Source organism: Xenopus laevis, chromosome 5L (assembly GCF_017654675.1).
Source record: "Xenopus laevis strain J_2021 chromosome 5L, Xenopus_laevis_v10.1, whole genome shotgun sequence".
Taxonomy (NCBI): Eukaryota; Metazoa; Chordata; class Amphibia; order Anura; family Pipidae; genus Xenopus; species Xenopus laevis.
In genome coordinates, this window is record NC_054379.1 from 51,083,402 (window position 1) to 51,155,490 (window position 72,089).

At 37.6% G+C, this 72,089-nt stretch overlaps 2 protein-coding genes across 2 annotated transcripts; one reads left to right on the forward strand and one right to left on the reverse strand.

Annotated features, from left to right (window-relative positions):
* Window positions 1-1,990: 1,990 nt before the first annotated feature.
* On the reverse strand, window positions 1,991-9,112 carry c1orf131.L (chromosome 1 open reading frame 131 L homeolog). The gene is made up of 7 exons (XM_018263062.2): window positions 8,898-9,112; window positions 7,548-7,876; window positions 6,627-6,692; window positions 5,769-5,864; window positions 4,555-4,641; window positions 3,010-3,062; window positions 1,991-2,401 (listed from the first exon to the last, which is right to left on the reverse strand). Exons 1-7 carry the CDS (start codon window positions 8,962-8,964, stop codon window positions 2,272-2,274), a joined length of 828 nt encoding a protein of 275 aa, XP_018118551.2. The 5' UTR covers window positions 8,965-9,112; the 3' UTR covers window positions 1,991-2,271.
* A 174-nt stretch (window positions 9,113-9,286) lies between these two features.
* On the forward strand, window positions 9,287-33,180 carry MGC84007 (protein). Its single transcript, NM_001092675.1, is given in 16 exon segments — window positions 9,287-9,395; window positions 13,038-13,229; window positions 14,526-14,702; window positions 16,279-16,408; window positions 21,973-22,100; window positions 23,787-23,862; window positions 24,741-24,892; window positions 24,983-25,113; window positions 26,521-26,744; window positions 27,799-28,044; window positions 28,276-28,355; window positions 28,974-29,114; window positions 29,220-29,319; window positions 30,077-30,170; window positions 30,386-30,447; window positions 31,753-33,180. Coding segments are annotated over 16 exon segments (1,995 nt in total). The 5' UTR covers window positions 9,287-9,377; the 3' UTR covers window positions 31,797-33,180.
* The last annotated feature ends 38,909 nt before the right edge of the window (window positions 33,181-72,089 follow it).

Consider the following 72,089-nt stretch of genomic DNA (forward strand, 5'->3'; position numbering starts at 1 on the left):
AGATATTGATATTCTGAAACAATCTGCAATTAGTTTTCATTATTTATGGTTTTTGAGTTATTTAGCTTTTTATTCACCAGCTTTCCAATTTCAGCAATCTAGTTGCTAGGGTCCACATTACCATAGCAACCATGCACTAATTTCAATAAGAGACTGGAATATGAATAAGAGAGGATCTGAATAGAAAGATAGCAATAACAATAAATGTGTAGCCGTACAGAGCATCTGATTTCTGGATGGGGTCAATGACCCCCATTTGAAAGCTGCAAATAGTCAGATGGAAAAGGCAAATAATTTAAAAGCTATAATAAAATAACGATGACTAATTAAAACGTTGCTTTGAAATGGCCATTCTATAACATACTAAAAGTTAACTGAAAGGTGTGGTTCTTTAATCACCTACAGCAACCAATCAGCGGGAAGCATTCACTGGTCATGAAATCATTGGCTGCTATGGGTTATTGCACCTATGCAAACGTGGGGACTCATTACATATGGGTATTTATATTATCTTTATTTATTTTTAAACACTTATGACTTAACTGCCAATACTATAACCCAACCTAAACCAAGAAAATAGCTAGGCAACTAATAAAACACAACCATGGACTGGTATTCTAGAGGAAACGTGTTTCTACCTAAATTAAAATCCATCTGTTAGTGACCATAGTTTTACAAAATCTCTTTTTATTTTTACTAAATACGTTACACTTAATAGACATTATGGTTTCTAAGTCAATTGTATTCAAGTGTATTATTGCACTAGCCCAGAACACAGCTTGATGTGTGTTGGAAATGATGTGTGTGTTCTATTTATCCTGTAAAGATACTGATGTCTGTACAGCCTAGACATGAATATGTTGTATATTGTTGAGCTTTTCCCCACTTTATACCAATAAGGGCTGTTCTTTAGGATACCACCACATGTGGACACATGGCACATATCTCTACTAGGCATGTGTGTGTATATATATATATATATATATATATATATATATATATATATATATATATATATATATATATATATATATATATATATATATATTTATATTTAATTTCATCACAACAACTTTGATTGTGAAAAAAAATTACCGTATATACTCGAGTATAAGCCGATCCGAGTATAAGCCGAGGTACCTAATTTTACCTACGAAAACTGGGAAAACTTATTGACTCTAGTATAAGCCTAGACACAACTACAGCCCTGTCTCCCCCAGCGATCGACCGGACTTCTTTGCAAAGTTGATGGTGACAGAGAATTGTGCAGAGAGTGCTGTGTGTCATAAAACCATCACTGATCTTTCGTATAACCAACAGATGGCGCTGTGTGATATTGCCATCACTGTTAATCCTTTATTCAACCAACAGATGGCGCTGTGTGATATTGCAGTTACTTTTATTCTTTGATATAACCAACAGATGGCGCTGTGTGATATTGCAGTCACTGTTATTCTTTGATACAACCAACAGATGGCGCTGTGTGATATTGCAGTCACTGTTATTCTTTGATGCAACCAACAGATGGTGCTGTGTGATATTGCAGTCACTGTTATTCTTTGATATAACCAACAGATGGCGCTGTGTGATATTGCAGTCACTGTTATTCTTTGATACAACCAACAGATGGCGCTGTGTGATATTGCAGTTACTGTTATTCTTTGATACAACCAACAGATGGTGCTGTGTGATATTGCAGTCCCTGTTATTCTTTGATATAACCAACAGAGGGCGCACTGTTATTCTTTCATAAAACCAACAGAGGGCATTGTGGGATATTGCAGTCTCTCCCCAAGTGAACTGTTGGTATAGGAATGATTAAAAGTGACTGCAATCTCAGCTACTGCCCGCTGACCCGAGTATAAGCCGAGGTAGACTTTTTCAGCACATTTTGGATGCTGAAAAACTCGGCTTATACTCGAGTATATACGGTATAAAAAAAAAATTATAAAAAGTACGTTTTACAAATTCATACAACTATACAATTATATAGTTCTGAAAAACATGGTTTCCACCTTATTTACTTCAAATTTTTTTTATAAACATTACTCAGTTACATGTGCCACTGCAGAAAGCAGCCAATCCAACTGTTGGGCAGATACTTCTGCATGATTTCTCATTTGGCAGTAGGGGATCTCTTCCTTCTCATGATAAAACTTCAAGTATTCCCGGCTGAGAAGTCCAACGATTATACTGTACCTTAGTGATCCACTAGTTTTTTCTTTTATATTCTTATTGCCCAAAGAGTAAGGCGCTCCATCACAGAAAGAGTTATTTGCGGAATTTGGATTGCTTAATCTTCTTAATGTCCAGGCTGCTCAATATTAGCGCACCATTCTTAAACCTGCCAACCTGACCAGCTGGAACAATGGCCCCTGATGATGAGCCTTTTTTGGGCTTTCTGTATTGAGGTTTAAACAAATAAATAAATAAATAAAAAGTTTTTGAAAAAATAAAGTTGTAGCTGACCAAAATTAAAAATTAAACAAATGTCAACAATACAAGATGCTGGGACTAATTAATCACTTTTACCAAGAGCCAAGTGAAAAGGACCAGTGCTTGCAGTTTTGAGGGAAGTACCAAACTCTGTCCTAAATTAATCAATCACTTATATGATGTTGATACTGTAAATATTTATGTTGCCCACTACACCGTTATCTTTATCTGTTGTCTGCCTAATTTGGGGCCTACAGAGACCAGTCATGTGAGGAATGTATCTATGTACAGATAACCATTGTGGTTGATTTTTAAAACTGCACAATAGATATCTGGCTGATTTTAGGCAAGCTATCGATGGGGCAGGCAGCCTGGGAGGGGGGCCTTTACAACAAATTAGCTGCCAAACCAAGTTGAAGGCTTATAAAGTCTCATATGTGGCCACCATATGAATTATGAGAACTGATGGCATACTCTGGCAAATATCAGGATCCCATGTATGTATGTATGCCTGTGACTAGTGGAAGTAAAAAGCAATATGTGGATAACACAGAAATCACCATGAACACTCACTTTGATTCTTGTCTTCTCCTTTGCTTCTTTTTAGAAGGATCCAAAGTCTTTTCCTAAATATCAAAAAGCAAATAGACTATGTATCTGTTACATGTGATGACCCTCCTAATACTGTTCTGATGCAAGATGCACAGCACATGTAGAATGCATTATAACTGTGTACACAAAATGTCACAGAAAGAAAGTGCTGCCCTCTCTTGACATGTATAAGTAAAGCAGAGGAATGAAAGATTGGTCACGAGTTATTTCCGTTGATTTTTTTTTAAAATCTGTTAATCAATAAATAGTCATTACATTAAAAAAACAATAGTACTATTTTAATTGTCCTTCAAATAAGGAAAAAAACAAGGGATATGGCACAGGGAGATTTTTGTCTGCTGCTGCCCTCTGGTGGAAAACAGGCAGACTAAACACCTCTTTCCACTTGGCATTGCTTTAAATAGAAGATAATGAAAAGCATACTATTGGGTGTGCATCAGCAAACAGCATCATTAACTTTCCAAAAAAGTCAGGAAACCGTGTAAAATGTAAATAAAGAGAGAAAATTTGCCAATCATTTAAACCATATATTTAATTGCAAATAGCATAAAGACGACATATCAAATGCTGAAACTGAGAAATTGTAGTGTTTTCTAAAAAATATACAGTATATGTGTTTATATTTTGAAACCAGCAGCAGGTTTCAAAAAAATTGGCACAGGGGCACATTTCCCACTGTGTTGCATCACCTCTTCTTTTAACAAAAATTTCAGCTGCTCAACGGTCATATTTTTTGTTTCATAACACACACAAAAAACACACAAAATGTTTTCAGGGGGTGACAGGTTGGGACTGCAGGCAGCCAGTTTAGCACCTGGATTACGTAATACGTGCAGAATGTGGTTTGGCATTGTCTTGCTAAAATAGGCAGCACTTACCTAAAAGACTCCGTCTGGTTGGAGCACGCTGCTCCAAAACCTGCCGATATTATTCAGCATTAATGGTGCATTCCCAGATGTGCAAGCTCCCCATATCATGTGCACTAATGCACCCCCACACAGATGCAGCTTGCTTTTGAACTATGCACTGATAAGCTGGATGGTCTTTTTACTCTTCGGAGCATGTGGCATCCATGATTTCCAAAAAGAATTTCAAATTTTGATTTGTGGATCACAGGACAATTTTTCACTTTGCCTCAGTCCATCTTAAATGAGCATGGGCCCAGAGATTTGCAAATCATCCCATTCTCTTTCTATTTAGATTTTACACAGTATCCCAAATTTTTTGGAAACAGGGTTATAGTTCCTTAAATTATGGAACTTCTGATGCTTTGAAGCCCAGTGCCTGGGCAGTAACTCCACTGACCAAAATTTTAGCAAAGAATTTTCTCTGCAGAATCTTATATGAATTTTAATTCATTAAGACATATAATTACTTAAAGAATAAGTGTCTTTTTACTTTGAAGTATGACCGAAAATGAGTGTGGGGAACAATGGCTCCTCAATGCTGTCCTTCACTATCTGTACAACTGTACTTTGAGCTCATAGAAAGGGATTTTATACTAACCCTTGTGCTTTCTTCTTGCTTGATTTTTTCTTTTTCTTTGAGCTTCTCTTGATATAATTTGTAATGGAGATATTCTTTTTTAGGTGGCTGAAAAGAGGAAAAAGAACCTCAGGTTTTCGTTGTAAAGCAAATCCCAATTACATAAACATCTAGAATCATATCTCTCTCAAAAACACAAAAGAGAGTGAAATATATAAATCAGTGTAGTTGCTGTCTCTGTGAAATAGCTTACCTCTTTTGTAGAAGAAGAATATTCAACATCAGGCAATTAATGTTATAAGATCACCATAAATATCTTGCTAACTTTACCTGAATGTGCTCATATAAGAAAAGAAAATGAATGGTTCAGAAGAATGAACCAAAAAGTCATCAATCCATAGTTTCTGGATCCATCCAAACACTTAAAGTTTGTATTACTGGGAATCTACAATGTAATGATTGAGTGCAATAATGTTTCCATTATTATGCATGTTCTAACAATTAGGCACCCCAGGTGATTTTACTTTTCCCTCTGCTTTACAAGCCATTTTAATAAAAGTGCTTTTGGAAAAAGAGGTCAAAGTAAAAAGAAAGGAAAAATAAGGAATCAGGTTCTGTCTGCCAAACACTAAAAATTCTAGAGTTTCATGTAGTTAAAAACAGTGTAATTCTCCTTATAATTATATTCTTAGCATAATTTTCCTTATCCTGGAGAAATATTGCCAGTTTTAAAATATGTCAGTGGTATGAGGCTAAATGTAATTCACCAATCTCCTCTAAATCAACTTCACTTGCTGAAGTGAAAACAGAATTCTCTATTTAAGAGCCTTGACAGCTAACATAGGCAAATTTGTGTTCAATGGCCTTTGCTTGATTGTTCTTGCTAAAGGGGGATCAAATCTCCCCCAAATACATTTATGTAAAGTTACTTAAGTGTGCTTTTCTGGCTAATTCACCGAAATAGTAGTTTTAACGTACTAATGCCAAGCTTTTGGGAAGTCTGCAACCCTAGGGTTAAGTGCATAGTCAAGTGCCAACAGTAAGTGCAGCTGGTATTCTGACCTTTTAAACAAACACCTGGTATTGGCAGTCTAAAACTAGTAATATCGTTTAACATGCTAAGAATTGAATATGAATGTAAACAGCAAAAGTGCTCAGAGGAGCACTTTTAATTAAATTTTTGCGTTTTGAGTCTTTTCAATGGTATATTCATGCAACAGGCAAAATATCTTTACCTTAGCACCCAGCATGATTGCCCTTTCTTGCTCAAATGTTCTTTGCTTTTCTTTTCTGTAGCCTGTGATCCCAAACTTGTGAATTTCCAGGCGAGCCTAAGTGAAAAAAACAAAATTAAAAATGTATTCTTTGTTTCTCCAACAAAATACCTTCAAAACAGAATGACACTGGACTACAGTCAGAAAAGAATATTAAAGGGGTGGTTCACCTTTAAAGTAACTTTTAGTATGTTATATAATGACCAATTCTAAGCAAATTTTAAATTGGTTTTCATTATTTTATTTTTTTATAGTTTTATAGTTATTTGCCTTTTTTTTTTTGACTCTTTGCAGCTTTCAAATGGGTGTCGCTGACCCCTTCTAAAAAGCAAATGCTTCAAATGTAGTTATTGCTAATTTTTATTACTAATATTCAGGTCTCTCCTATTCAAATTCCAGTCTATTATTCAAATCAATGCATGGTTGCTAGCTACCAGATTGTTTAAAATGCAAATTGAAGAGCTGCTGAATAAAAAGCTAAATAACTCAAAAACCACAAATAGTAAAAAATGAAAACCAATTGCAATATCACTCTCTACATCTTACTAAAAGTTATCGCAAAGGTGATCAAACCCTTTAAACATAGCATTAATTACGTATGCAATAGAAAAGAAAATTCACATGCTACTCCCTGTGAGCTCTTTTCCTTGCCACAGATTGCAATGCTTAGTGTGCCTTGCAGTTCTGAAACTGCATGGTGGCGCACAGCCCATAACATGAATAGTTTTTGAAACACTCCCAACTCAGGAAAAAAACTGCACCACATTATTTAAACCTGTGAACAGGAAAATTAGGAAAAGGAACGGAATACTAACATACCTTTTCAAAATTAAATGTTTGTCCATTTTGCACATTTTCTTCTCGTTCCTTGTCTTCCAAGACTGTCTGAAAGAATATATAAGTAGCATTATTCGAAGACATTTTAAAAACGGAGTTTTAATTAAGAGATGTTAAAGAGATTCAATCTGTATCACATAACAGATTCAAGCTGTACCACAAACTATGGGAGAAAAAAAACTTCAGTGCACAGTGATAAGCATAAAAATGCTGCTGAGCCTCTGATCAACGGATTTTGTTTATATAAATTAATTGAAAAACCAATTGGGAGCAGGCACTCAATGAAGGCAAACTTCCACCAGGCAAACAGTTCAAAGTGAATAAAGTTCAAAGTGAATAAAGTTTACGGGAAGTAGTGATGTCATTTCTGTCACAAGACTCACTGAAACTTGTGTATTATAATAAATAAAGTACCCCCAGTTGCAAAATATGAGGATATTCGTGTTTTTATATGGTCATGAAACTCCTCGGCAACTTATAATATCCTTATTATTTAGAAGAGGGTGTACTTCATTCACTATGTAATTAACGCTTGTAAGACAAATACTCTGCATAAGGTTGCCCAAAGTTTCCTCTCTAGGAAACTTCAGACTATTTTGGAAAGTACATTTCATATCTGTGTGGACTAGGAGTTGTGAATGGATAATACAGGAGATTTTCTGGAAAAGTTTTCTAATAACATGTGTATTGTGAATGGCTGTAACTGTGGGAGCAGGTGTACTATAAAAATCTTAAGAACATTTTAATGACCAAAACAGACTCGGGAATTAGAACCTTTCCAATTTTCTTTTGTAATTAGATATCTACACACACCTGAATAACTGGATGTATAAACTATGTGTTAAAAAAAAAATAAAAAAAATTCCTGTAAGAAGCTTTCAAATTACATGCGATTCTGGTTACCTCTGAGATGCTCTCTGGTTCAATTTGTGATTTGATTTTCTTCCTGCTTCTGAATGTCACAACTTCAATATTGTTCTCTGAACACTGATTACTAGTAGCAACTGTGGAAGGAACCTCTTTGGAATCTGTCTTGTCATACAATTCCTCTTTTAATGAGTCGAAGAACATGGATACATTTCTTTTCCTATGGTTGGAGCATGTTGTGGGAACAGCAACATTCAACTCTAAATCCACTTTTTCACTCTCATTTGATATTGGTGCTGCTGGATTCTCTTGGATTTTCTGTACACTTTGCGTTTTTTTCTTCTTGCGAGGCACAGTATCATCACCTGAGAGTTGATATCAACAGTCATTTTCAGTAATGCTTAATGACCCATATAAGGTGTTTAAAAGCAAAATCAATAGTAGTACAAAAAAAATACTGGACAGTGCCATTATGGATCAATAGCACTTCTCACTGAAAGTTTACAAACCAGTGGTTATATTCTTCTTATTTATGTTCCCTCATTTAGCAACAGCAAACAAGTTCTTCCATAATAATAATAATAATAATAATGAAAGATTTGCGAAGGCAAATTCCCTATGTCTCAACTCAAACAGAGAAACTAATGGTCGTAGATAATGGACAACAAACTAAGTACACTATAGGATAAATGGAAAAGGCAGGGCCGATCCTGCGCATTTTGCCGCCTGAGGCGGGCTTTATTTTTCCGTCCCCCCTCTCCCCTCACTTTTCAAGACCGGGACGGGGTAGGGGGTCCATGTCGCTAGTGCAGAGTGCGTAGTTGCGCACTCTGCACTAGAAGAGTCGAATTTCCGGGTTGAAAACCGGAAATTCGGCTCTTAGTTACCAGGAACGGCATTTTTGCCGCCCCTGGTAACCAGGGGGCGATGCTGCCTGGGGCGATGCTGCCTGAGGCGAGTGCCTGGGAAAAGGTATCGCATTCGTTATACAAGTATGGGAGCTGTTATCCAGAACCCATGATCCAACCCCCATAGATAATAAAACACGTACCTTGATCTAAAACGAAGATATAATTAATCCTTATTGGCGGAAAAACACAGTCTACTGGGTTTATTTAATGTTTACATTATTTTCGGGTAGACTTAAAGTATGAAGATCCTGATTATGGAAAGATTTATTATCTGGAAAACCCCAGGTCTCGAGCATTCTGGATAACAGGTCCCATGTCTGTGTCTATTATAATAGCATTTTTTTGTTATTGGCCAAAAATGTTTTGTGGGCTTGTTTTCCCTTTATTTAACACACATAAATAATTCGATTAAAGCGAATCTAAGCAGTGCCTGCCCATATGTCACTATAATCATTTCCTATGTATAAGTACTCACCAAAATCGTACAGCGCACTAAGCACACTGTCCAGTTGATTCGTCATTGAAAGATCTCGTTCAGCCATATTAGAAAGCTTCCAGTCCGCCACTAGATTCAAAATCGCTTCAGATGCGAAGACAGTGTATATATTAGTAACACGTGGGAACCATTTTCTTCCAATAGCCGGGGAACTATGACCAAACGCGGCTTCCGTAGAGCCGTAAGCATGAAGCTTCCGTAACGCAGCAAGCGCACCCCGCTCCTCCCTCCCAGTACGCGAATTTGTTTCCTTCAACTGCGCAGTCCACAACTAAGTGTCTTAGAAAACGCACTTCGGCTTCCGTAGCTGTCAAATTGGACTTGGACATGTCACTTGTTTTGTTCCCCCGCCTCTTCCTGCGCATGTAAACTTGTTAAACAGACAGCTCTTGCCTGAGACTTCAAATGAAACAAGATTTTCTCTTGTGAGAGTGATCGGCTGCGGCTCTGTGTGCAGTGATGGGCAGCGTGTACTTGGTAAGTTTACTTACTGCTCCGAGCACGTGTAACACTTCTAATGAATGGCATGAGCTACTCAGTCCTCTCGCCTGCAAAGACAATGGCTTGTAGTAAAGGAGGGGACTTGAACCTGTCATTGCATTACTTATATCCCTTATTCACAGCCCTTGCATTGAGAAGGAGCAGATATTTCACCTCTGTGACAATAACTCCTTGTAGAAAATCTTTATTTCGATCTCCTTATTTAAACGGTAGTTTGCCTTAACTTTCAGCATGGGGTAGGCTGCACGGCAAGACAATTCCTCCAGCCTTTTTGTGTATGTGTTTGTGAATCATTTTACATTTTTGTATTCCACAAAGTGAAACGGAATTCTGGTGGCTGGGTGATGATTACCGTAGCAACCAGGGAGAGCAGTCTTAAATCAAAATAAACTATATGAAATAAGAACACAAATACAATGACTCCAACAGCCATACAGCTTATAGAGCCAGCATAAGAATGTAAAATCCGTACAAAATAAATAATAAGTCAATCTATAACATACAAACAAAAAAAAAGTTAATGTAAATGTGAATTTACCCCTTTAAGTAGCCTTTGCATTTAGTGGCTTTAGGCCTCACAGCAAATTCATTTTAGGGCCCCCAAATATATCCAGAGGTTGCCCTGTTTAACAAATAACTGATGAAATTGCTCACTAATTAGGGCCTCGTGGGGCCCCCTATACCTCCTGGGACCCCCTGCAGCCACAGGGTCTGCTTCCTCTGTAGTTACGCCATTCTTGCATTCCAGTTATTTAAAAAGTAAAGCATACAGACATATATTAGTCTGCTTGTGGGCCTACTAATGTTCAGACACAGTCTTGTTTCTTGGTAATGACCTTAGTTTTTATGACCAACATCAGTGATCTTATCAACAGTCCACTCAGTGTTTGTTTGCACATTATAATTCAGTCTTAATAAGAACATAGTTACATTAATAGAGCCATAACCATCAAGCTAGAAATGGATATAATTTTAAAAGGTAGATGGGGCACATAATGCCCCCCCCCCTTTAGTGCTTATCTCATAATGTGCCTATGCACATTAATAATTGTTTGATGCCAGTAGCTTGGGGGAAACGTGTAGCTCTATTTGTATCAGAAGGTGCTTTGAGATAGCAGTTCTTAGTTTAAAAAAAAAAAATCACTTATTTAATAAACATTCAGAAGTCTTGATTTGCCCAAGGTGCCAACAATTATAGAATAAGAGGCATACTGTTTTTGGTCAGATCCATTTGTTCCCATCTTATGTATATACTTCAGGGGAAACTGTGGCTTCAGGTGGTCATGTTGTTATGAAACTTATTTTCTTTGCCTTGCGCCTCTTCCCTGGTAACCAAAACTCAATTTGCCTAGGATCATAGCAACCAATCAGTAAGAAGCATTTACTGGTCACCTGTTTAAATGCAAACAGCGTATTGGTTGCTATAGGTTACTGCACCTGGGCAAACTTAGTGTCTTTTATTACTTATGGAGGTTTGAGTACAGTACTCTTCCCCTCCCCCTTGTTTTTTCATTATAAACCTTTTCTGTTAACACTTTTCTTCCTCATTTGTTTCCTCTTTACTCTGTATTTAGCGATCAAAATATATCTGTTTTCTTGTGACATAATGCCATAGTTGTCATGTGTATCATAAATTGCAATAATTTATTTTCATATTTTTTTCAAGATTCAACAGCACTTTGATATGGATTGTGAAAGACAGTACAGTTTTATATATACCAGAAATGTGGTAATACTGTTCTAGTCTGATGAGATGATCTGCAAAGACCTTTCCCCTGTGGGCAAAGTCTGATAAACAGAGGCCATGAATTTCATAATCAGTATTGTCTGTTATTCTAGAGAACAACAGACTGCTCTACAACATGTTGATGTTCCCTGATGCATTATTCATAAACGTGAAAAACTAATTTTTAATCTTATAAAATAAACTCAAGCACAAAATGACACACGTTGGAGAGAGTTTGGTAACTAGAATTTTATTCCTTGACAAAGTCAAATCCAGAAACAATAACGTTTAAAACAAAAAGACATTTTACCTGAAGTTGCTCATTTGTTAAATAGCAATGAATTTCTGTCAATGTTAGATGTTCTGAGATAGCTTAAGTGGGACATATAGGGAAAATTATAACAATAAGTAGAATCACAGTGCTATTATAAGCCCTTTTAGTAATTTACATTAGTTTTTTATTTACCGTATGTAAAGATATTCTCAGTTCTTACACTGCTAATATAATAAAATGTATCCAGAGCACCCTCTGCTGTTCATGTAGAGTTCATCATGTCGCATTGAGTACTAAACATGATCAGATGAATAGATGCATCCTGTGCCTGGGAAATTAACTTTTGCTGCTCTGCCTGGGAACAACTGAATGCAGCAATATTTTGTTCAAAGATAATGTAATTTTAACTTTTTCTCAAATATTCAATATTCAGCACAAAAGCCACAATTTTTGGAACCAGATGAGTTTTGAATAATATTAATCTGGTTCCAAAATCATGGATTTTAATAAGGTATGTAAATTACCACAGTATATCAGTCTAAAAAAAAAAAAGCAAAAATTATGTTAATGTCATAATGAGTTTTACCAAAACCAGAGATAGATACACTATTAGAGGGAAAAATATCTATAGAGGACAGTGTCTAAGGGCTTCTATCCAAGAGTTATAATGTGTTCCACTGCACAGCACTGCATCTTTTAATTTGCCTCATTCATTCCTATGTGTCTGTACCTATGTCATGGGAATTCACCAGAAACAGGAGATCACTTGAGGTAAATAATGAAGTTAATTGACATGAGCGGCATGGATTCTGTACTATCAAGAGGCAGAATACAGAACAAAGAACAAGGTGGGGGTTTTATACCCCTTCACACAACACACTGTTACAAGATATAAAAACAGTGATGTGGGAGCTGTACATAGGAACCTTGAGAACACTTGCAACAAGTTGCACCTCCCAGGCCCCACAACCATGAAACAATGAAACCATACATGATACTGATTAGACCCTACTCTTGAGATGTTACACCAGTGGTGCAGCAATGAAGATGTGATTTGTAACCACTTCACTGTGTCCTTGATGGTCGACACACAAACAAAGTTTGCTCAACATTTTGGACAGGGATTCTGTCAGTTGACCTGTTAAAGGAGAAACAAACCCTTAATAAAAAAAACCCTACATAGACCCCCCTCCCTCCTCCCCCCCAGCCTAGCCGCCCCCCACCCCAGGAAATGCCCCTAACTCTTTACTTACCCCTCTGTACAAATTCTGGCCAGCGGAGTTCATGGCAGCCATCTTCTTCTCTATTCGGTAATCTTCGGAATGAGACCGGCGAAGTGCGCATGCGCAGTTTGAGCAATTTCCTGCTTCGCGACAACTGTGCGTGCGCCGAAACTCATAAAAAACTAAGATTACCAAAGCAGCTCAAGATGGCTGCCGTGAACTCCGCTGGACAGAATCTGGACAGGGGTAAGTTAAGAGTTAGGGGCATTTCCCGGGGTGGGGGCAGGTAGACTGCTTTAAGGGAGTTTTTTTTGAAAGCTGTGATAGAGGCTGAAATATGGTGGGAATTGTACAGAAAATGGAAAAAAAACATATAACATATAATGTATACACAGCAGAAGGAGTTCAGGAGCAAGAAGAGAGAAGTCTTTGAAGATATACTTGAGGAACGTCGGCAGTCTAGTGACCTCAAATATGCTATGAAATGCTACACACCGGTGATCTATAGGAACTTGACTCCTTGTACTCCAAATGGGCTCAAGACTAGTGTCTTACAGTCCTTTGAGCTGCAATATGTCATCAGACAGGTAAGGCTCCTAAGATTAAAGCCTTTTTAAATGGCTAGAATGGAAATATGTTGCTTGCTGTTAATAGCAAAAGTGATATCAGTATAAAACTATTAAAAGAGAAAGAAAGTTCTTCTTTAAACCTACTTCTCAACTGTAAGTATGATGAAACGCTCCTAAAATGGCAAATACATTTTCAGATATGCTCTTTTTGATTTGCGGATATCAGGCTGTGAGAAACCCTAGGAATGTCAGAGAAATTTTTTTATTTTAAACTGATCACTGCTGTTTTATTTGGGACTGGGGCAAATTTAGCACAACCTCTAGACTCACGGAGCAGGAAAGGGGAAAAAAACCCTATAAAGAAAAATCTCCAGGGAACCATGAGAAGGACTGCCCTTCCCTCTGGGCATTAAGAGGTTAATGCAGTGGCTGGAAAAAAGACAGACTAGGAAAAGACTAATTTGGGCATGTAGAGGTGAAGGGCTGGCCCTGAATGATGTTAATCAGTCTACAAAAGAATAGAAGAAAACAAGTTTAATGCAAGTATTGCAAGTCTTAAAGTTGTGGTGATAACAACAATGACTTTTGAGGCCCCTACATCTCAAACAAATGCTGAAATTGCATATTAGTCAGAATTTCAGCAGGCCTTTTATATCCCTGCCTTTTTTGTTATGTCCTAGTCTAGGGCCCGTAGCATAAAAATGTCAGAAGTCACCCTCTCTTTGTTGTTCAATGGGAATTACACTAAAACACCAGCATCATTGTGTTTTAAATGCACTTTAAATGTGAGCATTTACCTAAAATAAGTCACACAAGCTAATTTCACTCAGGGCTGGACCTGTACCCTGTAAATATCTTTGCAGGGCACTCCTACACTCTGCAGCTCACTCTGCCAAGTCCTGTTTAGAATAAATCATAGTTACTCTTTCAGTACCTATTTATAAGCCAATTACATTGAGCTGATATTCATTTACTACTTTCCTATTCCTTTAATTCTGTAGAAATGTTCATTAACAATTACATTATAATTTTATTACATTAGATTTTGAGAATATCTTGCATTTCTAAGGAAAAATCTCAGCGTTTTGTACATGTAGATTTTAACTGCCATTTAGTTTTACCAATATAATAAAAAAATTGTGTAAGAGTGCATAATATTCCTACCAACACATGTAAGATTAAATTCTGCATTGTATTACAATTTTGCTATTTTTAGCAGTTCTATGTAGCTAGCTATACAATTTATGCATCTTTGTCCTTGTATACAATATGTACCAGTGGGTAATGTATTGCTGTTTTCCTCCATCTCTGAAGATATCATTAGAATCTGGGGAGTCATGTGAAGTCATTCAGGAACAGGCAGCTGAGATTCTGGATGAAATGGGTCACAATTTAAGGATGGGAGCCATCCGTTTGTTTGCCATGAGCTTAAGTAAGATCTTCAAGCGACTCTTCCAGAAAGTATGTGTCAATGAGGAAGGCATACAGAGGGTAAGTCACAACTGAGCCTGTGGTTTTGGTTTGCTTATTAGGAATGAAAGTAAGACAGCATGTCAGTTAAATGTCTTTATCTTTCAAATAGGACTTTCTGCATGTAGTGTGTTCACACTTCTCATACAGATCCACATTAGGCTATGTATAAGAAGCTATTCTATAAGAAGATATTCACCTTTATCATCACTGCATACAGGGCCGCCATCAGAAATCACAGGGCCCCATACGAAAAAATTTCCTGGGCCCCCTGGGCTGCACCCACCGCAAGCCCCACCTACAGGTCCACCCTCCCCACCCCACAGGTTCGCCCCCCCCCCCACACAGTAAAAAAACAAAAAAAATATTGGTGGCTAGGGTTCCCACATGTTAATAAAAAAATATTGCTGGTCAGGGCCCCCCATAAAAAAACATTTGTGACCAGGGCCCCCCCCCATTAAAAAATATTGGTGGCTAGGACCCCACATGAGAAAAAAAAATTGGTGGCCAGGGCCCCCACATTATGAGAAAATTGGTGGCCAGGGCCCCTTAAACGTCCATGCCTTCCCAAAGTCAGTTGCTCTCAGAAAGATGGGGGGCTCGGCTAATCAAGTAAGTGTGGCGTGGTCGGGCCCCCCTTACCCTCGGGGCCCCCTACAACTCTCCCCCCTGTTCCCCCCTGATGGCTGCCCTGACTGCATATCATTGTCTTTTTGGGGTGATAAATTCTCCAAGTGGGTAATGTAATAAATAGTCTAATGTTTGCTACATTTCTATTAACCCATAGCATCTAATATGGAGGCAGCATTTACTAGCTAGCTGTTTGAAAACACACATCTGATTTGTTGCTGAGGGTTAATAGATTTGGGGAAAAATGTAGACCTGTTATTGCATTAACCCATAAGTTTTACCATGTAAAGTAACCTATAGCCCAGGCTTCTAAAGGATACAGACTGTGAATCACTCCTGGTAGGAGCTTATTGTGGGATTTAATGTGACCACTGACTAACATCCTAATTCTTTAGCCCAATAGCAAGTAGGAATGAGGATTCATAAGTCTAGGGTGAGGATTAACAGTTAACTTTTAAAAGCAAATTATGCAGGACGGTGTTCAAAGGACTTAAAACCCTACTGATAATGCCATACTGGAGATGCCATTATGCCTGCCTTGTATATTATAGAGGATACTATAGCCCCTGAATTTTTAGATGCTCCTGAAGGTGTCCACAGCTCCTCATCTTTTCTTCTGCAGACCAGTGGGCATAATTGCTCTACTCACTCATGCTTGGTTTTGTAATATATTAAATATTAGCCTTGAATGCAAGTCTGAAATAATGATGCTAGGTAATAGATTTCTGCCTTTTGAGAACTTTGAATTTTATTATTCCTTGCCAGACATTTAGGTTCACAGAGCTATTGTAAAGGCATGCGCGTATGTGTAAGTCGACATTTTTACTTTGAACCACAAAGTATTAAAGCATGGGAAAATCTGATACCTATTTTATTACTCTTGGCGCATGTTTTTATGTTTTTCATTTGTATACTGTGGTTATGGTTATTCTATCACCAATTATAATTCTGCCTCTCATTCACCTAGTTGACTCAAGCCATTCAAGAACATCCAGTTGTGCTGCTTCCCAGTCACCGAAGCTACATTGACTTTCTGTTGATGTCTTATGTTCTGTACTCGTATGACCTAGCACTTCCGGTCATCGCTTCAGGAATGGGCAAGTATTTAGTGCTTAGCCTGTTTTAACAGAATAAAGTAAGAAGGAAACCATGTTCCTTTAATTCTTTTAGATTCGCTTGGTACTATGAATTCAGGATTGTAAAGTATTATCCAGTTTTAGACTATCTTTGGTGCTGCGAAAAGTGTAAAGTACTATTAAATCCAGCAGTGAGTACATTGGCAGTAATTTCAGTTTCAGTCTCTTATAAATCCTGTGAGCTCTGCAGTTGTCTAATATATGACAATTGTGTGATATTTGTTTCATGCCACTCCATTTTAACAACCACTGGTCTCTTTCTTTCAGTTTGCATATTATTTTCTAAACAGCACATATTCCATGTGAATGCAGTCAACCAAAGGCACACTTTGTCTACATGTACTAGATAAAAAGCTTTCATCACAGATGACATGTACAAGATGGGTGCCAGCAGTCTGCCCTGTTTGGATGATTGATTCGGTTCATTCATAGACTGCAGCAAACCAAGTGTACAAGTGCAAACCAAAAACACATACGTAATACAATGATCAATCGGCTATTTTATTTTTATTAAAGACATCTAATTCAGTGTTATTAAGACAGGGAATTGTTTGCTTTAAAATGCCATCCTGACTCTTTATTGTCACTTTAGTTTTATGTGAGAACACAAGAAGGCAGACAAAAGCAAAACAGTTGCAAATGATAGGACAAACTCTGCCAATATGAGTTTACAATCTGTGACCCTTTGCTACATTTCTACCTTATTATGCTTTTTGGTGATGAAATCAAATAGTGCTCAAAGTACACAAATATAATATTTCTGAGATTAGCTTGGTTTTGAGGCTTTGAACAGATAACATATTAACAGATATCAGAGGGCGCCTTTAAGCAAATATTTACTAACTAACAGTTTAACAAACACTTTCAAATAAATTCAAATAGCCCTTAAGATTCCAGTCATTCCATAAATGCCGGCACAAAAATTTTCTGTGCAACATGTCAGTATACCATTCTCATTCAGTATGTGCGATTCCTAAAATCTGAGCACTATTTTTCTACAATTTACTAACCGTTTATTTCTCTTTAAACCTGTCTTCAGATTGGTGGGATATTAAAAAAAAACCAAAAAAAACCCACAAAGCACTGGGGTGTCTGCGATGTTGGCCTGTTCTGGTCACTGTAAAATACAAATGATGTCCTCCGCACTGCCTTTTCAGTCTTTTTAGGAATGCATCAATCCTCGCTTGGGTAAACCGCTATCCCAACAAATGACAAAAATTAAAGAATGAGGAGAGCACTGTTCAATAGCAAAAACGCTGTGGTTGTGTTTATTAAAAGCTACTACACGACATGTTTCGGGTTATTATATACCCTTGAGAAAGGGTATATAATAACCCGAAACATGTCGTGTAGTAGCTTTTAATAAACACAACCACAGCGTTTTTGCTATTGAACAGTGCTCTCCTCATTCTTTAATCTTTAATTTCTGTTCTGGTCACTGTGTTGAGTCTCTTAGTACAGGTATGGGATTTGTTATCCGGAAACCCATTATCCAGAAAGCTCAGAATTACTGAACGGCCATCTCCCATAGACTCAATTTTAACCAAATAATTCAAATTTTTAAAAACAATTTCCCCTTTTCTCTGTTATAATAAAACAGTACCTTGTACTTGATCCAAACTAAGAATAGAATTAATCCTTAGTGAAAGCAAAATTAGCTTTTTGGGTTTAGTTAATGTTTACAAGATTTTCTAGTAGACGTAAGGTATTAAGATCACAATTACGGAACAATCTGTTATCCGGAAAGCCCCAGTTCCCAAGCATTCTGGATAACAGGTCCCATACCTGTAGTTCCTGATTGCTCATGGTGATTATTACATTTTTTGGAACCTGCGCTCCACACATTTTAGGTAGTTCATTCTCATTTCTTAAAGGCAGAATTAAGAAATGTGGTGTTAAAGGGAGGGAATTGAAATCGTCCTGTAGAGTCAACTTCTGTGGGGATTTATTTAGCAAGGCAAGGCCAGGGGCTTTATAGGTGAAGGAGTACTTGGTGTAATCCAGAGCTATGGAATCAGAAGCAATTTTGGGTATTTGGAGTCAGAGTTGCCAAAAGTGTTCAGACTCCTAATAACTTTAAATACAAGCACTGAAAATAATCAAATCAGATTTAAGAGTTTCTATGAAGGAGGATATGGCAGAAGTAATTATGTTTCTAAGAACAATACCAAAGATGTGGTTTATATTTTTGAGCTTTGGTAGGGATAAAATGACTTGTATATTAAAGGAATAGTAACACCAAAAATGGAAGTGTTTTAAAGTAATTAACATGTAATATTCTGTTATCTTGCACTGGTAACAGCTGTGTGTTTGCTTCAGAAACACTATTATAGCTTATATAAATAAGCTGCTGTGTAGCCATGGGGGAAGTTTTGTCAGTGCAGAGCAACAGTACATTATATTTTAATAACTTTGATACACTTTCAGTTTTTGGTGTTGCTGCTGTTTTAAAAACAGAGGAGGCCAGAAGTACCATAAACTGCGAAGTCTGAGTCGAATGATTTAATTACTGACTCCACATCCCTGGTGTAAACTCTGTGTGAGTATGAGTTATTTGTATATCATAGAAAGGCTGCATTATTTCAAGTATGAAGCAAAAAAAAAAAAAATATAACCTCTATTTGAACATCCCCTGGTATAAGATGATTTAAAGGGATGGTTCACCTTTCAGTTAACTTTTAGTATCTTCTAGAATGGCATGTTCTAAGCAAATTTTCTATTCATTTTCATTACTTATTTTTTTTAATTATTTGCCTTCATCTTCTGACTCTTTCCTACTTTCATATGGGGATACTAACCCCATCTAAAAAACAAATGCTCTGTAACGCTACCACTGTATTGTTATTGATAACTTTTATTACTTATCTTTCTATTCAGTCCCTCTCCTATTCATATTCCAGTCTCTTATTCAAATCACTGCATAGTTACTAGGGTAGTTTGGACCTTAGCAACAAGACTGCTGAAATTACAAACTGGAGAGCTGCTGAATAAAAAGCTAAATAATTCAAAAACCACAAATAATAAAACATGAAAGGAAATTGCAAATTGTCTCAGAACATCACTCTCTACATTATACTTAAAGTTAACTCAAAGGTGAACAACCCTTTTAATGTATGTGTCATATGGCTGAGCAGGTTTTTTTAGTAAAGTTATTTTTTTAGACTCTTTATTATTGAAATATACATGTGAATACACCAGCATTAACACACCCTGTGCCTGAAGATTAAAACAGGAAAACCCATTAGGGCTCATTGCAAATCGATGGGTTTTTTTTACCCACAAAATATCAGAATATTTTTTAGTCACAATCCCAGCTATTAGTGGCTGCAAGATGGCAATGTGCACATTGCAAATGCTTCTGGTTCAAGCATACATTGGGAATCCTGGAGGTACCGGTAAATGCACAAATTGAAAATGAAGAATACACACATACGATATCTATGGGGAAAAAAAACTTTCTTCAATTATATTATTTTCAAAGGTTCATCTTAGCTTGAGAAGCATCAGTTAAACTTCCACAATGTTGTTTTTCCACAATGTTGTGGGTTGCATGTTGGGGGTTTGTGAGCAACATGCAGCAGAGAGGGGTGGGGAATGTCAGGCCTTAAGTTTTTTTTTTTTACAAAAATTATTGTGATGAATTCTATTTTTTGTTCTCTTTTTCGTTGGCATACTGTATTTATGAATGTAACTTTATTAAAAAAAAGTAATGACTTTAATTCAAGTAAAAATCTATATTTCAAATAAAATTACATTGTTCCATTTTAATAATTTGATGGTTTAAAAAATCTGGAAAACAAAAAATAGCTTTTATGAGCGCTGAGCATACACCCCCATTTGACTTACCTAGATGTCTGCCAGGTTTTAGTGGTTGATTTCTTTTTCATCCAATCATTTTTTCTTTTTTTTTTTTTTTTATTTAAAAATCTAGAATATTCAAGTTTGGAAAATCAGAATTGGAAAAAATAATAAATAGGCCCCCTAGTAGCCTGAACAAAACTAATTGCCCATTGGTAACTGCTAATGATGCACTGTATCCACTGTTTTGGGATTCACCCGAATCCTGAGCCTTTCATTAAGGATTCTGCTCAATCCTATACTGAAAATGAACCCTAATTTGCATATGCAAAAATAACTTTTCAGTGCGCAGAAACAATCTGAATCGAATCACGAACTGAATCCTGGATTTGGTGCGTCCCTATTAACTGCTCTGGAAATTAGCCACACAGACTGCAGGTTGTCAAAAGCTGTTCTGCTTTCATGTGCCCTCTAGTGGCTTCATCTGTGTTTATAGATAGACTTGTTACAGGTTATTTTATTTTATATTGGAGTAGAATAATTGGCAGGTTTCTATCAATATCCTACAGTATATGTACATATATGTATAATGTACATGAAGCATCATAAAACTTCTCCCTCACCTTTATTTTTTTCTGCCTTTTGTTATAATGAAATCTTAATGTCGGACACAATTTTTTACATGAATGCCCTTATTTCTGTGATTAAAGTTAATGCTTCCCCTTCCATTGCTATCGGGACAAATTTCCTCTTGTGCTGTTCACAATACACTCACGGATAAAGACTTAAATCTTTTTTTTTTTGGAATCACATTATTTTTTTATTCCTTTTACTCATAATATGCTAAAGTAAAAAACGTTCTCGTTATTGAGAAAATCACAACTTAAAATACAGCATCTTAACACTAATTCCTTTCTACTAAATAAATCTCTGGTAATGAGTGGTGAATAGTGTTATCTGCTTAGTATAATGAGGTACTGTTGTATTTACCTGAAAAGACAGCAAGAGGATATGTATACCAGGTAAAAATGCCATGCATTGTGTGTGCCATGTGGTATGGAATGCATTAAAACTTTTCAGGGACCAGATTACACTGTTTCAAAGAATTGCAGCAGAACATTGTTGCAAAGGAAAAACATGTACCTAGAGGTTTTCAAAGGTGCTGACTTTAATCAGCAATCTGTTGTCTCTGAAATTACATGCCTCCCTTCTGACCAATCGGATTCCATAGAATTGTGTGACTACTCAGCAGCAAATTGCAGCCAAAGACAAAACATTTATGTGGGGGTTTTCGTTTACCCAAAGTCACCAGCCTACCTACCTGACCAATTATACTGTGCCATTCCATAGTATCCGAGAACTACTTAGGGTGCACCGTGTAAAATGACTACACATTCATCATGGTTGCCACTTTGCTTAGCAGGGCATTGTGCAAAAGACAGAACATGCACCTATGAGTGATTGAATCAGTCTTTAAGCCTTAGGGGGAGGGGGAGCTGTTTCCTGCAGCACAGGCAGAATCTCATGCAATCTATGGAGTCCGGTATATCTGTGTTTAGAAAAATAAAAAAAAATATATGGCAGGGCATATGCAATTTTTTTTTATAGAAGAAGTAAAAAAACAGTGGAATATTTTCATTTGAACATAAATATTGGCCAAATCTGAAAAAAACATTTTTATAAATTACTGTTTAATAACATGATTGATCTTTTTCTGTATGCAACAGACTTCATGGGCATGAAAATTGTAGGTGAGTTGCTGCGCATGTCTGGAGCATTTTATATGAGAAGAACGTTTCGAGGGAACCAACTGTATTGGGCAGTCTTTGCTGAATATGTAAAGACTCTGCTGCGGGTAAGTAGAGTAGGAAAGCATTGAAAGCTGTTTTATCAGGCAGCCTCTAGGTGGCGAACGCAGGTTGAACGCATTTTTCCTGCGTTCGGCGCCTGTGTGAGTACAGCCCCATGGAAAAAAGCTTAATGCGTCTATTCCTGCGCTTCCCTGCGGCTGAACGCAGAAAAACGGAACGCAGGGGAGCGCAGCTTCCTGGGACCAGTCCACTATAAACCAAAAGAAACTAGAGATGTACCTAATGCATCATTTAGTTTCCACAAATTACTGAAAACCAATATAAGTCCTAATTTACATATTGTTCATATAACTGATATATATTAAAAACCGCAAAATGTCCATAATCTGAAAAAAAGGTTTTGCTTGCAGTTATCAAGTAATTTGGATGTCACATGAGTTCTAGATTTCCGATTTCATTTGGCTGCGTATTAAGGATTCAGCTGAATCTAAATGTTGTTTATATAGGCCCAGGATTTGCCAGAATCCCTAAAAGAAACCCAACAAATATTGCCCTAGAAAGATAGTAATAACAACCCTATTTCTAAAGCTGCGCTTTTTTTTTTTTTTTGCTGTGGATTTCCTTAAAAACACTGGAGTCAAAACACCTGAAGTCAAACTAATTTCCTGCTGTGAGCAATATAGGATTAGTCTTTCATCAGATGGGCCAGGGGTCCCCAACCTTTTTTTACTCACGAGCCACATTTAAATGTAAAAAAGAGTTGGAGAGCAACAGAAACTTGAAAAAGTCCATGGAGATGTCAAATAAGAGCTGTGATTGGCTGTTTGGTAACCCTTATATGGACTGGCAGCCTACAAGAGGCTCTGTTTGTCAGTACACCTGTTTTTTATGCAACCAAAACTTGTCTCCAAGCCTGGAATTCAAAAATAATCTCCTGCTTTGAGGACACTGGGAGCAACATCCAAGGGGTTGGAGAGCAACATGTTGCTCACGAGCTACTGGTTGGGGATCACTGAGATGGGCTATACATTGAACTGATGAGGATAGACTATGCTGTATAAGCTTTGAGTACTGTCAGTACAGTGCTTATTGCCTAGATTGTAGTATCCTTACAGTTCCTTTTAGGGATGCACCGAATCCAGGATTTGGTTCACGATTCGGCCTTCAGCAGGATTCTGATTCGGCCGAATCCTTGTGCCTGGCTGAACCGAATCCGTATCCTAATTTGCATATACAAATTGTGGGCATAGCGGGATTTCTCGTGACTTTTCGTCACAAAACAAGGAAGTAAACCAATTTTTTCCACTTTCTACTTACCCGCTCCTAATTTGCATATGCAAATTAGGATTCAGATTCGGTTCGGTATTCGACTGAATCTAAAATAGTGGATTCGGTGCATCCATAGTTCTTTTGGCCAAACTATCTAAATTTGCACCATGATTCTCAGTTGCATTAGTAATAGAGGTTGCAGATACAGTGGAATATTTTTTAGACCTCCTTGCATGAATCTTGTTTATGTTAAACATCTTATTGTTTTATAAACATCAGTTTGTCTCATTCAACAAGCATTTACTTCAAATTGAAATTCAGTTTATAATATATAAACTGAATTGAAATTCAGTTTATATATTATTATATTCCACTGTATGATGATTTAATGAAGCATTAACATACTCTCTATTAGCTGTGTTTGTCTGCTTTACTCCTTAACAAGGAATCTACCTTTACAGAATGGATATGCTCCAGTGGAATTCTTTGTTGAAGGGCAGAGGAGCAGAACATGCAAGACATTAAGTCCTAAGTTTGGTACGTACTGTGTTATTTTCTAAAAGGCCAGACCTTGTTAAATAATGAACCCATCACACACTAAACAATTAATGATTCCAACTTAGGAAAAAAAGTTTAAAAGCTTTTTAGTGCTATTTATAAGCCTTATTTGTATATACTTTCTCTATACTGTTTGGGCAGGTAGGGGGTTTCCAGAGAAATTCCACCAAATCAGCAGTTTGGATTTTGCACCCCTGTATTGAGTGCACATTCAGAAATTACACTGAAGCATCATGGGTAGAGGCAAACTTTGTCATTCCATCTTGCAGTTGAATATACATTAGCTCCATCTGACATTTTTTCTAAACCATTCCTGATTTAGTATAGTTAATTGCAGGTAACTCTATATAGATTTTGCTGTACCTAATAAGGCTATTAAAATTTTTGTTAAGGCCACACATGACTTCTCTGCAACTATTCTCTGCACTATTTTGGATTCTGTCGAATACGAATCTGAATCCTAATTTGCATATGCAAATTAGGGGTGGGAAGGGAAAAACATTTTTTACTTCCTTGTTTAATGACAAAAAGTCAGGAGATATTCCTCTCCACCCCTAATTTGCGTATGCAAATTAGGATTCGGTTCGGCCAGACAGAAGGATTCGGCCAAATCCGAATCCTGCTGAAAAAGGCCGAATCCTAGATTTGGTGCATCCCTAAATTTTTTACCCATGTTTCACTCAGGAATTCATTTGCCATTCTAGCTTGCTCACTCATTTTTGTTCTGATTTGAGATGATAATGAATATTTCCCCTTTAAGTAAAAAATGCTGGAGTAGGTCACAAATCATTAAGTGATGGCACAGTTTCTTTTAAATATGCTTATTAATATGCTTTCTTACCATTTATTTGCATTAGGTCTGTTAAATGTTGCCATGGAGCCGTTTTTCAAAGGTGAAGTGTTTGACACATACATTGTACCAATCAGTATTAATTATGAAAGGGTGCTGGAAGAATCTCTTTATGCATTTGAACTTCTTGGCGTGCCAAAACCCAAAGAGTCTACATCAGTAAGGTGTTCTTTTCTTTGAACATTGTCTCTCTCTTTTAAAAATGCAACAGGCACAAAGCCCTTATGTTTTCTTTATATCTTCTTGCAGGGATTGATAAAAGCAAGAAGAATTCTAAATGAAAACTTTGGAAACATCCACATTTACTTTGGACAGCCTTTATCATTACGATCGTTGTCTTCTGGGATAATAAACCGTGCCCAATTTAATTTAAAGCCCAGGTAACTATTTACCATGATTTATGCATCTGTGTACTAAGCTTCAAAACCAATTATTAGGGATGCACCGAATCCACTTTTTTGGATTCGGCCGAACCCCAGAATCCTTAAAGAAGGATTCAGCCGAATACCGAACCGAATCCAAATCCTAATTTGCATATGCTAATTAGGGGCTGGAAGGGGAAAACATTTCTTACTTCCTTGTTTTGTGACAAAAAGTTATGTGATTTCCCTCTCCGCTCATAATTTGCATACTCAAATTAGGATTCGGATTTGATTCGGCCGAATCCCTAACCGAATCCTGGATTCGGCGCATCCCTACTAATTATTTAGTTGATTAAAGTACAGCGTAATGTGATTTTCCAGAGTTAGTCTCGAAGCAGCAATCACAACCACTGACTTGTACTGAATTCTTATGCAATCTATAAAAAAAACTGAAAGAAAAAAATAAGACAGCTACAGCACAGTGTCTATAGGAACGAGCAATGCCATATATTCATTGGCTGCTAACTTGTAGGACGTGTATAGTAATTTGAGTTGAGCATGTCCATTAGCCAACAGCCAAAGCAAATTCCAGTGGGTTAAAAGAGCAGAAGTGAATATGTTGATGCTGCAGCCTTACTATTAAACTTTGCTCAACTGGAGTGGGTATTTAAAGGGATCCTGTCATCAGAAAACATGTTTTTTTCAAAACACATATTGCTGCTCCAGCAGAATTCTGCACTGAAATCCATTTCTCAAAAGAGCAAACAGATTTTTTTATATTCAATTTTGAAATCTGATATGGGGCTAGACATTTTGTCAATTTCCCAGCTGCCCCTGGCCATGTGACTTGTGCCTGCACTTTAGGAGAGAAATGCTTTCTGGCAGGCTGCTGTTTTGTAACTGAATGTGTATCAGTGAGACATGGGTTTTTACTATTGAGTGTTGTTCTTAGATCTACCAGGCAGCTGTTATCTTGTGTTAGGGAGCTACTATCTGGTTACCTTTCCATTGTTCTGTTGTTTGGCTGCTGGGGGGGGGGAATGGGAGGGGGGTGATATCACTCCAACTTGCAGTACAGCAGTAAAGAGTGATTGAAGTTTATCAGAGCACAAGTCACATGACTTTGGGCAGCTGGGAAATTGACAAAATGTCTAGCCCCATGTTAGATTTCAAAATTGAATATAAAAAAAATCTGTTTGCTCTTTTGAGAAATGGATTTCAGTGCAGAATTCTGCTGGAGCAACACTATTAACTGATTCATTTTGAAAATTTTTTTTTTCCCATAACAGTATCCCTTTAAAGATTTCAAAGAGGCTGTTCACTGATAACATATTTTGTGGGGGTTTACATGTCCTTTAAAGGTTCTCTGCAAGTACAAAACATAAATTGGGTGGGCAAATAATTATATGCTTACCTGTGTTTCAGACACCTTCCCCAGCGACCACCTGAAGATGTGCAATCATTTGTCCGTGATGTGGCTTATAAAGTAGAACTTAACCAAATTGCAAACATGGTTCTTGGCCCTGGAGTTTTGATAGCAACCATTTTGCTGCAGAATTTACCAGAGATGGATTTTAATGTCTTAGTTGAAAAGACTCTTTGGCTGAAAGATTTAATAGAGACCTTTGGAGGGTTCCTGGAATGGCCTGGTATGAATAACATTTTTATATTTCAATATTTATCTTTGTGCTATGCTTGGTAATTTTTTTTGCAGATTGAACCACTCAAAGCATCCATTGTGGTGAGAATTGAAATAATGTAAACCTTTTTTATTACTATTTATTCTTAAGCTGTTTTTCAGGAAAACAACTTGTGGAAGAAATGGCTGTATTTTCTTCTGTTTTAGCACGTGATCAATATTGGTTGCTGCTGTCCTGTTGGGGAGAACCCTGGCTATTAAAATTGTCATTTTTGCTGTTTAATAGGGAAACATGCTGTTTATATCAGACTCTTCTGGTAAATGGGATTACTCTGGAATGTGTTAATTCAGTGTCCCAAACTGGTTTTTTTTTTTTTTTTTCAGCCAACATGGGCATATCAAATATAAAACCCCTACCCCATAACAATCTAAGAATTTTGCAAAAAAGGGGATGGGGGTTTTTTCCAAAATTCTTAAGCTCAAGATACATTTTTCTAAGTTGCCTTGTGCTTAAAATGGTTCCTCCTGCCCACTGACAATAATACATTAGTTTACAGTATATTAGGTTTTCTGGGGGAACAAGGGGGGACATGCTTTATTAAACGCATCTATAGCAGCTGTCTTCTCTGGTTCTTTATCATATTCCAAATGGAGGGAACTCAACTGTTGTCACTGGGGAACAGCTATACTCCATGGATATGGCTCAGAAGTCTCTTTAGTGGTGTCAACTGGAAATATATCCTCTAAGTGCCTTTTCAAATGTGCATTATGATATACAATAATTCCCCTTCCAAGCAGAAACAGAAACTTTTCAGCTAACTACACTGCTTTACACTGTTATTTATGGTTTATTTAATGACTTAGGATGTGATTGTCACTGATGCAGTGAATAGGCCCTGCTACTCATTTTATAGAAGTAAGGTATATTTTCCCATACAAAAGTTGCTTTTTTTTAATCAGCGTGGAAACAAAGATGGATACTAATAGAAATAAAATACCATTCTGCATTCAGAAAAGTGGCATTTCTTAAATTCATGATTGTTTCTTCTTGATGCGTCTTCCAGATAATCTGTCTGCCAGCAGAGTGGTTCGGTCCGGCATTGATCTTCATTCAAACATTTTCAGTCTTGTTGATGGCCATGTGACTTTGCTTGAGCACAAGCACAAAGGTTTACTGACAGAAGAGATAGTCTTTAAACAAGCAGTGTCTTTACTCATGTGTGCCTTCTATAGGAACCAAATGATTAATGTGTGTGTCCGCCCTGCACTGGTGATTCTAGCTTGTGAAATGGTGCAGAGTTCCACAAGAGGTAATATTAATTTATTTTACTACAGCAATAGTCTTAACTGTAGCAACTGAAAACATGTAATTACTAGCTTATGAGTTGTATCATTTTGGCTTCTAATCTAGGAGTTTTTGTAGAAAAAGTCCCTATCTTGTACTTTAAGCCTAATGTTTCAAGTTTGCCTTTACTAAATAGCTACACCTTAAAGGGTACTTTATCTCTCAAACTAAAAAAATATATTTTATTTATTTTCAGAAGAAATTTTCCAATCCTTTAGCTTCTTAAGGCGTGTTTTTTCAAAGGAGTTCATCTTCTTTCCTGGCTCTGAAGACAAGGTAAAGAAGTATAGTCTTTATAGTCTTACCCACTGCAAGTTTTGTGTGACCCATGCTTTAAACTTATTCTCTGTCTGATGTGCATGTCAATGACAAGAAAGTGATAATTCAATATATATCTCTACATTTAAATGGAGCATATATGTTAGGTGTAGAACTCAACATGAGCAGTTTTATAGTTCTCCCAGTCTGGTCCGGACTGAGAATTAAAATAGGCCCTGGCATTTAAGGCACACAGAGGCCCAAACAGCCCCCACCAGCCCACTAAATACTGACTTTCAATGGGACCTTATAGCAGCCCCTCTGGCATTTGCCAGAACCCAGAGATTGCCACTCCGGGCCTGCTCCCAGTTAATAACTAGGAAAACACCTAATTAATTGCTTTGCATTTGATTGGTTGAATACCAAATCAAAAGCACCCTGGGACATATGAGGGTGAAAAACAAAACTTCAATACCTGTATTAGAAAACATTCTCAAATGAAAAATAGAAAGTAATTGAAAAAAAGTCTTTATTTCTGGTAAACTATCTGAAAACAATTGAACTGAAAAAAGTGTGAACAATCCCTTTAAGGGTAATGTTAATCTTACTGTATTTTTTTTAAATTTTATATAATAGGATTTTGAAGAAGGTTGCTTTATATTGACTAAATGTGACATCATTCACGCAACGCCAAATGAAATCATGTTAACCGACAAAGGAACTATTGCTGCTTTGTTTCTAGCAAAAATGTTCCAGCCGTTTTTGGAAGGTTATAAGGTAGGCTTAATGTATTCCGATTTCTTTGTAAATACTTAAGATACACTCCATGATGAATTAACACCTAAATCTAGGCTGCAACTAGAATGTTTTTTTTCTTTTCAGTTAGCCTGCACATATCTTTTAGGAGAAGTTACTAATGCTTTCACAGAAAAGCAATACATATCTGGAGTGAGGAGTTTTATTTCTCATCAAATTGTGTCAGGTAAGTACTTTATTTCTGCTATCTCCTGCTCTGTAGTTGGAACATGTAATTCATAGTGTGAAATAGATTTATTTTTATGTAGTTTAATACCAATGCTGTAGATTTAGTCCCATACCTTGTCTTACATGTTGTGACAACACATATATATATATAGTGCAGTCACAAGTAATGAAGGTCTTTATTTTTTAAAATGGTCCATACTACCAAATAGACGAATCATGAATATAGGTGTGGCCATTACATTTTTTTTCTGTTTGCAACAATAAGGCTAACATTCACAATGTTGGAACAAGGTCCAAAGCACCATGTTTTTCACACTTTGCACCTAGCTCCTCTTGTGAAAGTATGTACACACACCTCTTTACGTTTACAATATGGAGTGCAAAAACCACAACACCACTTTCTTATGCACTATGAAACTCAAGGTCAAAGGAGACACTGTGACTTGACTAATACATGTACAACTGCTCTGTGTATGGGTCCAGCGCTCCAGCATTTGAACCAGTACCAGTTTTAAATGAGCCCTTAGAGTTCACTTATGGTTGCATTTAGAACTTCTACAGCTTTAGAAATTCACGTTTTTTTAACTAGCACTGATGAGGTCAGACCTCAATACGGTGGTTAAAGTTCCAGCACTCTAATACTTCCTCTTTCCATGGTTTTCTTACTGTATATTGGTTCCAGTTAATACCAGCTTTTCAAGACCTGCATGGGCCAATGTTAATTTACAATAGTTTGCTTATATTCTGTTTTCTAGGAACCAGCACATGCTATGAAGCTTTATCTTCTGATATGCAAAAAAATATACTGTCCTCTTTTGTACAGCTTGAAGTTTTATGTAATATGAAATCGTGAGTATGTACAAATCTATATTGTCAAGGAAGCTAATGATGATTTACACCTAAAACCTAGTATGAGTTTGTTGTGGAGACTTGAGTGGAAGCTAATAATGGTTGTAAATGACACTGAATGCTTATGGTGCTATATAAATACAATACAACCAATTAAGACTTGCAGTGACAAATGCATTTATGATTTGAATGTTCTCATCTGTTCTCATTTGCAGAGTCAGTGAAGCAAATTTCTGTGTAGAGAGGAGAACTCTGAAGGAAACAGCACAAAAACTTGGTAAGTTGGGAGATGACATGACTTGTAGTAAGTAAGAATGGCTTTTGGATTGGGTACAGCTCAACTACCCGGACCCGACTACACAGCTCATAGTATAAATGAGAATGTTCACTCAACATTCGTAGCAGTTTACCCCAGTGTTTGTGTATAGCACAATACTCAATATTTACTTTGTTTGTTCTCCCTGTTCTAATTTCTATCTTTCCATTTCATTCCTAAAAAAGGGTCTTTTCTCAAGTGATCATTAAAATATATGGGATCTCTTATAATGAAACCCAGTATCCAGAAAGTTGCAACTACTGGGAAGGCCATATCCCATAAAGTCACTTTTAAGCAAATAATCAATTCTTTTTTTCTCTATAATAATAAGCCGTGTCTTATACTTGATCTTGACTAAGCTGCATGAATCTGTATTGGTAGCAAACAATCCTATTGATTTTATATAATGCTCAAATGACTTTTAGTAGACCCAGGGAGGAATCTAATTAAAAGTCGCAATCGTTATTTAAAATGGCACCTTTGCGAATGTTTAGCACTGCTCGCAATGTAAAATCAGTCACTGGAGCATTTTCGCTAAGCAAAGGTTTACCGTTAACACCTGCTCTTAAATATTTTTTCGCAAGAAAAGGTTTTGCGATTGTGAAATTTTATTACATCCTTTGCGAATGTTCTCTTACTTTGCGATGAAGTCGTTGAGGTCTTTAATCAGTCAAAAAGAACGCAAACATGGTCGATAACGTTCGCAAGCGTCTTTGCGCAGGTTGTTTGCGCTAGCGAAACATATTACATTCCCCCCTAACTTATGGTGATCCAATTTATGGAAAGATCCCTTATCCAGAAAACACTATGTCTCAAGCATATATTGTACAATATGGGGTGGAACAGGTTATATTTGTGCATCAGTTCCTTAATGGATTTCTCACCTGTTACTTAGTTGTTAGCCCTTTCAAAATTGTGATTATAGGCAAAGAGACATGCTATTTAAGGATATGTAAATACAGAAAACAGATTAATGTAATCAATGCTCAGCATTCATCTTTACAAGTTGCCTCATGAGGAAACTTCGGGCGACTTCGGAAATCGAAGCACCGCGAGTGCATTAGCGCAGGTGAATCTTCATTCAAGCAGGTGGAAGGCAGATGGAAGGCAGCCCCAACCCTTAAACTCTGAGGAAAGAAATATATGATGTTGCTCTGCTTGCACAACTACATTAGAAAAATTGTTTCTCTAGTCCGTTGTAATCAGAGAAATGTCACAACACTTAACATTTGTGATATTAAGAATACCTTCTTTTCCCTTTTCCAGGAGTGCAAATATTTACAGAGAAGTTTCCATCAGCACGGCTTTGAGCATTATCAGACGGTTATGGCCAACAATGTGTTACTAGTTGCTAAATACTGTGTCTGTTGTTGCCGAGAAACCTTAGAAATCTCAAAGGAAGATGAACAAACCAATTAATTCAATTACAAAAATACTGTTTATTGTACTCTATGTAAAATAACTGAAGTGTTATAACAGAAGATCAAACATTAATACAAGGTTTACTGGGGTTATGCTATATATATACTATAGCCCATTTGCTGCCAATGGAAAATGGAGAGTTTTTGCCTAAAAGGGATTTGCTGCTGAAGTGAAGAACAAGGAGCTCTAAAAACCAACTAATACACAAGGTACTGAGATGTAGTAAATTCCATTTAGTGGTAGACTGGATATGGAGGTTTACTGATCACTTAACAAGTGCTGCAAAAATACTAACAAACTCCTGCTGGAATTAATATTTAGGGCATCATTTTTTTTTTTAAACATTTCTATTAAAGTTCACAAGCCGTGTTTCCTCTTATGCCAAAACGCTAAATTCTGGCATTTATAGTTTAGGTTTTAATTACAGTATAGGGACAGGTAACATTATGAATTCTAAAAGACATTATAAACCAAAAATGATCCACGATCCAATATAAAAGCATTGGTCTTTCATTGGAGGTGAAGTCATCCTGTTTTCTTTTTCGTTGGTTGCAACTAATTACATTTTGTTAATTCAATTATTGTATAATTATCATTTAGAAGGCATCTTGGCTTATCCAGGTTGACCAGTGTCCAATCTCTAGATCTGTCACTATCTCAATTTTGGGACCATGCAGCTGACCACTTAGTTAAACTGAGTTTTGGAGTGGCAGTATTTTCTGGTTACTGGAATGTACCCTACTGTAGAATTCAGCTTTAATAAGCTCTGTTGTATGGATCAGACCAATGTCAATTGCACTGAGCACTCACATGGCACCTTCACTGAAGTCCAGCCACTCCTACTGTATATAAAGTGGCTGATAACCAGTGTAAGGATGATAGACCTATTTTTCTGTTCTCTACACAAACAGATCAGCTCTGGGGCTCCCATTAATTTCAGCAAGCTTCACATGGCCTGGAATTTTTTATGTGTTTCCCTGATTAAGATAATAAAAGTTTTTTTTCCACAACTAAGGCATATTGAAAGTTATACATGTGTTAATTGCAATACTGGTAATTGCCTCTTGAGATTTCTGTAAATAGATGTCTCTGTTATTGCTCTGTAGTAAAGGTGCCCAAATTAATGTTCAGTTCGATAAAAACAACATGCACTTTTGAGAAGGGATCCAAAATAGCAAATATAAAATTATTAGTAGAAATGTTACTGTTAATCCTGACCTGCTGTAGCTTTACTAGATTTTTATCAGTTGATAAAGCTTTGTGTGACCTTTTTGTGCAGTCCCTTATTTCTAGTAGTAATTCTCATTTATTTAACCTGTCTAGCCTTACTTGCTCAGTTGGGCCTTTAATGCTGTCCTGTGTGTTGCTTTACTTCAGTGTTCTACATGCATTGTTCCCCAACTCTGAGGTTGCCCTCCTTCTTGGGGGAGAGGGGCAGTGATATTTGGTGTGCATTTACTTACTGTTTTGAATACTCATATTATGGGTTGAGGGGTGGGGGAACTTAATAATATTTAGTATTATTATCCCCAAGAATGCTAATTCGTGCCAGATTATCCCACCCCATCGTACCTTATAGCTATCAAGGAAGATACATAGAGGCAGCCATATAGTTTTTTTAATTTGTGTCAGACATAAGCATAACAATTTCAATATTTTGCTTTGTGCTTGAAAAGCACAGACAAACTTTTGGGTGCTTCTTGGCTGTTAAAGCTTCCGATGAACCATATCCTTACACTTACTGAAGGGTACTGGGGGGCACACCAGCAACTTCTCTAGCCATGTTTATGTTTTTGAAATATGTAATTCCCTATAGCAAACCTACAAAGTAACCAATCACTTTTGTATGCTTCAAGGGGTCAATGGTTAGTAAGTTATTTTTTATAGTCAATTGCAAATTGCTCAGAATATCACTCTCTATATCATACTCAACGTTAATTCAAATGTGGACAACAAAAAAGGTTTGGGATGTATGTTGTTTTAAATCTAATCTGTTGTATGTTCCCATTTTAGGTATGCATTAGTATTAACTTAAACTTCTAATTGGTTATAAACCATGTACATGCGAAAGTTCATCCAGTCTCAGAAGCAAAATACCTAGTTGTTGTGGGGATGTGTATAGAAGTGAAGTCTCAAAAGGATGTGACAGAAAAAAGCATATATGGTGGTAACGTTGAACAATAACTCCAAAAGCATGCTTAAAGGACATGTAAAGCCTACATTCTCCTACCATGTTTATAAGGTGGGCATATCTCCCCCACCCAAACTGCATCATCTATACTGCATATATCCCCTCTGTTAGCCCACACTATCAGATTTCCCTAAAACAAAAATGTTAAGTTAATGAAGGTTTCCTTCTTAATAGTCCAAATTCTAGTAACACAACTAATGATGCATGGTTCACACATGAGGAAATTCAAAAGAGACTAGAACATGTTAAGATAAACAAAGGTCCGGATCCAGATGGTATTCATCCCAGGGTACTAAGCGAGCTTAGCCCTGTGATTGCCAAACCATCTCTTCCTAATATTAAGCATTTGTTATGATCTGGCATGGTGCAGAGAGACTGGCGAATTGCCAGAATGTGGTGCCGCTATTCAAAAAGGGATCCCGTTCTCAGCCTCAAAACTATAGGCCAGTTAGTCTGACGTCAGTGGTAGGAAAGCTTTTCGAAGGGTTAATAAATACAGCAGGGTACTGGTTAACCTCTATATACGCGGCCCTGGCGGACCGGATGAAAGTATGGGTCACTATATGTCCTATATAGATAATTGGGCCAGAATGTGGCAACACACGCTTATATCACTAAGCTATTTGTGCGTTAATATATGGCCACATATATTTAGCCATATAACGGCGCAAGTGGGGTTAATGCGGGCAATTATTAGAGACCTCAAACTTCAATGCCTTGTTTGGTCCCGCTCCCCTCTCCTTTGAGTTAGATCAAGAGCGCCGTATATATGAGAGCAGCCGACTGATGCGACACTGTTGCCAGTGCCGTAAGGAGGATCAATCAGACGGTGCTGTTCACGCTGCCCCTGTTCCTTCCACACCTCCCCTCCTTAGCGTTGATCAGAGGAACTTGAAACAGTGTATCCGACTAGCGGAATACATTAGGCTGAATTCTAAAGGACGCGGTTTCCCAAGCCTCCCTTCCACCCTTCCGCCCTTCCGCCCTTTCACCAGTACCCATTCATTTCCGTTTAACCTAACGATTTTAAAATAAATTAAGAAGCGCCTGACGCGCGTTTCGCTCGCCGACCTGCGAGCTTTATCAAAGGCAATTTTTGGCGCTCAGAAAGGTGCAGGTTTAAATAGGGAGGTAGACGCCTCTCAAGATTTGAACTGTCCAATCATGGAGTTAAGGGCGGAGCAATGTTTCATGCAGTGTAACAGCCCTATGCTCATCCAGAACAGCATGCTGAGTAAGCAAAATTTTTGCAACAAAGTAAGAAACAAAATTCTAATAACAACAAAGTATCAAACTGAGGAATTTCACTATTAGATCTGCCATGTTTGAAATATATTGTTGTATTGTGTAGAGTGACCTATTAAATAACATAAACCCATAAATTTATTAAATAATATGGAATTGAGGATATAATAGTCACAAATTAAATAAAGATATTCATGATGATGCTCTCATTAAGACCATGCGGACTTAAGGTATTCATTAGGAAAATTAATTCACTTTCTTTGGAGAGGAGTGATGTTTCCAAGTCACCACCCCTGATCCCCAAATTAATATTAAATAGACCAGCGGCATGCAGTCCTTTACTTTACTTTACTCCTTTAGCTATTGTGATTTTCCATAAAATGCCTACTCACTGGAGGGAGTTTTTTATTCACTTTTACCCAGTCTGGAGCATTATCTATACTTGATACATGCTCAAGGATTCTCTTCTTGAAGGCACGATTGGTCTTTCCAATGTACATTTTGTTGCATGGGCAAGTTAACATGTATATTACGTTGGTCGTGTTGCAGGAAAATAATGTGTGACCTTATGTGATTTGCCAAATCTGTCCACGACTGACGATTTATTGCGTATATACTTACATGCTTTGCAATTCCCACATGGAAATGAGCCTGATCTTATGGGTTTAGTCTTCTGTCTTGAAAAATGACTTTTCACTAAGCGATCTCGTAAGTTAGGAGCTCTGCGGCTACATAATTGTGGGCGAGAGCCTATCAATGTGGCTAAAATAGGATCAGTAAGTAATATATGCCAATGTTTCCTCAAAACAGAATTAATGTGTGGCCACTGTCTGCAATATGTACTGATAAATCTTGTCGGTTGTTCCGACCTATTGCCAGTGTCCTTTGTTTTGTTCAATAGATTATTTCTTTGTGTCTTAATCGCCCTATGATAGGCTTTCTGAATGATCGTGTGGGAATAACCCCTTGCCTTGAGTCTCTCTGTAAGTTCATTTGCTCGAAGTTTAAAGGTGGCCAAGTCTGAACAGTTCCGGCGTAATCTGAGAAATTCACCAACCGGAATTCCCCTTTTCGTTGAAATAGGGTGATGACTCTGAAAATGAAGTATAGAGTTGGTAGCGGTAGATTTTCTGTATAGATCTGTGGATATTGTACCATCACTATTCAGAAATAATGTGACATCTAGAAAATCCAGTTTATGATCACTGATTATGTGTGTTAATCTAATGTTGAGATCATTATTATTCAATTCCAGCAGGAATTCATCTAGACATTCTCGGCTACCGGTCCATAGAAAAACCAGGTCATCAATGTAGCGAAACCAGGTAGCTATATGTTTGGTAAATTTGGACAACAAATCACCAAACACCCAAGAGGCTTCCCACCAACCCATGAATAGGTTAGCGTAGGTGGGCGCAAATGCAGCTCCCATAGCCACCCCTCTCATCTGCAAATAGAACTTATCATTAAATACAAAAAAATTATGATTTAGACAGAACTGGGTTAATTCAGTAATAAAATCAATATACTGGCCATCCCAGTTACTTTCCGTCTCCATGAAGAATCGAACGGCCTGTAAGCCATGTTTGTGAGAAATTGACGAATACAAAGATTCTACATCGCAGCCAACCAAAAAGGTTCCTTCCTCAGTTTTAATATCTTGCAATTTTGAAAGCAAATCCCCTGTATCCCGAATGTATGACGGGAGATTAGTTACAAAGTTCCTCAATTTAGTATCTATGTATTGGCTAGCTCTTTCACATAAGTCGCATCAGTCGGCTGCTCTCATATATACGGCGCTCTTGATCTAACTCAAAGGAGAGGGGAGCGGGACCTAACAAGGCATTGAAGTTTGAGGTCTCTAATGATTGCCCGCATTAACCCCACTTGCGCCGTTATATGGCTAAATATATGTGGCCATATATTAACGCACAAATAGCTTAGTGATATAAGCGTGTGTTGCCACATTCTGGCCCAATTATCTATATAGGACATATAGTGACCCATACTTTCATCCGGTCCGCCAGGGCCGCGTATATAGCGGTTAACCAGTACCCTGCTGTATGTGAGAATTTAGGAAGACAATAGGTGTGATTGATAACACCTATTCACTAGATCTTCTCAGTCTACAGTTACCGTTCCTGAGCTGCTGACTCAGTGTCGATTCAGCTCGTGTACCTAACCTTGTTTTAAATATTTTATTATACACTCTTTTGTCTTATATCAATTTTATAATTAACTTATTTAACTATAGCACTAGAAGAATACACATCACTGTACGATCTTGCAATATACAAAAGTACCCAAAGGGCGAATAAATATAAATACAAGTATAAATACACAGAGATTAAGTGGTAAGAGGTACAGTAGGAAGGAGATCCCTGCCACCTAGCGCTTACATTCTAAGTGGGTGGATAACATGCAGGCACAAATTGGAGGGCAAAAGTGGCCTTAAATTACAAGGACTAGATTATTTTGTAGTGCTCCAAAAGGTAGAATCTGAGTCTGATGTTAAAGGACCAGTAACATCAAAAAATTATATTGTTTTAAAGTAATAAAAATATAATGCCCTGCACTAGTAAAACTGCTGTGTTTGCTTCAGAAACACTAGTGTTATTTATATAAATAAGCTGCTGTGTATCCATGAGGGCACTTATTCAAAGGAGAAAAGGCTCAAGTTACACAGCAGATAGCAGATAAGCTCTGTAGAACATAATGGTATCTGTTATCCACTATTTATACTGTGCCATATAGGCTTTTTTCAATTTCCGCCATTGCTACACAGCAGCTTTTTTATATGAACTATAATAGTGTTTCTGAAGCAAACGGATCCGTTTTAGCAGTGCAGGGCAACACTACATGATATTTTCATTACTTCAAAACACTTTAATTTTTTGGTTTTACTGTTCCTTTAAGGGCCAATAACAGTTACTCTTTTATGTCTGTATTCCTAACCCATTCAAGCCTATATACTAGACCTGCTAACCCTCCAACTCATGCACTTAAAGGAGAAGGAAACCTAGTTGGTGCAAAAACCCTTCCCCCCTCCCGTGTGTTGCCCACCCTCCCTCCTCCCCCCTTGCCTACCTGTCCCGCTGGGCAAATGCCCCTAACTTGTTACTTACCCTTCTGCGCAGGTCCAGTCTACAGAGTTCACCGACACCATCTTCTTCCACGCGATCTTCTTCCTGCTTTGACTGGCGCATGCGCAGTAGGAGAATTTCGCTGGTACGATCTACTGCGCATGCGCCATAAATCACGAAGTGAAATCTGAAAACTTCGTGACTTTTGGCGCATGCGCAGTAGATCCGTACCGGCAAAATGCTCCTACTGCGCATGCGCCAAAACAACGGTCAAAGCAGGAAGAAGATTGCGTGGAAGAAGATGGTGCCTGTGAACTCCGTGGAGTGGACCTGCGCAGAAGGGTAAGTAACAAGTTAGGGGCATTTGCCCAGTGGGACAGGTAGTCCAGGGGGGAGGAGGGAGGGTGGGCAACACACGGGAGGGGGGAGGGTTTTTGCACCGACTGGGTTTCCTTCTCCTTTAAGCACTCTTCTTCTTTCTCCTTTATCTAGTAGCTTTTCTCTTCTTTCTCTAAATTCTGAAACCTGTTCGATAATCCAACTAGATACAATATGCTTATACAGGCTACGTGTCTGTGTAAAAAATCTTGCAGGAGGTGCATAGCAAGCCATAGGGCAGGCACTAAGTACAGGGATCTGTTGTGACTTGCATTCTCTGGCATCTTATTGAACAGCAAGGGACAAGTAGCGGGCAGTAGAAGGGACACCTAGGTGCCACCCCTGTCTGCCTCTCATATATACAGTATAAATATAGCGCAAGGCCTAATGCAGACAGCTATTGTATCCAACAGGGGGACACAGGTCTCTGCAATCCATTTTTAAGTGCATAGACATGGCAGATTGTGCCCATTTTTTGCACAAGGCACCATGCCCTGCAAATTTGACTCAAGTGGACTCTGCATTGTTAGTCTCTAGTAGCTTGTTTTATTACATGGGAACAGTGAATTCTTTATTTCTAAACACGTGGTGCATTTCTCCTGCTTCACTTGGGCCAAACAGAAAAAGACATTCATCTTCTAAGTTTGTTAATCAGTTGCCTCTAAGCTTGTGACTGCTCCCTTTCTTGCCCTGCCAGATCTACAGGAGCAACATTGTTCTGTTTGCCTGTTTTTGCAACAAAAAAGTAATGAGTTCAAACATCACCTCCGACAATCAGCTCAGTTTGGGGCGAAAAACCGTGCAGTGCCCAAACAATATTGTTTGCAGAGCACGGGAACAAAGACACAATTTGTATAGTTTTCTTTACAGTATTCATTCATTTTCAATAGCTTCAGTATGTTGATTCTGTGATAGATGGTGTTTCTTGATTGACTTGGTCACTTTCCCAGATTTCTGTTCTGCTTTTCATTCACACTAGCACCCTCTCACCATTCAATGCTCTCTTCTTCTTTTCATTGTTATGCTGCTCTTAAATAAGTTCTCCTACTTATGACCTTTACCTAAAGAGGCAGTTTACCTTGAAATGTACCAGAATAACAAGTATAAATAGAATTTACCATTTATATTAATATATTTCCTTTGGGACAGGTAATTCTATGTCACTTCATTTTTATAGAATGAATAGAAAAAATATCTGTATGTATCTATCTCTAATTTCAGAGCAGCTCCATCTTCCAAATACAGAATGCTTGTCTAACATCAAAAAGTTCATCTGACATAAGGCCACAAGAGGGAGTACTGGGACTATATTTCTTCATCAGTGCAACAATAAACAAACAGAAATAACTCCCATTGCACATTTTGATAGCACACTGCTTATGTCACCAGATGGCTCTACTTAGAACATGCCTACCCCTTATAATATATATATAATAACAAATAATGGTGGAGTTTCCTTATTTGCTTTGCTGTGTATGAAGGTAAATAAATAAAAATAAAGTTCCTGTTTCTGTTCATTTTATTTGTACAGGTATGGGACCCATTATCCAGAAAGCTCTGAATTACAGAAAGGCCTGCTCCTATAGACTCCATTTTATCTAAATAATCCAGATTTGTTAAAATGATATCCTTTTTCTCTGTAATAATAAAACAATACCCAGTACTTGATCCCAACTAAGATATAATTAATCCTTATTGGAATCAAAACCAGCCTATTGGGTTTATTAAAATGTTAAAATCATTTTATAGTAGACTTAAGGTATGAATATCCAAATTACAGAAAGATCCATTATCCGGAAAACCCCAGGTCCCGAGTATTCTGGATAAAAGGTCCCATACCTTTATAATATCTTTATTATAGAAAAAAATAGAAAAACAGAGGTAAAACAGCTGCAACAGTTGTGTACACTACAGATACATCATATAATTCATTCAACTTGTTGTCTTTCGGTGGCCATAGACTCAAATATCCGCTCGTTTGGCGACATCGCCAAACGAGCGGATCTTTCCCCGATATGCCACTAACGGCATGGCTATATCGGGGGTAATTCGAACGTTCGACGGGTCTTAGATTCACACGGCCAACTAAGGACAAAGGCAGTGATGCCCACGTAGGGATTTTAGCTTTAAGCGTCGCTAATATAGGTTGCAAGTTCAATTTAATATAGCTTGACTTGTCTAGAGAGATAGTTATGCCAAGATATTTCAGTAACCCATTTCAGGGGTAGGTCTGCTCTGGGGCACGGGTTAGGATCTATTGGAAAGATACTGGATTTGTTCCAGTTAACACGTAAACCTGAATACTCCCCAAATTGTTTCACCAACTGCAACAATACATTGTCTAAAGTGTAATTAGTATCTGCTAGGAAAATCAAAGTTTCGTCTGCATAAAGGGATATTTTTTCTTCTCTATTACCTACTTGAAGCCCTTTTACACGGGGATCATTTCTAATCATGGCTGCAAGGGGTTCAATTGCCATAGCGAACAGTAGGGGGGACAGGTGGCACCCCTGTATAGTACCTCTAGTCAGTCGAGAAGGTTTGGACATTAGTCCATTTGCTAACACCGAGGCCTGGGGAGAATCGTAAATTATTTTGACCCAGGAGATAAAGTTAATACCCAAGCCAAATTTTGACAAGACTTCAAAAAGGTATGTCCACTCCCCAGTATCGAAAGCCTTTTCTGTGTCCAGAGAGGCTATCGCCCTCAAGTTTGCATTGTCATGCCTAATGGACAGATTATGATAGAGACGTCTAACGTTAGTATAAGTGGACCTATTGGGGATAAATCCCGCTTTGTCCGGGTGTATTAATTGTCTGATTACCCGTTTAAGGCGGTTGGCTAGCAGTTTAGTGAGTATTTTAGCATCCATATTGAGAAGTGATATGGGCCTATAGGAGCTACACTGTGATGGGTCTTTATCTTGTTTAAGGATTAGTGTTATTGTGGCTTGGTAGAATGAGGGTGGAAGGACTTTCGACTGTGAGGCGGACTGGAGTAGATCAAATAGTTTGGGGGCCAACAGTTTAACATGGGTTTTGTACCATTCTGCAGGCAGTCCGTTGGGGACCAGGGGCTTTTAAATTTGAAAAGAACGTGATAACATCCTCTATTTCTTCTAGAGTAAATTCGGCATTAAGTTCCATACGCTGTTCATTGTCTAGAATGGGGAGTGTTCTTTTAATTCTATCATTCAGCCCCCTCACATTCCACGAGGTTAGCTTAAGTTGCCCTTCCATGTTAAGTTGGGGAAGTGGTCCATACCCGGGAACCTATTGGGAAAGTAGGAGGAACAGGAGGGTGTCCAAGTCCCAGTCACCATTAACATCAGAAACCATCTTGTCAAATACTTGAATATGGAAGCTATGGCATTTAGAGTACTGTCGGCAATTACAGTCAATAATAAAACATAATAAAACATCCTAACAAAACATCCCTTAAGTAACCCATTCCCACCCGGTATCATCATAATAGAGATACTACCCTTAACTTCAACCTTATATAGTACCCTCAATATATATGACTGGCAGACCAAGTCATCCCTGGGGGAACAGTCATGGGCTGGCTCCTTTCTGGATATCCTCTTGGGCTGTATGCAGCTGAGAACTGAACAAAAAAGAAACAGAACAGTTGCTGTGTGGGGTAGGTACCCCTAACTTATCAAGCCAGAGTGTAGACCTCGGCATTACTATCTTGAGAGTGGCATCCCTACTTCAGACCTTTTCCATCCAGCCAATCATTTATTTCTTGTGGCTCAGTGAAAAAGAAGCTTTCCCCTTCCGCCTGTATCCTTAGCTTGGCTGGGTAAAGCATTGCATATGGTACATTATTATCTCTGAGTCGCTTCTTGGCGCCAATAAATGTGGCCCTCTTTTTTTGTATTCCAGTTGAAAAGTCTGGATAAAGTGAGACCTTTTTGCCTTGGTATTGTATGTCCCCTATACGCCGCGCTTCCATTAAGGCTGCATCGCGATCCTTATAGTTCAATAATTTTGCCAGAAATGGACGCGGGGGGGGGCCACCGGTGGTACAGGCTTGGTTGGGACCCTGTGTGCTCTTTCAACCACCAGGAAAGAGGAGAAGGTGGACTCACCCAGGTGTTTTAACCATTCTGTGAAGAAGGCCTCAGGATCCTGTCCCTCAACTCCCTCCTGTAGGCCCACCACTCTCACGTTGTTGCGCCTATGCCGATTTTCCAGGTCCTCAGTGAGCGATCCCTTGTTTAATTTGTGTGTGGAGTTGTGAGACCTCATCCTGCAACGGGGTACAGTCCTCTAGAATGCTGATGCAGGATTCCGCTGCCGCCGTACGTTCTCTTATGTTTTGAGTGTCCTGACGCAGGATGGAGAACTCCGTGCGTAGTTCATCTTATTGGTAAATGTGTTCATCAAGGTTGCTTGGCATTCCGCATTCGCTGTGAGTACTTGGTTAATCGGCAGATCTGGTGCCAGCTGCTGCGGAGCTTGTTGTTGTGCTTTGGGTGTAGTAGGCCGTGCTGCCTCTTCACCGCCATCTTGTCTCTGCTCCCTGGCATACGTACTAAGTTTTTGTGTGATTTTGGTTCTGTTACGTGGACCGTTTCTGCCTCCCATTTGCTCCTGGTAGTTCAGCTCGGTTATGCCGATAATATCCCAGGGGATATTGTCCCAGTTGAGGATATCAGGATGTTAACAGGGTGGATTTCAGACGGAGCTCTGCCTGCGCACGTCTGCTCTCCTAGGCTGCCATGCCACACCCCCCAAGACTAATATAACTTTAAATATAAGACCCTGAAACCGTAATATAAAACAGTATGCAATATATTTCAGTATCATTTACGATACTAAAATGTTATATAAAATATATATTTCTTACAGGATGAATCCATTTTTTGAGGTTTGGATAAAACGGTGTATTTTATATTAATAAACTGTTATAGGAGGGAAACATGTTAAGATTAAAGAAAGTTTACTGATTTTTATAGTTACCCATAGACATTTTTATTGCATTAAAATTAATGCAACTTTCATTCTATTTTGGTGATCAGTTATTAAAATTCAGCACTGCCATGCAAAATTTCTGCCCCAACAACTGACTTTGATTAACACATGAAGTTTTTGACTAAGAGGCACATTGGAAGCAGGGGGCTTCCCCAATCAAGGCTGTTTCTAGACCATTTGCCACCTAAGGCAGCCTTTCCTTTGCAGCCCACTCACGCTCACCTTTCAGGAGCTTTGGCGCATGTCGAGGGGTGGGTGGATCGCTAGTGCAGAAAGAGTAATTGTACTCTCTGTACTAGAAGAGCCGAAATTTAAATTTAAAAATGTGTTCAAATCACTGTCAGGATTTGAACCCATACAAATTTACCAGCAAATATATTGCCGGTAATATTTTAATACCGGCACCAGCCCTCGCTGCTGATTTTGCTCAGAGGGCCTGTGAAATACAGACTGGGTGGCGACTCTAGCCAGGATTCATTCCAAACAAATCAGTGTGTTTTTCAATGGAATCCAGTTACACTTACATCTACAGGAACCATTCGCAGTGTGAGAACAATTTAGAAAAAAAATTCAATTATTTATAAATCTACACCAGTCCCACAAACTCATTTCATAGAACCTGTTGATTTATCCTTTACCCAAAAAGAAAAAATATGTTTATTTTTGGTTGATATTATTATGCAAAAGCTTTTTTCCTTTAAAGCAACCCCTCATATACACAGGGAGTAAACATAACCAAGACTTAAGCTGGCCATAGATGCAAAGATTTGATTGTACGATTTTCGGGCTGTTTGTGGAGTGTCCCAACATTTTTCAAGCCATGGCGATCGGTCATTCAGGCGGTCGGACAGGTAAGAAAATTTCTGACGGCTACCGATAATACTTTTGTCGGACTTAACTTTCGTACGATTGCTGTCAGTACAGAACATTGGCCGATCTGTTGTTTTACTACTTTATTTGATCTGAATGGTTAGTGGCAGGTCGGGAGATGGCACTGAACGATCGTTTGTCTTATATGCAGATAATTCTGCACGTCTATGGCCAGCTTTAGGGGCAGATTTATCAAAGTAAGAGATTAGAGCTCACCACAGAAATACTCACCCACTTTCTATTAATTTCTGAGTGATTTTTTTTAAGCTATATCAATGAGGCAAAGTTAGAGTTTACCTTTTGATAAATAGGCTCCCATACTGACATGCATGAACAGAGACCAGAGCAGCAGTATCTCCACAATGAAATTGCTGTGACAGCTCCTGGTGAGCATGACTGGGACATTATGACAACACAATTTCTAATATTTTCAGCATGCTCCATAGAGTAATGGAGAGGATGCTAGAACCACAGTGCACTGAACAAACAGGGTCAACACCAATACAGCCCCCACTTAACCCAATACTGTCTCCTTGCCATACCCCAAACATGGACAACGGACCTGCAGATCTCCCATAAGAGCCCATGAATGGTCCTACCTTATCTACATCTAATAATCACCTATATGAGTCTTCACCATTAGGTTTACATGTAGATGCACCTACTAAGACAAAAATTTGGGAAGGTAATTCCATAGATATATTTACATTAGTACAGCCAGACAAGGAATCTATAGCTGCCCCTCTAAGATATCAGGCGAATTAGAGGATATAACTAAGATGGCTATTCTGCAGACCATGATTAACTCGATCCACGGGTTCTCAGTCTATGCAAGTATAATTTGTGATAAGTTCTCTGACAGGGGTGCATCACTTTTTTGCTATTTAGAGTTAATTTGGGGCACATACAGAACTTATGGGGACACTTGCTGCGATATGATGAACAGTTTACGACGTACATGGCAGCTGGCTCCTGACTTTCATTGGATGATGGTTTTGATTGCTGACTCCCTATTGCAAAATACCTGGTCTTCATATTGGAATCATTGGTTGATGGATGCCAATAATGAGAACAGGATCCAAGAGCACAATTCCAGGGTCTGAACTACCATAGCATATTTAATGGGTTTACACCAGATGGGTATCACAGGTTCGACCGCAGAAAGGAACCTGACTGCATTGTCCTACTTGTGTAACTTGTTTAATTGGAAGGGCATACAATAATTTCCTGCCCGTAATATGATTGGGTTGGAAGAAAAACACTATGTGTAATGTAAAGGCACTGAGTTTGCCCAGGTTCAGTAACTCATAGCAACCAATCAGATGGTAGACTGTACTGGTCAAAGATCCTATTGGTTGCTATGGGTTACTGGTCTTGGGCAAACTTGGTGCCTTTTATTGCATATGGGGGTTAGAGGCCAGATTCCAGAAAGCCAGTATCCTTTAACCTGGGTAACATCTTGATTAAGTTGGAGTCCATTTCTAATACGAGTTTTGAAACCTCATTGTTTTGAGTAGTTTTCTCCTTGATGTTTTTCAGTGAGGTAGTGTCACCTTCAGTTAACAGGGCAGGCGGCATCAAGTTAGTGGATGTTAAGGTGAATAAATAATCCCTCCTTATAAGAATCCAACACTCCAAAACAGACCAGACTCAAAAGATAGATTGGTCACTTTGTAAGCAGTTGGAGGTAAGCTTTGCCCCATTAAATTATTAACAGAGTATCTGCATGTCAGGTCAAAGGGCGAGGGCCCACTTTATACACGAGCAGGGATGGTACCTATCTTGGATCCTGCTCCAGGCAGTCTTTAGATCATGCCTGAAAGCTCTGTATATGTATATAAAAGCCGTATATGTATTGTACACATTCTTTCCACATAGGAGCTGCTACCAAGGCAAATCACCTTGGATTTGAAGAAGAAAGGGCTAAGAGGGTTGGCAGATATGACTCTCATAGATTCCAGAACTGTAGACGCCCTCATTTAATCAAAACCACTTCCCCTGGTTTTCTGTCATCATGGGTAAACCCCCGGTCACTGTATGGATCTTGGGCCACTCGTATGTATATTGGGCAGCAAAAAGAGCTGGACAGCGCTCCCGTGGTTGGCATTTGGGTCTCTCATCTCCAGAGGTATGGATCAGATGGAGAGAGGAATCTGTGGTCTATGCTGGCAGCAAATTCTACCAGAGGTTCTTCAGCTGCATGGTATGTCCGGGGGGCCCAAAATTCTTATACATGCTGGGTGTAATGACATTAGCTAATCCAGCATATAAAGCAGGATTTGGCACATTGTGTTGCTATAATCAGGGGTCTTATAAAAGTATGGTTGGAGGCAGTAAGAAGGCTCAATGCGTGCTGAGTTAGGGAACCAAGGGCAATTGAACAGTGCCGTAGGAAATTAAACATGTCAGTATCAGCATTTATCCAAAGGATTGGGGGCATTGCGATAAGAAACTGGGAATTAGAGAGGGACAATCATCCTTTGTTGAAGAGGGGTCAACTCCTCTACTTGTTCTTGACCATGGCTGCTGGACCAATGGGAATGTTGCTGGGCACAAACTACTTTAACTACTACACCCACGTTGGTTCAAGGTATAAGGGCAGCCTGGGTGGAGATTACTAACAGTTTGGCAGGCTTTCCTCAATACCAGTTGGGATGTCTGGGTGTCAAGAGCTTGTCCCATCCACCCACCCAACCACCTTATCCAAAAGATTTTGCTATTGTAGGCTTTTTTTCCAACATATTTTTCTCTTATGCCTTGGCTTCGTTATGGTTTGAAAAATCTGTAATAAAGCTGTGGCCCGTTCTTTCCCCATGAGTGTGTCTGCTTCTGCTTAATTGGCGGTGAAGAGGGGGGCCAATTTACACTAATGTTTGGTTTTTCCCCTTTGGTGCTTGGCGGCCATGAACTAGGCCAGATTACACTGAATTAAACTATTCAGACCTACATACAGTATTTCTTTGATATAAGCCAGCCGCTTCAGGCTGTAGTAGGAGTAGTAGTAGTTCCATGGCTGGATTTCCGTCCGTGGTGCACAAAGGCCTCCTGGTCCTAGCGTTCCTAACATCCCACTGTGCTTGAGCGCATGCACCATATCGCTGGGAAACTGCATTCCCAATACTGCGGGGCATCATGCCGCCCCTAAAATTTCACTGCCCTAGGCCCGGGCCTTTGTGGCCGTGTCATAAGTTCAAGCCTGAGTAGTTCAGACATTACTTTAATGTAGAGAGTGATATTCTGAGACAATTTAGTTTTCATTTTTTATTTGCAGTTTTTGAGTTATTTAGCTGCTCTCTTGTTTGCAATTCCAGCAATCTGGTTACTAGAGTCCAAATTTTTCTGGGAAAAAGGCAGAAAAAATCGAGTGATTCTGGAAAAAACTCGAATCGAAACTCATACGAATCGGATTTTCGCTTGATTCGTTTTTGTTTGTCCCTGAATCAATTAAACCATGCTGTTTTAATAATAATAATAATAATAACAAATAAGGTTCACTCGTGGATTCTAGTTTGGTCGGACTTTTTTGATTTAATAAATATGCCCCTTAGTGTAAGCAATATCAATTTCATCCCTTTTAGAAAGCTAAGTTCCAGACTGGAAAATTCACTGTATCGGCATTTAGCATTAATCTTTTTTTTTTACTTGCTCTCATTTTCCTTATTACAGAAAAGAGATAAAGTTTTATTGGAGAAGCAGGTGTTTGTCTCTTCCAAAGATAAACTAGCTCTTGTCTTGCTAGGAAAGTAGTGATCCACATCTTAAGGTCTAGTTAATATTTTTCATATTGGCCTGCTGTGTACATAGGTTCCCAAGATAAGCAAGCAAAGACTGTATGCCTCTGTGTGCACAGTGACACAATGGGCTGCAATAAACCTTCCTCACCTGGTGCCCTTAAATAAACAGACTTTAATCATCAAATGCAACAAGCGCCATGCTGCTTACTAATGTGTTTTATGGTCATCTTCTAATCTATATGGAGGAATTATGTACGCTGGCATGGCCACCTGCCTAGGGACATGTCATTATCTTTATGACTGAGATAACTGCACATTCATTGTGTGATTGCAACACTCAGCTTTGTGATCAAATCTCAGCCAGGTAATATCTAAAACAGTCTGATAAATCATGTGAGAGGTTTTGCAAAAAACAAAAAAAATATTTATAATATACTATGCCATGGCACTTGCTTATAGGCAGGTTGAAAGGGTTAACAAAGTTTATAAAGTGATACTGACTAAAAAACTACTCTTAAAATATTAATGTACAAAAAAAGTTATCTATAGGCCATGTTGATCATTTTTGATTGTGGACTTCATTTTCATAATGATCGCCCTGAGTAGAGGTTATTTGCAGGTTTACTTAATTTGTGCTGCTTTATTCCAATACAATTCAAAAGGCTCTTCCATTGGCATAAGCCGCATAACAATGGTATATGGGATTTATAATTATTGTACCTAGATCCTTTAGGGCGGTGGCAGATGGGGAGATTAGTTGCCCAGTGACAAATCTCCTTTACTGCGGGCGACTAATCTCCCCGAACAGCCTTCCCACCAGCAAGAATAAGAATTGCCGGTGGGGTCTCTTCAGATTTCCAGTGATACGTATTCTTGAAGACAGGGAAGGCAGTTCGGGGAGATTAATCGCCCGCAGTAGAGGAGATTTGTCGCTGGGCGACTAATCTTCCAGTCTGCCACCACCCTTATAAGAAAAGAAACTGGGTGAGTGAAAAGAAACTAGAGTGAAACTGGGTCTTAGATTCAATTCCTCAGCATTATAAATAGGTATAAATAGGCCCTTAAAATGAATGCTCAAAACAACATTTTAGAAAGGGAAAGGTCCTCTTAATATAGTGTGTGTTGTGGCCAGCAGCTTATTTAGATTCTGACACAGGGAGCTCACATTTCCTGCATTTTTAATTATTTTCCCTCTATCATTGCTGGTTGCTCTGGAATCTCATTCTGAATGTAAATAAAATTGGATTAATTTAATAATGAATAAAAAATGATAAATAAAACAGGATTCATTTAATAAGAAGGCACAATGAATATACTGCTACTTTGCTACTACTGTATATACTATATAGCTACTTTGTGCTAAAAAATTCTGCCTGTGATACTGAGCACTTGTTCCATTTACTGACTGGGAAATTACAGTTTTCTAATAGCTAATTTATACACTTGATGCCAGCATGCATGTCCCCTGTGCCTCATTGAGTTTGCATTTAGGACATGTCTCAGCAAACTCAGTAAATACCATCAATCCTCCTATAAATTTGACTTTTCGATGCCCCTGGTGCTACTTTCTTCTTTGTGGTCACAAAGTGATTCACATGCAGAATTATTTTTCAAAGAAGCAACTGACAGTAATATAAGGTACATAAATATCTGGAAGATAATGTCATGGGTTTGTGCCAGTCAGCCATTTTTGTCAGCTATACCTTTTGCTAATAAATGCATGCCTTACAATTCCTCTCCTAGCAAATAGATCTGGACATGTGTAGACATCTCTATACTTTCTATAACTCTAGATTGCATTGTCACCCCCCCCCAGCTTGTGACATCACTTTGCTAGATGACCAATCTATGTAATGAGTCAGTTGACCAATATGCATATGGTTGGGCCCAGTAATGTTAAAATCTGTATATGGAACCCTTGGAAAGGCTTGGGATAAATAAAAAATACCCTGGAGGGCCTTTTGTTTTCCTGAACTTCTGCTTATTGGTCATTTACTTGCTTATTTTCTTTGTTATATTATTCTGACCACTGTACTTGTTCATTTATATCTATGTATAACTTTACACTTAGTGCTGCTAATGTGTTCTTTTCCCTATGCCTCCTACACGTAATGTCCCAAAGAACATGTGTTCTCACTACTAAGTTACCAAAATGGTCAGTCAAGAGTGAAATTCGAATCAGGCAGAGGAATCGGGTTAGTGAACTAGTGATCAATATACAAGGTCAGGAATAGGAAGAAGGTCAAGATACCAGCAAGAAACAATAACAGAACACTGACATGAGATTGAAAAAAGACCTGCAATTGGTATAATGTCTTCCAGCATTTGATGTCATGGACACCAGTATCAAGGTAAAAAGTGCTACGCAATATGTTTGGCGCTATATGTTAATAATAATATCAAGGTGAGTTTTCAGGGCCCCTTATTCATATCAAGTGTGCATACTTCTATAGCAACCATTTACAATAGTAATAAGGAAATTTAGGACAGCCTAAAGGTCTTAATCCCTAATTTGAACCTAATTTGCCTTTAAATTGGGTTTCCAGGAGTACCAAGGAGACCAAATATGCATTTTCACACCTCCCCTTAACTAGTCTTCGTATTGGGCCACCAGCTCCAACAACCCTAGAGGGGGTTCAGTGCCACAGTTTGGGAACTACTGCCTTAGACCTACTTCACCATCCTGTGTTCTATAGATTTTCCTATTTTGTGAATGTGTAAGGAAGGAGAAACTTTACTAAAACTCAAGAATTCCGGCCTAGTCTTCTACAAAAATGGATTTTCCTGTAGGTCGAAGATTTTCTTTCCCATGAGGCCCTAATATTGGTAAAACAAGTCAACTTCTAGATGTTTTGGGAGCCTGAATAATAATTATTTGCTGTCGGGCCCAGTAATATCCATTTACACCTCTGTTCTTTTTCATAAAAAAAGTCAAGGAATATTTCCATACATATTCACCAGCAAGATTTTCATGATTCGGGTTTTAGTAATGATGTTTTCAACCACAAAACTCAGTAGCTCAAGGAATAGTGAGAACCATCAGGCAAAATAAGCTTTTCCAATTGAGAAAATGAAAATAGCGTATTAAAAAACATTTCAAGGGAGTCATTTGTAATCATGCTCTAAGTATTGTGGTTTACGGGTTAAGTGAAACAGCAAACCTTATATTTGTTCCATGTAATTTATAACCTAATCTATACAATCCATTAATATTTAAAGCAGTGGCAGATTTTATGGTTAAAGACAAGCAAAAAGCATTCCTAACTGCTTGTGTAACGCTATTGATTGTGGTAATTACAACTCCACTGAGAATTCATAAAAATAGCTGCAGTATATGATACAATAGCACTAGAGGTTTCAGTCTTAATTGGCTACCTTCTATTTTCTTTAAATAGAATGATACATTTTTTTGTCCTAATAAAAGTTTTTCATCTGCTGTCGTATCTTACAGGGCTGTCCAACTAGAGACCCAGGGCCAGATGGGTCATCCAAGAGATTTTAATTCTCAAGAGATTTTAAAATCAAGGGTTCTTATCATGACATAATTTTCGGAATATTCTGCCTGCTAAAAATTTGGTGCACTGGATAATTTTTCAGATCCTTGTTAAAAGTTGCAGAGACGAAAGACTTCAGGACAGCACCAACGAATTCTTTTATATTAAAACGCCTTTATTCGTGCTTCACAGTCGGTGCTGTCCTGAAGTCTTTTGTCGTTTGTGGTGCCAGTGGAAAGTGGCCACTGGTGGACGTGCACCACCCACAAAAAAAAAAAAAAGAGTGAAAATCGTTGTGCTGACTGCTTGTCTACTACACAAAAGTTGCAGAGACAAACAAGCAGCGTTTATATACAGTGGGTAAAATGATTCAAGGACAATGCAAACTGGATTGTTAGTATTGTTTTAAATGGTTATAAAAAAAATACATGGAAATGACTGAAACAATCAGTTGCCATATGTTTTAGGGTAAGGCCACACTGGGTGTTTTGGAGAGATTTGGTCGCCTGGAGTCTAATCGCCTCGTTTTTGCGGCGACCAATCTCCCCAAATGCCTTCCCTCACTCTGCGGGGCTAAAATGAAAAAACGCTGGCGCTAATCACACGCGGCGATTCGTTTTCCAAAGTCGTCCGAAGTTTCCTCTTGAGGCAACTTGGGGTCCCTGGGTACTAAGGTCTTTTTCATACAGATTGTGGCACTGCAGGTTCTTGATGTGACACTTAAACCAAACCAATTTAATGTAGAATTGTGGCTCGGACAGGGAAAGGCTGGTATAATTTTATAGTATCTTTTTACAGGCAATAAGAAAATAAAGAGAGTTTATTTTGGAATGGATAGGTCCATTTAGTGCCCAGGCCCAGATTTGTGGGCAGGCCACAAAGGCCTGCACCTAAGATGGCAGAAGTCTTGAGGCAAAAAACTGAGAAGTGCCCCTCCACTGACTTGTTATCCAGAATACTTGGGACCTGGGGTTTTCAGGATAACAGATATTTCCATAATGTGAATCTCTGTACCTTAAGTCTCCTAGAAAATCATGTAAACATTAAATAAACCAATAGGCTGACTTTGCTTCCAATAAGGATTAATTATATCTTAGTTTGGATCAAGTACAAGCTACTGTTTAATTATTACAAAAAAGGAAATAATTTTTCAAAGTTTGGATTATTAAATCTATGAGACGCTGCCTTTCTGCAATTCTGAATTTTCTGGAAACCGGTTTTCTGGATAACGGATCCCATACCTGTAATTGCCTGGACCATGCCAGTGTACTACGTAGATTATCACTTGGAAACTCTCACTGCTGTGGTTCCATGAATGCACCAGCAGGTTCCAGCAGATTATCACTGAAGCCAATGTGCATGTTCACTGCATTTGCTCTTTGCAAGATTCCAATTGTCTGGGGCAGGGTCAGTAGGGTCTATACATTTATTTATGCAAGGCTGCAATCAGCAAAAAAAATGAAATTATAGTTGCTGACTATTTCTTTCGGGAACAGAATGCCTTTGTTTTTTTTATTATGGGTCCATGCAGATCAAAAATTCTACCCTATGGCAAATGTTCATTGGAAGTCCCACAAAGTGTTTTGTTATCATATTTATGTGGTCTGTTTCTGACAATGTCTCTGAAGCATATTTACATTTTAGGCGGGAGCTTAATTATAGTGTGCGTTCTCTTTTCATGTTGATAAAGAAAATGCCTTATCTTATCTCTTCTTTAAAGATTAACAACGTTTTATGGATAGCAGAAGACTTAAAGTGTAACAACTCTCTTTACAAGGCTAGCAGTTAACTTTTATGGAAGGAATATTAAAATGAGATGCAGGTTGGACTTGGCAGTAAAAGTTCATAAGCAGTCCTGCATAGTTCTTATATGATTATAGTAATAACTCTCATATTCAATAAGCACACCACAGTCTTTTCCTGCAGCTGTTAATAATGTATAGTCAGTTCTTAATTCATTAAGATCACCGCAAGTAAAACCTATTACTCAAGACAATCTGGCTTAATGGAGGGAAAATGCAAAGGGAGATAATTTCCTTCAGTTAAGTCAGATCTGTAAGTAATAGGTTTTACTTGCAGTGATCTTAATGTTATACTATGGAAAGTCTTTTTTTCAGGAGACTTGTCGCTGGTGGTAGCACAGATTTAACCACAGGCAACAAACCTTACCGCGTGCCATCACTCTAAGTCAGAATTTGTGGATTCTGACAAATGCCAGAGGGGTTGCTATAAGATGCCCTAGACAGACACTATTTATTGGGTTTGTGGGGGCTGTTTGGGCCTCTGTGTACTTGAAATGCCAGGACCCATTCTGAATCCTAGTCTGGATCTACCCTAAGTCTTTCCATTGTACCTACTCTATTGCATGGGACTAGGCAGCGCTGGGCCAAGTGCCCTAAGAAACATGGACAGCTTCTTTTTCATCAGCTCCACCCCCTTACATGCGTACTCATACATGTGCACTAATAGCTAACATTGGCGGACCAAATTAAAAGTTGACAAGGAGCAGGCAGTGGTGGGAAGGAGGAGCGCCAGATTAGGGGTGCAGAAGGGATATGTGACTGGTGCTCCCCCCACTGCACTCTAAGCATGTGCATCTTCTGCCTTCCCTTAGTTCTGGCTCTGGTGTTAGGTCTTTGGCAGCTTCCATAGTTAATGTTTGCTTGGCTATGTGTCCAAGCTACACATTGAATGTGCGGTTTGAAAAGTGATCTGTATAGTGCCACAATCCTCAATGCACAATCATTTCTTGGCTCACCATCCATTGCTATTGTGTCATACAATGCTGTAAACTGTTGGCTCTTGCAAGTATAACATTTCGGCAATGCACTTTCAAGATATGAAAGTCAAATGTTTTGCCCAGATAACAGGTACGTATCATGCTTTGTTTTTATTGAAATTATAATTAGTCTGTATAAAGTCTCTCTAAAATGCTGTGATCAATTACAGTTACATTGGCAGGTAATTGTTGGCTTTTCTAAAGGAAAAGAGATCTGGACTATTTAAGGGAACATTAATGCAGCTGCAGTGTGGCAAAGCACTCAGCAAGCCTAAGGTGTGTCCTGCATTGTATCACTGTTTTGTTAACTATAGAATAAATGCTTTTGTTTGCTCATGTGGAAGCATCAAAAATACAAAAGTATTCTCTAATGGTAGTGTGAATTACAAGCAATAAGTGTAATGTGATCACTGTGTGATCTTCCTCACTAGTGGCTGTAGATTAGGATGTACACAGAGTTAAAAGAAAGAGTAAGTGAACCTAAAATGCATGCTAACTCTTAAGTTTCTTATTGATACAGTAGGCCATCCTTGCTATACATTTCTATTGGTGAAACTCAGGTAACACTAGATTGTGACATCTGGAAGGTATAGTAGTAGGACTGCAGTGCAATTCTTTCTTTTAATTAATCATGTGCAGTAATTAAGCAGCATGTAATTAGATATAATGATCCTGAAAACACCGTTCGGCTATTTCAACACATAAGTATAAGGTTTGCTATGCACCTGTATTTGTTCAACGGAAGCAGATGGGTCATTCATTATTGGGCCGGCAACTCATTATGTGTGTGTTTGACAAGTGATACTAATGTACATTGTGAGAAACATAAAATAATCATGAGTGGATAAGTTCTTTTGGGATTTAATGGATCTGGTTACAGAAACGTTTACACTCTGTGATCATATGAAGAACTTTCAGTGTCATCCCATCAACATGGGCTAAAGAGGGGAAAAAATCGCTCCTACCAGTTGAGAAATACTATTTAATCTGTAGCTTGAGGCATTTAGTGATGTAAAATGTGTTTCCATTCTCTATTGATGAGGGAAAAGTTATTGTTCAAAGTGCTACTGTTCTTAGTTATCTGTTACAGAATTATTTTGCACATCTAATTCAGCTCTATTTGTTGGTTTTAATATTGTTTAAATTGATTCATATAATAAAGATATTAGAAATTGTTAGTCAAACTATACAGAATACGCTACTTGATCAAAAAATCACTGAAATTGTTTATTTTTGTAACTTAACAATTTATTGTTTTTTCAGGTACATAATAGTCAGAACAAGGGTGAATTACAAAAAGCTCCAAAGAATGAAGTAGTACGGGTATGAGACCTCTTATCCAGAATGCTCAGGACCTGGAGTTTTCCGGATAATGTATCTTTCCATAATTTGGATCTTTATATATATATTGTTTACTAGAAAATCATATAAAAATTAAATAAACCCAATAGGTTGGTTTTGCTGTGCCCTTTCTCTTTTTTTTTTTAAGAACTTAGGGCAGATTTATCAAAGGTCAAATTTTTAATTTATGTGAATTTTGTTTTTACTTTTTTAATTTTATGTTTTCTCAATTAAGAAAAAACTTGAACATCTAAAATTTGAACGAATGTTACTGACGCGAAAACTAGAATCAAATATCGAATTCGAAGGATTTTAGTGCAAAAGCTTTGGTCGAATAAAAATCGGTCGATCAAACGATGAAATCAACGATTTTAAGCAATTGATCGAAGGATTTTTATTTGACCAAAAAAAACTTAGAAAAGTGCTGGGGAAGGTCTAACATTGGACTTCGGTAGCTTTAATTTGGATGATTTGGAAGTATGAAGTCAAAGTTTTTTTTAAAGAGACAATACTTCGATTATCGAATGGTTGAACGATTTTTACTTCGAATCGTTCGAATCATTCGGGTCGATCAAATTTGATTGAATTTGACCAATTGGATGGTTGAAGTACCCAAAAAATTACTTCGAAATTCGAATATTTTTTGATTTGAACTATTTACTCGAGCGTAGTAAATCTGCCCCTTAATGTACATTAAAAGTTACCTATAGCGCATACATAATTTCTGGCGTCAGTATCTCTTTAATCTTCGTTCTGTGTGTTCTCCTGTGTTTTTGTGCTGTAATATGTATGTTCAGCACAATCCTTATTTTGCAGAATTTCAGAATATTTGTTTCTTTGACTTGTAAAATCAACATACGGTAATTATTTTAAACACGAAAGCCCACAGGCCAAAAATCAGCTCCATGTACCATTGACCTTAATGCTGTGGGTTAATAAACCAGTAGCAAACTTTTTATTATATTATCCACCAGGTGTAGACTATGGGATTGGGTCCGTTATCCGGAAACCCATTTTCCAGAAAGCTCTGATACAGAAAGGCTTGTTTTATCCAAATAATTAAAAAAAAAAAAAAAGATTTCCTTTTTCTTTGTAATAATAAAACAGTACCTTGTATTTGATCCAAACTAAGATATGAGTAATCCTTATTGTAAGCAAACACAGCCTATTAGGTTTATTTAATGTTTATGTGATTTTCTAGTAGACTTAAGGTATAACGATCCAGATTACAGAAAGATCCATTATCTGGAAAAACCCAGGTCCCAAGCATTCTGGATAATAGGTCCCATACCTGTACTAATTTAATTGTGTATGAAATTCTTCTTAACACTCAATCCACTTTTATTGCACAATAACTGTGTGTGTACCACAATTGTGTTGCTGAAACCACTTTTTAGTGTACTTCACCCCATTGGGCCTTATTTTGAGACTTGCATACAGCCAAATGAATATTTTGGTTTTCCATGAAGTATACTATGACATTAGTCTTATAGTGCAAGTCAGAATGTATGTAGCTGTATAAACAGCCTAGACAACCATAGTGTATTAGTGTGAAGGTGTGATAACTAGGAGATTAATATGAGATCAATTAAATGTCAGGTCTTATACTGCATATCATGTTGCCTGTGTTTCTGGCATGCAGTATTGTGTACTGTAATATCAAGAATCTTCTAAATTCATGCAGAAAACCTTAATATGGAACCATGTCACGCAGCAGAACAAAGAGACTAATACACAATGTAAATCATTTCTGCTAGATTTGTATGGGAATCTTTTAGCACAATATTCTTGACAGAACTCATACCAGAAGGCATGAAAGTACTTGCAACTTGTTCTCTCATCCTTTCCTCCTGTGAACAGTGACAGCCGGTGATACGTTATTGTCAACTAAGAATATTGGCAAGAGAATTTGGTGTTCAAGAGATCAATTACTACTTTGTTCCCTCTGGGAAGAAGAGATCAGATGTTTACAGGGGGTTGAATAATAAATGAATTAAAAATAAATGCTCATTGAATAGCTTATTAAGTGTATGCATGGCAGCAGGTTGTAATTAGCTAATTAAATCCTTGGATTGTTTGGGCTACTGGGGTTTGTTTGTCTCTGGATTTATTATGCCCATAATGGGCACATGTTTTCTACAAATGCAATCATTTGGCCTCGTGCTTTTATATACTGTATGGTCATGGAACTCCTCTGTGACTTCTAATATCCTTATATTTTATAATAGGGGGTACTTTATTCAATATATATATATATATATATATATATATATATATATATATATATATATATATATATATATATATATATATATATATATATATATATATATATATAAATGTTCACAAAGTACCTGCACTCCTTCCTTCTCGGCGTAAGTGGGTGCCTGGTCAATCAGGGTATACACGTTCAAAATGGACCAGCACTCCAAATTTTCAATCAAAAAGTGTTTATTTCAACATCACTCAAGTGTCCAACGTTTCGGCCCACATTAGGGCCTTTATCAAGGATGATAAAGGCCCTAATGTGGGCCGAAACGTTGGACACTTGAGTGATGTTGAAATAAACACTTTTTGATTGAAAATTTGGAGTGCTGGTCCATTTTGAACGTATATATATATATATATATATATATATATATATATATATATATATATATATATATATATATATATATATAAAGACCAAATTCTGGTGCACACATAACAATTGTTACTGCCTAGGTGCTGGTTATAATCAATCATAGATAAAGCAACAAGAACCGCACTCACAGGACTTTTGAAGGTGCAAAATCCAAAAAAATTTATTTCAACGTTTCGGCTATTCACTTAAGCCGTCATCAGGAAGTGACTTGACACTTCCTGATGACGGCTTAAGTGAATAGCCGAAACTTTGAAATAAATTTTTTTGGATTTTGCACCTTCAAAAGTCCTGTGAGTGCGGTTCTTGTTGCTTTATCTATATATATATATATATATATATATATATATATATATATATATATATATATATATATATAGTGAATAAAGTACCCCCTCTTGTAAAGTTTTTATACAGGTCATGGAACTCCGAGGTAACTTCTAATATCCTCATATTTTGCAACGGGGGGGTACTTTATTTATTATAATACACACGTTTCAGTGAGTCATGTGACAGAAATGATATCAGAACTCACCGTTTATAACTGATGACATCAGAACTCACCGTTTATAAGGATATAATTTACAGGATATTCATGGCTTTTGTGTATTATATATATATATATATATATATATATATATATATAGACAAATACAAGAGTCCGCTGCACTCAACCCATTATCAATATATTGTGCACACTGCTACTGAAAAATGCCTTAGCCTTTAAACAAAACAGAGATTTTTTGTCCTCCATATATTGCAATATATTTAAGCTGGCCAACTACGTCAAAGTCATCCCAAAGTCACGTAGTTGGCCATCTTAAATATATTGCAATATATGGACAAACAATCCCTGTTTTTATATATATATATATGACCAAGAAGAAACTAATTGGATCAAGATTTGGAAAAAAGCCAAACAACGATTGAATGTTATCCACCTGTCACATGTGAGCCAGATTTGATTTGGCCAGAAAGGGCACACTGTAGTGTCTTGTGGCTGTAAAATAGGCAGAGCTCACTTTGGGGCAGAAATTGGTATTTCCTCAGCTGGCAAAAAACATAAGTGAAGAAAAATCATGGGTCAAAAAGTGTGTTTACCAAAAGCCCTATTAATCAAACTGATGTTGGACAAGGTGGTATAATGCCCTTTTAAAGGAAAACTAAACCAGCCTAAAATGTCAAAATCTCTATAACACAAATGATTCAGTTATTCAAAATGTTGTACCAGGGGGTCACCATTTTGGATTTTGTTAGGCGTGTCAGTGACACTCACATGCTCAGTGTGCTATGAGCAGCTTTTAAGAAGTTAAATTTAGGGGTTCTCACTAATCATGCAGCAGAATGAGATTCACATATCATATAAGCTGGTACCAAAGGGCTGATTATGGCGCAAATTGCACTGTTATCTGAGCTGCCATGTAATAAGAGGTTTTAAATAATTACTTTGTATTGCTATATTCTATAAATACAGAATATTGTGAGTTGGTCCCTAAGCTCAGGTAACTGACAGTAGTACAGAGAATGAGCAGTGGGTCAGCAGTAAAGAAGACAAGGAGCTAGTGGGGTAATTTCAGAGGAACAGATCTTCACTGGTAAAGGTGATAGCCTTGGGCTAGTATAAAAGTATTTCTGCATTACTTTGTTTGTTAAGCTTTAGTTCTCCTTTAAAATACAACTCCAGAAAAAACGTTACTTTAGTTAAAGGAGAAGGAAAGGCAAAATCACTGGCGGTGCTTAAAATTAATACTTTTTAAAATATTTTTTATCAATTGTTTTACAGTATGATGTACAGTAAAATCTCTCTCTCACTGTAATTGCAGTTCCAGGTAACCCCTGAAGATTCTAGGTGATGATATTCAGCAAAGAGTCAATAACTCTCTGTTATTCTGTTTCAACACCACTAATTTATGTTCGCACAATAACTAAACCAGATTAAGACTGCAGCTATTGACCTTTTTATCTTTTTATTATAGCATGGTTCAATCATTTCTTGACAATGAACCCTTGTGAGCACCCTGCAAAAACACAGTTGTAAGCTCTCTAAATATTAACCTCCATATCCTGCCATATCCTTATTTTTATCTCTGGCATTTTCAAACTGAAGGCAATTATGTAGAAGCATGCCCTTATTGACTGTCTACAAAAATATAATCATTCAAATGCAACTACTCAAGGTTTTCATATTTAATAAGCTACTGCATAGTTGTTAAAACAACACAAAAACAGTATATAATAATATGAAGAAATATTATTCAGATCGAATGCCTGTGTGATTTACAGAATCATTGACTAGCAACTAAAGGGGAAAAATCAATGCTATAAATGCTATTCTAGAGGAAGAAAATAATTGGGAGCTGTCCATACTTGCTGCAGTGCTCCTCACCCTTTTTGGGGTTGATTTATGAAACTTGAGTGAGGTTCTGGTTCTTCAATCCATCCTTTGTGCATTGTAGATCCCTTTCCAGGGGTATGTAACATTTCTGCTAGATGAATTGTCTGACAGAGATGTCTCACTACCCACTGAGTACCCAAATCATGCACAGAATACCTAACCGGTGAGATGACTACAACATTCCTTTGATTGTAAACCTATAATAAAATTACAGGTATGGGATGTATTATCTGGAAACCTGTTATCCAGAAAGTTCAGAATTACGGGAGGGCCATCTCCCATAGACTCTATTTTATCCATATAATTCAATTTTTTCAAAAGTATTACCTTTTCTTTGTAATTATTAAGCAGTACACAGTACTTGATCCAAACTAAGATAAAGTTAAACCTTTTTGAAGGGATCCTAATTGTGGAAAGATCCGTTATCTGGAAAATCCCAGGTCCGGAGCATTATGGATAACAGGTCCCATGCCTATATATTATTAATAACATAACCTGAGTTACTTCATTAGAGGTTAAGAGTGATGAGGGTTAATGGCTTTAATCAGTAAATACTTTAATGAGCTAGGAGGTGCTCTCAGAACCCAGCAGTGCAGAACTATATCATCCCAATGAATCAAAATAGGAAGAAAATAAAGTGTACAAATCTGAAGCTGTTGGCATTTTTTCATCAAGAAGTAACCATTGTTAAAGCCCTATAAAAAATATCAATATTTCGTATATCAGCTCCTGAGTTTCCCAAGTTCCATATGCAGTAGTAAAAATCTTCTTAAAGGGGTTTCCTTCTTCTTACTTCCCGGCGCGTCTCTGCTCATTTTAAGGGGCACAGATGTCCGACAATGACGCCATCAAAAGTTAATGGACGCCAGCATCACGTTGCTGCTGTTTGACGCTGAGCATCAGGACGCCCACATTTTGGCACCGAGTCTCATGATGTCAAACTTTGTAGCCTAATCTTTATTAAAAAGCCCAAGCTCAATTTTTAAAGTGCCCAAGCTAGGCTTCAGTTTATCTGTTCCTGTTCAAGCATATTCCTGTTTATGGATATGCTGGTTTTGACTTCTGCCTGATCTTTTGACTACGATTATTGCCGCCTTCCTTGAACCCTTCGCCTGACTCCGACTACGCTTTCTCTTTATCCTTGCCAGTACCTCGTTTATGTTCTTGCTACGCACTTCCTTGTTGACTTCCCCAGCAGAAAGCCCGGGGCCCCAAAATGGTTCACCTGTGTTCACTACACAAGGTTCCTAATAACGAGATTGTTACAGGGTGGTTCATTTTTATCGTAACTTTTATTATGATATATAATGGCCAATTCTAAGCAACTTTTCAATTGGTTTTCATTATTTTTTTTTTTATAGTTGTATAGTTATTTACCTTTCTCTTCTGACCCTTTGCAGCTTTCAAATGGGCGTCGCTGACTCCCTTCTAAAAAACAAATGCTCTGCAAGGCTACAAATGTATTGTTATTGTTACTTTTTATTACTGATCCTTCTTTTCAGGCCTCTCCTATTCATATTCCAGTCTCTTATTCAAATCAATGCATGGTTGCTAGGGTAATTTGGACCCTATTTACCAGATTGCTTAAGATGCAAATTGAAGAGCTGCTGTATAAAAAGCTAAATAACGCAAAGACGTTCAATAATGAAAATGAAAACAAATTGCAAATTATTTTAGAATATCACTCTCTTCATTATACTTTGGGGCCGATTCATGAAGCTCGAGTGAAGGATTCGAATTAAAAAAACTTCGAATTTCGAAGTATTTTTTGGGTACTTCGACCATCGAATTGGTTAAATTCGATCGAATTCGATGGAATTCGAACGATTCGAACGATTCGAAGTAAAAATCGTTCGACTATTCGACCATTCGATAATCGAAGTACTGTCTCTTTAAAAAATACTTCGACCACCTACTTCGGTAGATAAAACCTACCGAAGTCAATGTTAGCCTATGGGGAAGGTCCCCATAGGCTTGCCTGTGATTTTTTGATCGAAGGATTTTCCTTCGATTGTTGGATTAAAATCCTTCGAATCGTTCGATCGAACGAAAAATCCTTCGATCGATCGATCGCAGGATTTGCGCAAAATCGTTCGACTTCGATATTCGAAGTCGAATGATTTTAGTTCCCAGTCGAATATCGAGGGTTAATTAACCCTCGATATTCGACTCTTGATGAATCGGCCCTTATGTTATCTCAAAGGTGAACAACTCCTTTAATTTAGAACTACTGTTTCTATCAGCACCCTGTTGTTTCCCCATTCATATTGCTTTATACATATGAATGGGACCTGCACTGTGTTTGCCAGTGTTCTGTTGAATCTAAAATGACAATGCATGGCAATCTGTTTAGGATGATTGGTATAGCACTATAAAAATAAATTATGATTATGATGATTGGGATAATGCAGCTTATAGCAGCAGGTGTTGTTGGAAGAAAACCTTTGCATACATCAGCATATATAAGCAAACAGATACCTTGATTCTGTACTCAAGCACAAGCACCATATTGCAACTATATTACTGGTGGCACGGTGTGAGTATAAGCTCTTAAGTACTCTTGAAAAACTCAGAACTGTGTATACTTATTATTGCTACTATATTACTGATTACACAGGTACCCTTTACAAATATTGCTGTTGGCACACCCATATCCATATACTATTCTCACTAAGTACTTGGGTCATAGTTTATTACAGAAATAAGAGCAGGGATGAAATGTGTACTGTCCATGGGTCTCTCTGCACAGAAGTGATATATTGAAACTCCATGGATTCCATGTTTGAAACAGAAATGTAGATGTAAAAGTTTTCAGGCAAAAATACAGGAAAATATTTTGGTTTAACTAACAAACAATTCTGCTGAACTAAACAGAAGGATAATGCCGTTACACATTTTTTTCATCTATTCCCTATGCCCTGTTTGTGTCTATCTTCCCATGTTACTTAAGAATAATATTTCAATTATAGCCTTGTAAGCAGCACTTGTAATTGCCATATCAGGTGAGCACCAGTATTCATAATTTACCAGTCTATGGTTTATTGATGCTCATTACAAGCTGTTAATGAGGTATCTCCTTTTCATTGAGTAATGAAGCAGACAGACAGGGAGTGTAAGTATCCTTCTCCATTGCCAGAGGGATTCTGTTGGAACAATGATATTTGCAGATGCAGTAGCAGCATGAAAGCAGCATTCTGGTGCTTCTTTTCCCATGGTTAAAACTGTTTTTAATTTTATATTTCTATTACAAATTAGAAATTGGTAATGCATTTAATTATATAAAGATAAAATATCAGCACTTATTTATGACTGAAGAGGGTTGAGTTCTATTGTTAAGGTAAACGGGCATAATGGAGGCTTTCAACCATCTGTTCAATGTAAATGTCAACTGTCATTCTTAGCCCTCTGTTTGTGGGAAAACCAATTAGAACAGTACTTCTAAAAAAGGGCATTTTTAATTTCAAATACTTATCTTAGCAAGCATAGACTTATTATTATTCACATGTTTGGTGAATGTATTATATTATAATAATCATATTATAGTCACTACTGATGTCACTAAAGTCCTGGCTAGGCTGGGGGGGGGGCACAAAAGGGTCCTGAAGGGTCACATCACATTTTGGCCCTGCCATAGAAAATTGTGGTAATCTGTGTGATTATTTGAATGCCTGTATATATGTAAAAGCTGCTCCTACAATAACAACCCTCCTGATGGATTAAGATAAATTGAATCTACTGGTATCTGTTGATATAAAGCTTTTATTTTGTTAATAAAAAGAGATCTTATCTTTGTTCCAAAAACCAAAATAGCTACTAGTAGGGAATTGGTCATTAACAGCAGGAGGGTGGGAGAAATCTTTAGAGAACTTCTGTGCCATTGGAGGTGGGGGTGTAAGTCAACTGGTGATGGTCATGAGACAGTGGGGTCATTTATAAACACTAGGCAAATTTGCACCTGAGCAGTAACCTGTGGCAACCAATCAGATCTTTACTTTCATTGTTCTTCTTGCGGCTGACTGAAAAAAGCTAATCGCTGATTGGTTGCTATGGATTACTCCCCAGGTGCCCTGCATTTATATATAGTATGAGCCCCAGAATACTTGAGGCAATGAGGCAGACAGGGGTGTTTTGTACACCACGTTCCTCTGGATGGCAGCAAAGGACTAATGTCCCCGTGCCACTAGCCAAAGGAAGTCTGTAACAAAACCCTCCCGCCTTAAAGTGGGTTTTGTACATCACTTTCTCTTGGCATGAATTTTCAGGGAACAAGTGTCTTAAAGAAGATTAAACCAGAAACAAAGCAGATAGCATTTGTAATAATTGTTCATGCTATTTTCTCTACCTTGGATGACTTATCCTGTTGTGTGACATTTGCTTGCTCTATGTCCTACTGTGGCAGGTTATACTGCATCTTTCTTTATGTAGTGGCTTCCCATGGTGTTTGTTGTGAGATAGATCTCAAAATATGTGAAGATCAATTTGTAAATTCTAGACTTAACCCTTTATCCTTCTAATCCTTTTTATTTAATCCCTGGCAATTTGAATACCATGTATTAGTATTATTATAAATATGTCACAGTACAGTTATATTATATTACTCATGCATCATACGCAGAAAAGAATATAAAATCCCATTTTGTCACAGATAAAAAGTGATAACCTACAAAATCTTTGGAAATTACTTTGTAGGTAATAAGGTGTACATTTAAGGTAATCGTTTTGTCTTAGCATATGACAAACATCATATGAGAAGAATCTGACAGTTTAAAATGTTGTCCCTTTCTTAAAGGGGGTTTATTATGGTATGTCTGAATCATTCAGATTAGAAGATAAATTGTGGAAGAGAGTCCTTGATCCAGGCAAGCTTTCCAGACTTCGTAGGACGTATCTTTGCAACCTGAATTGGTGAATGTCAAATGTATCTAACCAGGAATTGTTCGGATACCATAATGTAATTCTGTAAGCGTAAAGCCTTTGTATGGCAGTCAGTGCAATTAATTTCCTGTCCACTTCATATTATAACATGTGGCGGTTTCCTATAACCACAACATGGTACAGTGGTCTGGTGACCACCTTCTCCAGAGGGAACGCCCTACCATGCTTACTTTAATTATTAGTTAAAGTGAAACGCTCCATTTTTGCTGCAGCAATGCATATGAAGAAGTGCTTATTAACATCTCCTTTCATAAACAGAATTATGTAGGGAAAACAGGAACTGTCTGTAAAAGGACAATGTTTTATTTTACTTCTAATGGGTATCAAAAACCTATTATAAATATAAACATGAATATAAATATTTACCTTAAAGGAGTGGCTCACCTTTAAGGTAACTATTAATATGCTATAGAATGGCCAATTCTAAGCAACTTTTCAATTGGTCTTAATGCTTAATTTTTTAAAGTTTTATAGTAATACTCTGAAAGGCTACAACTGAAATGTTAGTGCTACTTTTTATTGCTTATCTTTTTATTCACAACAATTCATGTTCCAATCAATGCATGGTTGCTAGGGTAATTTGGACCCTAGCAACCAGATTTCTAAAATTGCAAACTGGAGAGCTACATAATAAAAAGCCAAATAAATCAAAAATCTCAAATAATAAAAAATGAAAAACAATCACAAATTGTCTTATAATATCACCCTCTGCCTCACACTAAAAGTTAAAACAAAGGTAAACATCCCTTTTAAGGGACCTAAAAAGTTTAGTGGTGATTATAAACAGCATGGCCAATTCTTTTTAATGGATGCTTGCAATGTTCATGATGGATGCCATGAAATCAAGCTTAAAGAGGTATATGTAGCTTTGTAAATACACCATTTATTTTATACCACTTTGACACCACTTTTCTAGCGTAAATCATTTTACACAGCTTTATAAATAGGGACCTACATGTTAAGCTTTTAAATGGCTAATGCTTTACATTTTCTTCCCTTAACCATCACTGATTTTGTTCTCAATAAAACCATGCTGTTTACTGTAACCCCCTCTGCTCCCTGTCCGTGCAGCAGCAGGCTGTGTTTACAACTTACAAGTGGGAGGGATAAGTTGGGGTGAATGTATGGGAAGAAAACCTCTTAGCCTAAGGCTATTTGCAAACAGTGATTCCCATGGGGTTTTCCAATCACTGGGACAGGCACTAATGGCTTTAATCATTCAGTACTATTTTTGTGCTCAAGCTGCTTGCTGGCATGAGGTCTTTAATTAGTTTCCAATGCAAGTATGCAGATTTTACATGATCATTTCTTGGATTTTCTTTTTTCTGCAACCCATCATCCTTCAACATGCCTTCTGGCTTCTATTATGAGATAATTACTTTTAAATTATGATATACTCTTCATAATGGCAGCAAGTACCAGAATGTAATCTCTCTAAGACAAGGATAGCTATCATTTCTGCCCAATATCTGTATGATTCTTTATTATGTTCAAATGTTTCCCTTTGGTCTTTTTGATTTGTATTTTGCAGTGATGTAGATGAAGAAGAAAATGCCATAATTAAGACACCTCATTATTTCCTGTGGTTAAAAATAGGGATGCACCGAATCCACTATTTTGGATTTGGCCAAACCCCCGAATCCTTTGCGAAAGATTCGGCTGAATACCGAACCGAATCCGAACCCTAATTTGCATATGTAAATTATGGGTGGGAAGGGGAAAACGTTTTTTACTTCCTTGTTTTATGATAAAAAGTCACACAATTTCCCTCCTCTCTCCTAATTTGCATATGTAAATTAGGATTCCGATACGGTTCGGCTGGGCAGAAGGATTCGGCCAAATCCTGCTGAAAAAGGCTGAATCCTGGCCGAATCCCGAACCATATCCTGGATTCGGTGCATCCCTAGTTAAAAATCTGGTGCTGTAAATTTATTTTGAAAAGTAAAAGTCATATAAAAAAGCAGTCAAAAAGCAATGTATTTCTTGTCATGTAATAAACGAAATACAATTCAGCTTATTACAATGACTCCAAAGGGAACATATCTATTTTAAAGCTGTTTTTGTTTTGTAGAAAGATTCACTAATACTAAATTCACTAATTAATTTATAGCATGTGATAAAAAGAACATGGTTCAGAAACTATGCTGCATTTCTTTGGCAAGCCACACTAATATGTAATAATGCAATTAGGCAGAGAAGGAATGGTCATGGGAACACAATAAGCCCTTTATAACTAAAGATAAAACCTAAAGAATCAAGAACATAAAGATAATCCTAATTAATAAAAAAACATACATAAACCAATCAAGGGGGAGGTTGCTAGTCTAGTTAATAGAAACAGTAGTCAAGAAATATAATTTTTGTCCCTGCTTAAAAATTTTTTTCGTGGGTGACATTAAGAATGATATGTACACGTTTTAATAATTGAATCTGTATTTTTATTTGAAACTCATCACATTGATTTGCAGCAAATGAATGATGCCTATAAAACGCTGCGTAAGTTTCAAAATGCAAAAATTATACTATTCATCTTATTAGTATTGTTAACACAGTTGCAACAGTACAATATTAGGGTGTATACATCATACAAGTTGCATAGAAATGCTGAGCAGTACAGGAGTTAAAGAAAGCCCTTTTTACCATTTTATCACCACATGTATTTATTATTTATATTATTTAAAAAAATGAATGACTGAACCTATTTTTATAGATATATAGCTTGCAGTCGACGGTTCGCTCGCTTCAGATCTAAGCCTAAACCAGTTTAATTATTATTATTAAGAAAACAGTTTATTCTAGATTTACTACATCTCTTTATATATTTTCTGTCTCTGTGCAAAACACACTGTGGCATGATGATGTTTACTAGTATGCATATCCATTGAGAGTTTTGGATCTGTCCCCAGGCAGTCTTTAGCCCAAGCCAAAGTAAGCAGCTGTTTAGAAGTAGAACAACAAAAAAAAATAAGGGGGTAATGGTGAAAGAGAAAATAGCACATGCTCCCCAAGCATTACTGGCTCTTTCATTTACATGGCCAGATTCTGATTGATGGAATTTTTTTTTCTTATCATGGTTTCTAAAGGCCTCAAGCCAGCCTTGATCATCCATACTGAACATATGCCTGCATATTCCCTTGGGCAGTGTTCCTAATGTCTGCATCCATGTGTCTGTATTTGTTTAGAGTGTGCTCCTACTGATCTAATTGGACCTTTCCCATGACCCACTGCTTCCTTAAGTTTGCCACTTGCTGCTATCAAATGAGCGAGGCTTTAACCAAGGGTGCCTAAATGCAAATTAACGGGTGTATCTACTAAGGCTGATGGGTATTATAAATGCAATTTTGCTGAGAATCTCTCTCCAGGACAGTTATAGTGGGGTCTCAAGCATGTTCCATCTGTTACAACCTTGCACTGATTTATGTGTGCATTGAATTTGTTATAACCCTGCTTTCACTGTTAATAAACCTTTGTTTAAAATGAAGCGCAAGTGAAAAATAGAACCTTTCTCTTTCAATAATATGAAAGTAAGGAAATGCCGTAAACATTTGGGCATAATATGTTCTACAGTCAGTTCTTTATATTTATTTATTCATTCAACAATGGCGGTAATATATTAGACTACATATTTACCAATATACTTGGAATAAATAAAATGTCAAAGTAGATGTTTGCATGGGAAACAAGCCATATTATTTTAATACAAAAAAAACCTATAAAACATCTATTTTTATTATGATATCTAAAATATGGCCCCTAGTGTAATTTGTTTACAATTAATTTTTATTAATGCATCTGTTGAATTATTGTATACTTAAATAATGGCATAACTTTATATAAAAACAAATATAATAAATACATTTGAATATCTGTATATGAACATAAAACAGGAATATTAAAATCTTTTGTATTTAGCTTAGAGGGTTAGCATCTCTGATATAACAATACATCTAAGCTTTGTAAGTTTTTGAGATATAAATGGTTTATGAATTTTCTTCTTCCAGGAGAAGGAAAGCCTGTTTGCACTTGGGGGTGCCAAATGTTAGGCACCCCAAATGATTCTATTGACTTACCTGAAACACCGGGCCGGTGCGCCTATCGGCAGAAAACTGCGCCAGCCCCGGGTTATACCAGTGAGCACCACGGAGAGATCTTCTTCCTCTTTCTTCGTGCAGTTGCGCATGCGCAGTAGAATGAAAAGCCAAACTTTAACTAAAAAGTCAACTGTTTTGTTCTACTGCGCATGCGTTATCCTGTGAAAATTTGAAGAAAGAAAAAGCAGGAAGAAGATCTCTCCATGGTGCTCGCTAGAAAACCCCTGGGGTTTCAGGTAAGTCAATACAATACAATACACTTGGGGGTACCAAGAGCAAACAGACTTTCCTTCTCCTTTAAAGGTCACAGGTCACTTTTTTTTTTAGACCACTAGAGGTGCGGGCTAATAGAGCCAAAAGAGCCCGCACTCCGATTGGGGGATACAATAGTCTTTTTTTAGTGTAGGCCATCTACACTGAGAGGCAGCTCCTGTTGCAGGCTGCCATCTTGCATATTGAGCATGTGAATAATAAGCAAGTCTCACACACTGACATCATGAGCACGCCATAAAGAGCAACTTCCGGCACTCACTCACAATGCACAGGAGTGTGTCTCAACATGGCTATCCACACAGGGAGCTCTTCTGGTGCATGAGGCCTAGTGCTAGTGGAGGCATTTTAAAAAAAAAAAAATAACTACTGTTTCCCTTAACTATTATGAGGGCTCTATAAGCCTGCCCCTCTGGTGGTGTAAAAAATCAGGGTGATCAGTGCCCTATAAGGACAAAGTCACACAGAAAAAATTTGCTGCCTTGTGCGAGTAGTAACTGAGATATGATGTATACATACACACACAGAATAATGTACCCCCTTTTTTAGCAAGTCGTCTGATAACATCAATAAGTGCTGTATATAACAATATAAGTTAAAGTTAAGTTATCCCATGTCCTACATGGAGTCTATTTTTTGCACAATTTTGTATCATCAACAAAAGACAGTACTTACAATGCTTATATGAACAAACTAGAAATCAAAGGACCAAGGGCAGACCCCTGAGATCAGTAACCGCACTGGTGCAAGTAGAAAAAGTTTCATCTTGGAGTCAGATGGAGTCATACTATGGTATAATATATCCTTTCCTTATGTTCCAGGAAATATTCTGTAAATGAATCATTGTAAAGACACATGTCAAGTTCAACCTTTTGAGTCTATATATAACCTGCCTAAATGCTACCCTCTCCAATTTGCCTCAGAGGGGAAAAACTTCCTTTCTGACTCCAAGATGGAGTCAGAAAAAAAAAGCCATCCAACCCCTTCTTAAAGATATTTAATATCTCAGCCAGTATGACTGATTCAGGGAGAGAATTCTACATCTTCACAGCTCTCACTGTAAAAAAATATTTAGTTGGAACCTCCTTTCTTCTAATCACAATGGGTGCCCTCTAGTCAGCTGGAAGGACCTACTGGTAAATATTAAAAATAAAATTATAAAAATATAGTTATCATATCACCTTTTAAGCACCTCTTCTCCAGCATAAACAACCCCAACTTGGCCAGTCTTTCCTCATAGCTGAGATTTTCTTTACCTTTTACCAGCTTAGTTGCCCTTCTCAGTAACCTTCTGTGTGGTATTGTATCAAATGTTTTTGCTTACCTCCTCATAGAACACAGATTTTTCTGTGAAGATCTGCCAGTAGGGTTGCCACATTTTCTGGGAAAAAATCCCAGCCTTCTTATATTTTTATCTTTCCGTACTATTAATAACATTGACATCAAACATAATTTTTTAACCCTATCTGCCAGCTGTTGTTGAAGGCCAACCTGAGTAGCCAATGACATCTGAAGTCTGTTAAGGTGCATTGGAAGTTGTACTTCAAAAATGGCGGATAGGCCATAGATTGAACAGCTCTGTTTTATTTATATAAATAATGTATAGTCTTTTCTGCCACATCTCCTGCTACCACTTTGATAAAGGGTCACGGCAGCTTGAAATGTTGGAGTCTGTGCCCATTACTGCAATAAGGACTTTTTTAGTATATGAAGCATCTTTACGATATGTTAACTGTACATACAGTCCTGCTTCC

Coding starts and splice junctions, on each gene's coding strand:
- c1orf131.L (XM_018263062.2), bottom strand. CDS start 8,964: ATGGCTGAACGAGATCTTTCAATGACGAATCAACTGGACAGTGTGCTT. Junction 4,642..5,768: donor CAATCATGCTGGGTGCTAAG/GTAAAGATATTT, acceptor TCCTCTTTTCAG/CCACCTAAAAAAGAATATCT. Junction 2,402..3,009: donor AGGAGAAGACAAGAATCAAA/GTGAGTGTTCAT, acceptor ACCTCAATACAG/AAAGCCCAAAAAAGGCTCAT.